Genomic DNA, 57,463 nt, shown 5'->3' with positions numbered 1-57,463 from the left:
GGGCCTGAAACTGTAACTTAGGGGAGGGACCTAACCATGAGATTGAAGGAGCAGTTGTTTGTGTCTTTGAAGATCTCAAACTGGGCAGTTTCTGTTGTTATCAGGGAAGATTACAGGATAAGTGAACTGCATGCGTCATAACTGTTTTTACACAGTTTAAACTCTTGAGGAGCTGATATAGCTGACCTGTGCATGTTGACAAGACCTGTGTAGGTTTATGTCTAGGTGCTTTCTTTTCTCAGTGTTAAGAGTAAACTACAAGTCCCTGAGTATTTCAGCAGGAATGCATGAGTGAGTAACCTTGTCTTCCATGGCTTAAAGCCACACATGCTATTTAAAATGCAGAGTCCAATCCTGTGACAGCTTCTGCAGCCCCAAAGGCCCTATGGGAACATAACATGGTGTAAAAGGCCAAAACCTGCAGATGCTTTTCTAATGGGACACTCTCCACCACTCTCCAAAGCTTCCAGACCAGGATACGGAGAGGACGCACTGCCCATGCAGGATGTTTGCACATATATGGGAGGTACATACTCAGAATATTGTGCCAAGAAAACCACCCTTGGGCTTAACAGTATCTTCAGTATATGGTTTGGTCTCTTGGTGGTGAATAGATGGCAAAACAGCACCATCAACCCCTGCTTAGTTGAATCTGATCCATACAAATAAATTATAAATAATCACCTGCTTAGCATGTGTTTAACAGTATACTCCCAACCCAGATCACCCACAGTTAAGAGGACTTTCTTGCAATCTCAGCACTTAAGCATTTTTTTTATTGGAAGAGGAGAGCAATTCTTGCCAAAGCTACAAGTGAGTCCCTAGTGAAGATAACATAAATCCTAAATTCAACCAGTTTTGGTTTTCTTGCTCTAGCTAAAGGAACTTAATATGCTACAGTGAGGAGAGAATGTTAGGCTAAAACAAGAGTAAAGAGAAATTATTTATTTAGAACATTTTAGTAACACTGTTCACAGTACATCATAACAGGGTGACTACATAATGGGGTGATCATAAAAGGGTGATTTAAAAAAGCAAAGAAAAGACAAAGCATAGATTATAGGCTAGTTGTGGAAACCGGTGGGCTTTTTCCTCCCATAAGCAAAGCTGTACAAATAAAGACTGTCTCATACTATTTCCGCAAAGGTAAAAGATTGATTTACTCACTCTGTACATTTTCTTTATTTTGTATAAACATACCAATACTTAGATTAACACTTCCATATAGTCTACAATGTTTAATTTAAATACAGTATTATGTGTCATTGACTTGTTGATTTAAGGTGCTATTTATCAAAAACTACAGTAACTGTTTTCTTAATCAGTTCTCTTTGGCACACTTCTGGTTTATTTAAATACAAAAGTGTAGAATTGAATCGAGTATATAACACTGCAGGAACTTGAAGGGGTTTTTTGTTAGATATGAGTGTAGTTTTAGGTTTACCACAACCTTATTTACAAACAAAGAACTGTATATGAATTTCAGTTTACTTTACATATAAAATGGCTAATTAATGTGCAAGGCAAAAAAATTTGTTACAGCAACTCCTCCCTTGAGAGAGTGATTTTTGCACCATGGAAATCTTGTACAAAATGTTTCAGAAAATGGAGATTTCTTATGAGGAAGTTCGTGGTGCTTCTTATCCTATAGCAAGCCACCTGAAGACATGACTTTCCGAGTCCAGAAATGCTTCATAAGATACAGCTTAGCTGAAATGTTGGCACTGTAGTAGTGTTGCAGCTAGAGACTTGCATGTTCAACTGGCAAACTAAAGCAAGGAGCAAACCCCCAACCAGTCTGTATAAAAAGCTTCATGATAGTGGCTTCTTTGTAGAAAAAGGTATACCTCCTATATTCTTGATATTATATCTGTTTTTATTCCAAGGAGGAAAGTTTTAGAATTTGCACTATGTGTTGCTATGTAGTCTATTTTCATCTTCATGACCTCTGACTACTTTTGGGCTGATTCATATTTGCTTAGAGTCAAAGGTGAACAACAGTAAACAGACTTATTTCTTCTTCTGATGGAAATGTATTAGGAGGCCATCAAAGTGGACCTAAATTGGTGAAGTATCACTTTACATAAACTCTTCAAATGCCAGAAGACAGCAATTTATTTCACATCTGAAGGACAATCCCAGCAGCTGACATTCATATGAAAGGCATAGGGAAACCTAGCTACACAAACACTGAAAATTCTTCCATGCCCAATTATTTCACAGTTAAAGAAAAATGAAACCCTGTTCACAGTAAAACACTTTTCACAAGGTTTTTCTGGTCTGTTCCTTCCTGAATCACCCAAGTTGTATCCTCTCAGCTGCAGAAATGAGTATTTTGGCACGTGATCAAGTTACAGTAGGTGTCAAGTGCAGTGCAATGTGTTTAGAAGGCAAGGATGTTAAAAGGGATTTCATACAGGTGTTTTGTAACGTGGGTAAGATGTGAAATGCTGTGCTACTCCTGAGTAAAACATGTCTGGCTGTCCCAGCTAAGATACCCACTTACGAGCATGCCGATTCCAAAGAGATATTTCATAGCCTCATCAATAGTGTATATTCTTGGGGGGAAAAAAAAAAAAAAGTATTTTACAACTGTCCTTTTCTTAACCTATCAGCAAGGACTAGAAGTAGTGAGTTCAAATTGTTGGGAGAGGTGATGAGAAGGGGGTAGAACTGGTAAGGGGAATCAGAGTCTGCTGTAGTAAATCAAATGCACGTGAGATGTAATTAATTCTCAATTATCCTTTAAGCTTTTTGAAATATTGCATATGGCCATGTCCTTTAGTGCTCCTGTTTTACCTGAAAGCTACTGGCTTTAGAACTGAGATGTCTGCGTGAAGGATATGGTGTCAGACTTATCTACAGCAAAGCCTCCATTGACGTACGATTTCTTGGTTTCTGTTTCATCATTATCAAGTACTGTTGTTTCCAAGGCAAAAGGATTGACTATGTTGACTTCAGAGGTGACATCCATCTGCTCCAGCTCTTTTTTAGAGAGCTTCTCCACTATTCCTGTACCAAAGGCATCTCCCAAGACATTCACCATTGTTCTGAATCGATCCCTATGGAAAAAAAATATTGTCAGACAAACCATTCTGCATGTTACTTAGAAAATTCTTTTAGTAAAAGTACGCTACTCTAACAAATGCAGAGCTGTTTTTTCTTCCCAGTGCAGATTTGGAGTAATTCTGCAATTAAAAGAAAAAAATCATATAGAACAAGAAACAGAATTTTCCCCACATGTGTTTGAAGAAACCTGGAATCCCTGTAATGATAAATTACTTTGTACAGGGTGTGCAAAACTGCAAGTCATGTCACTAGCCTATTAGAGCATTAGTCACACTGCTGTGGACAGTCTCACAAAATGCTGTAGGGTTCACTTCTCAGGCCCTGAAGTATGCTACACAGCTGGTTCTCTTTGTGATGAGACTGCTTTTGTTGGGAGAAGAGACTGTGGCGTACAGCAGAAGAGTCTGCATTGTGCCTTTTGCCTTTCTAACAGTCATTTCCTCAGCCAGAGGAGCACCTAGCCCAGTATCTTCAGTATTCTGGCCCAAACACTGGAAACGGGAAAGGCTATCTTCTGTTAGCTTCTCATTGTTAAGGGGTTGAAGTACAAAGTTGTATTAAACAAGTCACTTAAAGGAATATGATACTTCTGTACTTTTGATTTTTCTCCCAACAGAAATGTGACTTGCGGGCCTTAAAAATCTGCCACTACTTGGCAGAGGAGCAACAAAACCATGCAATATAGCAAAGTTTGAAAATTGGCATGGATAAGGTAGGAACAGTGGAAGGTCACGCTTCCCTGTTTTTCTTTTCATCTACATGGCACTGCAAGGGCTTTGTGGCAGAACGAGTTGCTCTGTCTGTGCAGACACGTCGAGGTGGGTATATTCACAAACAGAAGGGACTACAGAAACAACAGTGAAGTGAATCAGCATGTCTCATATACATATTCTTATTCTTCTACTACAGCTGCTGAACCCCAGTGCTAAAAAGTGCCCATGTGTTCTCCATGTGGAAAGAAAATATATGGTGGGGAAAGGAAGAGAGATGGGTAAAGTAAAATTCTGATAGGATCAGTGTGACAAGTGAGGAAATCAACAGAACTGGAAACTCAGGTTTCATAATACCTCTATTCTCAAAATTTTTCTTTCTTCATTAAAAACATGAAAGTACTCCTCAAGCCTATGTAATAAAACCTTGGTATGTTCAGAATTAACTAGAGGATTGTTAATGAGCCACTACTAGCAGGTTGCAAAATAATACATTTTAGCAATAAGTACAAAAGGCAGAAGTGTTAATAATCTACATGACATCATGATATGCATTCCATCTGCTGAGGTGTAAAATGCACTGGCAATGATCCCTGGTACATAAAATTAATCTTTAATTTGCTTTACACAACAAGACACCTTAATCTGAAAAATATCTCAATTAGAATCAGAAACAGCTTGAATTTTTTTGTCTTTCATGGTGGAACAGTTAGCCTCCAGGTATTAGTACTGTTGCATAAGAATCACATGAATTGTAGACTTTCAAAGTGAAGGCAAGATCAGATCCCTAAAATTATGATTACTATGAGAAATAGGGAATTACTGTTTTCTTTCTCTCTTTCTTGCTACAATAAAGGAATTAGAAGGCATAGATTGAAATAGTTAGGACGTAGATTAAAACAAATCTAAATATGTCTCTGCACACGTTGTAGGATTCCTCTGCACAGGACTTATGGAAATCTAAAAGTTTATATGGGCCCCAAAAGCAAGGAGGCATTCATGGAAAAAGAAGAAATCTATTGAACACTGGTAAAACAAAAACTACCTCTAGGTCAGGAACTCTCTGAGCTGTAATTTGCAACAGGCTAGGTGAGTACTTTGGGACAAGAACCAGTAGATGTTTGTTATGCTCTTACACTCTTCTTCAGCTACCTGCTCTGAGCCAGTGGTTTGTATGGATCTTCACCATCCTTAGCAAAACTAAATGCCCACTGGGAAAAGAAGAGAGCTGGAGAAAAAATTTATTTTGGAACACAAAACCCAAACCTATTAGACCCTGTTGCAGACAGCTGATGGGGACAATGTACTTGTGGCTGGAGCTGTTTTGTTTGGAGAATTATGCTTATACAAAAATTGAATTGGTTCTTGGATCCATTCAACAACTCTGGTTTTCTGGAGAGTGTAATTTCTCTCTCGGCTTGCAAAATTGAGTTATATAATCAAATAAATTATATATATCTGTGAAATACATAAATACAGAAATCCTTCGAGAAAATGATTGGTGAGGGTGGGGGAGGAACAGGAATCCATTTACCTTGAGTGTAAATATAAGCTTAAGAGGAAGACATGCAGAGACTATGAAATGATTAAGATCTTTGCATTGATACTAATGAAATATCATCCATGCTCAGTTACTGCAGGTGAACAAGACCTTGGTCTGAGCACTAAAGCTGGCACAGTTCAGGGGGCAAAAAAGCTGTATTACAAACTAAAGTTGTAGTCCTTAACTTGTCAATCCTGTTACTCTTTCCCAGTGAATCATGGGACTATACTGAATGCTGATGTCCTCCTGAACTCCCGAATACACTCTGTGATTCTTTGGGCTTTTGAAAAAGTAGCAGAGAAACATCTCTGTGTAAGCTGAACAGAAAAGATTTCTGGTGAAAATGCTTCTCTCTAGAAAGAGCTGCTTAGTGGGACTGAGGGGTTTTGATGTGCACTGAGGTGAGATGGTTGGGATCAGGCATAAGGAATGCTTTCTGAGTTTGCCTGTGTGTGCCTGCTGATCGAGGGACTGGGTCTTAAAAAAAACCTCTCAGTGAAGAACAGCCCCAGCACAGACCCATGTACAGCTGTCATGTGTGTGCATGTGGGGTCCAGGACCAGGTTTGCTTAGTTCATGTTGTGCTCCACTATGTCTTCACCAGTGTATGGATTTTATGTGCTTTGTGGAAATCAGCTGAGATGTTCTGCTTGTGGCTGCATTTGATTTTTATGAATGGTGTATCAATTTAGCATATGCTGACAGCTGACAATCCAGAGGCACTCCTCGGTGCTGTCAAACTTGTCTATCCCAAGTACTATGCTCATGATTTTTTAATGCTATGGCCACTATTTTAAGGTTGATAGCACCTCTGGATGTGAGGTTATTCACTGCCATCCCATGCAGTGGGACTTCTCTCAGCATTGAAGCCACTACTGCATTCAACCCTACACTGAACAAGCCTGGCCATAAGAAGAATCTTTGTTCAATTCCTGCAACAGTTCTAAATGATTTTGTTGCTTTCTTTCTCAAACTCACATGTTCCCACAAAACTTATGTAAACATTAAAAAAAGGAGAAAGAATTAAATATCAATTGCCTTAAACTTACAGAAGCCAGTCAACTGCAATGATCAGAGTAACATCTTCAGCGGGCAGGCCGACAGCACTCAGCACAATCACCATGGTGACAAGTCCGGCTTGGGGGACACCTGCAGCCCCAATGCTGGCTGCTGTAGCTGTGACACTACATTCAAATAAAGCCCAGAAAAGGCATTCAGAATACATGCTGCTCACAGAAACTCTATTTTCTAGCCCAAATAATAATATTTCAGGCTTATTGTAAGAAAGAAGCCCGAATGTTCTAGTTTTTCCCCTCCTCAGAGTCTGGTGACAAGTTTATGGGACAAGTCATGTACAGATACTGTAAGGGTTACACTGTAGAATAATAGGCAACGCATGACTAACAAACAAACTGGACAGATCAGAGGTAGAGGCTGAGTTGGGTTTGCAAGTATCTGCAGTGGAAGAGTAATGGCAATTTTCAGAATGATGCTGTACACCAGCTGCTTGCCCTGGCCCATCCTACCTCCTCATCAGGTTGCACAGGCAAGGTCTTGGACCAAGAAGTGAAAACGTTTCTGTTACTTCTTGTGCTGTGAATGACAGTTTCAACTTTCCCATGGGGTATCCAAAGTTAATGTAAAAAAACCACCTCCAATAAAATGCGTGTGATGAATTTAGTCTTACCTAATGGTAACAATTTGGCCAATATCCAGTTCTAAGTCATTCAGTTGTGCAATAAATACAGCTGCTACTGCTTCGTAAAGAGCTGTGCCGTCCATGTTGATGGTAGCTCCAACTGGAAGAACGAATCTGGTAATTCTTTTGTCGATGAAATTTTTTTCTTCTGCACAGCGGAACGTGACAGGCAAAGTTGCTGAACTGGTGCAAAGATAAATACATAAGGATAAGCGCAGGCAACAGCATAGCATTTACCTTATCTTTCCTCTTCCTCAGAGCCTGATTTGCTCTAAGACTCTTGACAGAGATCTAAGGCAGGCAAGAAGGCTGCACCATGAAAAAGCAAGGTAACTTTTGTGATCTCTTCTAATTATGAGAAATAAAGTCTTAGTCATCCTCAAAATTACATGGTAAAATCATCATGGTGTATTTAGTCACAGAAACAGTGCAACAGTGTAAACTGTAGCAAGTCTGTGATTCATGAACCAATTGGCAAAGAACTGTCTCCTATTGGGAAGGGCAGACTCTGGTGTAAGGCCAGCGCAATCTATAGTGCCCCTTTGGGTACTACAGAAATAATGATGAAAGTAATATTTCAACCTCCAGGGGACTGAGAATTGTCCGTGAGAAATCAGGTGTGTAACAAAGTAGCAATAAAGTCAGCGCACAAACAATGCAATTACTCTAAGAACATAAATGTTTCTGTTGTTTACCTGGAAGAAATCATGAGGGCTGTCAGAAGTGCCTGAGCCATCCCCATGGCAAACCGAAAAGGATTTTTTCTTACTATTATTAAGTAGATCAGTGGCAAAATTATAGTGGAATGAATTGCAAGTCTGCAAAATAAAATGGACTAGTTAAACAAATGGATCCACCTAATTGCCTTGTTTTAGCAAGATGGTGATAATAAGTATTTAGTTCTGTCCTCAGGTACACTTGCAAAACACTAACAGTGACTTTAGCAACACCTATGTCCAAAATTTAGAGAGTATACCATCTTAATAAAAAAAAGCATACTAATGTTGTTCTACACTTTCTTTTGGAGGGGAGAGAGAGATTATTAATTGTCTCTTTTTCTGAAGTAGAACAAGAATTAGCTAATATATTGGAAATAATTTTAAACTGATGAAGACAAGAAAATGAAAGTAATAAATAATATTTAAACTGATATGAAGAGGATGACTTGAAATAATGCTAAAACACTCCACTCTCCTACAAAATCCTTAGAATGCAGACTAGAGACAAACCAGAAAGACAAACCAGGTGATTCTTCTAAGTTTATCTGCCTTTATTATAGAACACTTTTTGGAATTAAAGGTAACTATCATTCCCAGACAGAGACAGATGAAGCCCACATCTTTCTGCAGAAACTTCAAACGTGATCCTATAAAAAAAATCCACACTTACTTTGTTGAAAACTGTGTAAGCTTAGGTCTACAATTAATATGTAGTGAGGTATTTCAGAATGTACAAATAAGATATATGTAGTCTCACCAACTTTAATGTTTTAAGATGCTAAAATACTGTCTTTTGAAACTATTAATTTTTAAAATTAAGTGTGTTGACATGCAAAAGATCAAACCGTCTTCTTGACTTCAGCTGTTCAGGTGTATTTGGCTGGATATTTGGGTGGGTCTCAGGGACAAAGTCATCCTTCAATTTGTACATTAATTTTGAACATTGTGCATTAATCCTGAAGGTGTATGAATGCAGAGCTTTGTGGGCATTAAGATTAGAGGAAAAGAGCCTGCTGAAAGTATATCTTAAGTGAAATATTTTTGAAGGGTCTGTGAGATATTTCCTATGTTCCAAGGTCGCAAGCAATTATAGCAACATCAGTTTCTTGTGAAAAGAAATCATAGCCTGGAAACATAAAGCCCAGAGCTGTTGTCATATATGACCTTGGGGTTTTTAGACTGTCCTCACAAGATGTTCTTGTGAATGTTACTGTGTTGTAATAGTGCTTTATGATTTCAGAGCAGCTGATAAAGATAGTGATAAATCATGGTACCATTTGTTCTGCCAAAAATAGGCAATTAAGACAGCAGTAGCCACGGTATGGAAATCCACAACAGAACCAAAAATCACCCACAAAACCTAACTAGTTGTTTCCTTAGAAAAATTATCTTTTTAAAAGCAACAAGCATTAACGTTTTCATTCTGTGTGTGAACAAATTATTTAGTAGAATGTACATAACAGTATGCACCATATATTGATAAAATTTTGCAAAGAACTCTAGAAAGAAACATAACAATTTACACAATGGTGCCTGAGAACAAACTGAATGCTGCAGAACATACAGAAAAAAATGTAGTGGCATGGGTGTCATTGGGTGTCTTCACAAAACATTGATGAGAATAAACATTTCAAGTATATCTATGTCTAGAAGCATACTGACTTCCAAATAGGTCTTTTGAAACATTTAGATCTGCACGTTTTTAGAGGCAGCATGAACATGGCATTATCTAAAATAAAGTATTTGTGCATATCTGTTTTGCTACTACTGATTTTCATGAAACAAATCTGAAGTAATATTTATTTTCATGCATAAAATGCGACACAGCAAGCAGCATAAATTTTTTATTAAAAAAATCATAATCAGCAACTGAAAAGAGAAATTCTAATAGCATTCAATTTTAAGATAGGAAGAATCTTGTCCCTCAGAATCTGGCATTCCTTATAGTGTCCAGAGATGCAGCTGCCTTGCTACTTTCAGAAGAGACAAAGGCACAGCAAGTGAGTCTGCTTGCTGTAGGTTCCTTTTCTTTTTTTCAAGCTCAGGATGAGAGTCCTCTGGCACTTGTATTATGCCTCCTATTTTGATTTTCCTCCTCTGTGACTGCTAACATGCCCTCATCCTGACACTGCAACCATTAAAAGTGAGAGGCTGCAGATATCTAGTGGCCAATTGGAGCAGAGGCACTGGGGGAAGTCTGTTCCCTCATGGTGACCTGAATGAGACAAAGCCTGAGATGTGTTGCAGGCAATGGTGGGTGAGAGCTGGTAGGACTGAAAATGTGGAAGGTCATGCTGGGAGGGTCATGCTTCCCATAAAGCTGGGAAGAAGGTGAGATAGAACATGAGTTGAAGAGGGAAGATAAAGGAAAGGAGGAGGAGGATAAAACACACCAGCCCTCATGCTCTTGCACATTTTTTTTGATAGGGAATACAAGAAATATGTTTAAGATAACCTGTAATTCTCAGGATCAAGCTTAAAGGGAGTATTATAGACAGCTACAGAAGGTGCTGATGAACAGAACACACTGCAAACAGACAATGTCAAGGAAATAAGGATGAAAACCAGAAAGATGGTGGGAACAGCAGTGTTTAAGAAACCAAAACAAAGAAAGAGCACAACTTCTCCTGATTGCTGACAGGTGGGAAAAAGGGTATTCTTGCAGGCTGGCAAATGTAGAACAAGCACCTTTTCCCTGTAGCCTATAGCCTTGTGTGTATGTTGTCTTTGCTTCTGTGATCTGATTACAACATGCTCTCCCTGATGGTCAGTTTTGAGAGAATGTGTTGCTGTTAGCCCTTTTCCACAACATGTTGAGCATCACCCACTGTAGGCCATCCCGTAAAAGACAGAAATGGTGCAGAGGCCTACCCTAGCACCCATCAGGAAAAACTGTGGCATGTGCAAGGGAGTTTGGTGAAACAGAGACTTTTTCTCTCCAAGGTTGTAAAGGTGGGCTACCTTACTTTATACAATCTTTTTGATGGCATGTGGGAACCTACTTAAGATTGTTGTCAAGCCTATGGTTACCAGCTAAATGAGAGATTATATGTGATGGTAGTCTACTTTCCAACTGAAGTACTCTAGAAAAGGTAGTGTCTTCACAAACATCTTAAGGAAGATACACCCTGTCACAGTAGAATTAGTAACCATTAATAGGTAAACAGTGATAAAACTTGCTATCTGATCTAAAACTGAAGTTAAAGGACAGTAATAATCCATCCAACATACTACTCCTCTGAGTCAGTTGGAGTTAATAACATAGAAAACCTGCAGAAGTGATACAGTGTCATCCTATAAATGAATTCTACCTAGTGGTCATGGTCTCATTAGTCTCTTGATTTACAGTCTCTTGGTAAACATAAAATTTTGCAACCTTTAAAAATTTGATTTATTTTCCAAGAAACTCACAAAAAAACTGCATTATGTATTAGTCAAACATAACTTGCACTCATCTCTCTAACATTTTGAAAAAGTCATGATTCAGTGCTATTTCTGGAGCTGTAATTTTTACTTAGAAAGTCATTATATCTCAAATGATTTTTGAAAAGCTAGTCCAAACATACTGGCTTATGCAGAAAACAGAACAACAACTTTGAAATAAATATGATTTTCTAGCAAAGATTAATGCAACAAAAAAATAGATCCTTCTTGACTATTCATAGGGAAGTTTGCATTTAAGACTAATATATCATCCTTCTCTCTGCTTGGTTGTCAGGAAGCGTGTGAATAATGTTTGAATAGCATGCGTATGCATAAAGTGGGGGGAATTAATCTCTTGAACAACTTTGGATCTAGCCTCTAGACAAAACATGAATAAATCCTTAGTATACTGAAGGAATTACAGGAGTGGATGCTAAAGCAATGAACCAAGACAGCCTAGAAGTTATGCTTCACTGAATTGGAAATAGAAATTTAAATGCATTTAACTTATTGGGACTATAATATCCATTTATCTATCAAAAGGGTTCTTTGTAGGATAGTCTGCAGAGATATATTATGATCTGGTATTATAACCTGTATCACTTGGAACAGTTAAGTTGCCCCTTCTAAGGCTCCATATCTGCAAGGCTCCACATTATGCAGGTATAACTTCCACCCCAGACTGTTCTACACAGCCAAGGGTCTAGAAAAACAATAGAAAAAAAGTTATTCAGATAGCAACGGCTGCTTTTGCAGCACAAGGAGCAACTAACAAACAGTGCAATCCTCAGGGCTTCTCTTGATGGCAGCTGTTTGCTCTGAACTGAGGTGGGAAGGGGTTAGTTTCCTCTGTCATCATTTATTGTGCACTGCACTTACTATGCATTTGTATGGGGCAGTGGAGCTGGGCCTGTGCTGGGACACCTTGGGCCCACATGTCCCATGGAGGTTCCCAACTTAATCCAGATATTCATGTATTTTCAATAGGCTGGAACCCCCCAATAAACCATAATTCACAATCTCATCCTTTTCCAACTACTTCTAGTATCTAACAGAAGTATTACTACTCTCAAAAATACAATATTATCTGTTTCAGCACCAAGTTGAGAAGATGAAACAATGAATACAAGTACAGCCTTTGGGGTTGTTTTGTTTTAGAAAGCAAGGCAGTGACCTTTTAAAACAAAATATGCATTCAGCGAAACATGCATTCATTAATACATACATTCAAACATCCTCACCCAGACTCACATAATTTTCACTGACAAGAATTTTTGTCTCTGTCCTAGAAGAGGCTGGGTATTGTGGATAATTGAGTTGTAATCAACTGAGCCCTAAAAACTGCACATATTTAAATTCATCTTTAAGAAATTACATACCCACTTAGTACTGTAGCCATATAAAGACCCAGTTTACGAAAGATTTCCCAGTCCTCAACTTCTATTATCTTCCCAGCAATTAAAAACACGATACCAATTGGCATATACCTAGGAAACAAAAATAAAACAATTAAAAATGCATTGAGAAATACTGTGTGCTCACCACAGAATAATTTCTTGCACAGTATAAGTTTTTATATCGGATGGAAGATTTTTTTTATATTCTACTACACAACAGATTTTTTTTTTTATATTCTATTATACACCTTACTTTATTCACTTGCAGCAAGACTACAACAGAGGTAATGAAAAAAGATTAGAAATCAGAGTAAATGTAACCCTATGCATAGTCTAACAAGTACTGCATGACCCAGTGTCGCAGAACACCCAGAAGCTGGGAAGGAGTGTGGGCTTTGTCCTGCTGCAGCAAATGCTTATGCATAGCCATAAGCTTACTTGGAAGTGGAAGTTTGCAGGGCCGAGACCAATATCTCTGCATTCTGCAACCACACACAGATAGGAAAGGTCTTGTTTGCTTATAGCAGCTGCCTTGCAGCACTGGGGGTTATATGTGTGTTACCTGCACAGAATAAGAGTGATTTTAGTATGTTGGGATAGTACAGTCATTAGTGTGTTGCCTGATAGAGAAGTCCCCATCCCCCAGTAAACTTACATAAGGCCATGCCTTACAGACATGAATAGCTGCATGGGCTACTGCCTACAGAAAATTCAAGGCAAAAAAATCAGGATTTATGCTAGCTCCAGCTCGACTGCATTCCTTTTGGTACCAGCAAGCAGGTTGCCACAGAGACAAGTTGCCACTTCAGAGCTTTGAGTAGTATGAATTAATCTATAAATGTGTGTATCTATAAAATGTATCAATTTCAAAGTATAAATTTATAAAATGTGTGTGTGCTACCTCACAAATAAAATAGTACTTTGTTCCTGTGCAAAGCAGGGACTCCCAGTTCCTTCTGAGCCCTGAACTTGGTGAAAGCAGAATTCCTCATACTGTCAGCATCAAACTTTATCTTATTCAGGACAACGATTCTCACATCTGTAGAAACACGGGGAGCCTACACCACCAGTTTCAGGCACATGCAAGACAATGTAGAGTCAGCTTATGGGTAGGATCCTGTATCTGTGGCATGTGCTAACTCTTGGGTCTCGTTAGTGGCAATTTGCTGCAGAGCCTGCCTATTTCATGGGGCTGTAACTCAGCTAGGGACTGAACCAGCTACTGAGCACAGGACAGGTTGCAGAAACTAGTTTACCAAGAAGTGTGCAACTAAACCTTTGACAGGTTTACTGTTTTATGCATCCTCAGTGTGCTGTGATGGAAGAAAAATCTGTGGAAGGGCCAGATCTGATAACCTACTGTTTGTGCAAAATGTAGATATGAGCAGAATATTCTAGTAAATGGCACAAGACACTCCACATGTAAGATCAAACTCTGGAAAGGAGTGTGTGTTTATAGTCCTGATCCTTTAATTGTGATCTGCATGGACAAAAGCTCTGTGAATAGCTGTGAAGTTCAGCCAAACACTGGCAGATGAGTTGCTACATTTTTAAATTGTTTCTCCTGTCTAAGAATATTATGAGAGAATATTGTGAGAATATTGTCTCACAAAACCCATTAACAGAAGGTAAATGATGTTAAGTTGTATTTTGCACACCCTTTTGAGTTTTGCTCTGTGCTGTGGCTTGTATATTAATTTGTATTTCTAAAAGAACTTAGCTCCAAGAACAGCTATCCTGTGAACATAATGGTTATCAGGGAATAGTGTTCAAGACTGAGAAGGGCATATGGGTGGTAATGCTTTTACAGTCCTCAAATGACTAGTGCAGTTGTACTGATTTGATATAAACCTCTAGCAAGAATGTCTGAAAAACTCAGGTTTCTTATGTACCAATAGGACTGTTTCTTTACTATATAGTAAGTGGAAGCCCTGTCTCGTTTCCTCAAAAGGATCAAATTCTGTAGAAAGGAATCTTTTTACCAACCTTTCAAGTTGTTTGCTGTAAAGCACTATACAAAATCAAACATGAAATATGAGTCTGCTCCTACCTCTTCAATGACAAAACCCACTTAAAGAAATTGTTAGAAAATGCCAGTATGTCCTTGGACTTACCACATAATTATCTGAACAATTCTCATTGTAGCTTCATTCAGTGCATTGAAAAAATCCACCAGCACTTGTCCTTTCTCTCCCATTTTCCCAATAACCATTCCAAAAACAAGACAAAAGACGATCAACCCCAGCACATTGATGCCATCAGAATACATGCCCACGATTTTGTATTCTTGGGTTTTGTTCTATAGAATAAAGAGGGAAAAAGTTACTATCTGAAACCACTGACTTTAAAGAGTTCTAAAATGAAAACACATTTAGATCTTTCTTTGAAAAGACACAGAGCTCTTCCCTAGTCACTCTATTCCCGAAGGTAGAACTAAATTGTCTTTGAAAGATTTGTATTTTAAATCTATGCAAGGATCTGACCAAACCCTAGCAGGGGATAAAGCACCCCTTAATTTATGTTGCCTTTCTACACAATTCTCACACAAAGTATGGTAAAATCTGGGTATCCAGAGTTATCCCTTCAATATACACAAGATTTACTCCCTACTGTGGGGAACAAAACACAGCTGATGTAGAATCCTTGTGTTTATTTCTGAGCAACTTAAGGATTTGAGTCTGGATTTAAGACAAATAGTCGATTGCGTAAGAACTGAAATAATGGTGTCCAATTTTGCCCCAAGTTTAAAACCTTTTGTTCAGCTGAAATCAGTGAAATTGCATACTTCATAGCAGAATTGCATACAAATAGCATAACAATCCTGCTAAATAGGTAGGTATTCACACATTCCTCTGTGTTTGTGCAGTATGAACATATGAAGGGAAGGGTGCAATTCTTCACTACATCCTGCTTCAGGACTTAGTTAATGTCTTTTCATACAGCTTGTGTTCCCATGCTCTCATTACTATGAGATTAAATTTGGAAAGAGTATAATAAAATGCATATTGACTTAGTTCTGTTCATAGTTCTGTGTTCATATTTTATTGAATTCCTTTCTCTGTCTCCTCCAGTGTAAGTCTAGGCTTTATAAACCATCAGTACCCATAAGCCTTCCATCTAATCAGAGGCTTGTTAAACCTCTTCTTCACTTTCGTCTCTTTACATTTTTTTTTGGTACAGTAACAAACTATTAATTAACAAATGCCTTCCATTGTTTTGCTTTCCATTAAAAAAAAGTTATGATTTTCCATTCCTTTCTTTCTGCCGTGCTCACAGTTATTTCATTGCTGCTCGAACATCTCGTGCTGGTATACATTTAGCCTTTCCACAGTGAATGTTATCTTTAATTTCTGAGCACATTGAAAATTCATTAGCATGTACATTTAATGTGTATATGAATGTATTATTTTCTCACATCATCTATTATCTTTGGACTGCTTAATTCCCTGTAGAGTCCTCTAGTGTTCTTAAACCTAGTTGAAGATCCTCATAATCACCTCTAGCATTTACTTATTAAGTTTTGTGCCCTTGCTGAAATCTATTTATGTAGCATTTCCTTCCTTTTCTCAATTGCTAACCACATCAACTAAGCCAAATTTATTCTATGTTCTTTCTTCCCACTTCATACATTATGAAGGAATACAACAATAAAGTTCACACCTCTGAAGCCTCTGCTGTCGTAGCAGTTGTAACAGGTTCTTCTGTAAATGTGGAGCTATTTTTATCCATGCCAGTTGTAGCTTCAACTTTTTCACGTTTGGTTTTATACTAGAAACATTTAAAAAAAAAATAGAAGAACTTACTTAGAAACATGAGAAAACTGAAGAATGGACAAAGGCCTAGCCTTTGCCCAGTAAAAAGGAAAAATGAACCAATCTGACTTGAAGGTAGCAAACACAGAGAAACACATTATTTCCCAATTCATGTGAGCCATCATGGTTCTGTACTTCAGATGCTGCACATCAAACAAGTGAGTCACAGATAATATGCTATGAGTCCTGCTCCCCAGGCTCTTGGGTGCCCTGTGGACCTGGCACAGTCTTGTGGGGATAAGACACAGCTCCTGACAATGGCAAGGGGACTTTTTGCTGGGACAGTCACCCCTGTAGAGCTGATACAACCAGACCCCCTGGTAATGTGGTTAGCATAACTAACACCATTATATAAGGCAAACAGCCATTCTCTGTGGCCGAGCTGGGCACTTATTAGTGTCCTTTCCCCTTACTATCAAACCCTGAAGGTCCTGTGCATCTAGTAAACAAACCAGATTTCTTCTCCTTCCTTCTGGCCTCAAGGGTCCTGGGTGCCTGGCTGACTACTGACCTCCTTACCAGCCTTGAAGGCCCCAGGCACCTGGCCAACCTGGTGTTGTTGATGATCCTGCCACAGAAGAGGGAATTATAACAGCACCCAGAGCACTGTCCATAAAACCAAACAGTTACAAGTCCTAAAGGAGAACTTGGACAAGAGCTGCTGCTTCACAGTGAGACCCAGGACCCACCAGTGGCCAGGGGTGTCTCCACTGTCATCTGCTTGCTCCGAGGACTGAGGAAGTGACTCATATTTTTTTTTTTTAATGTTTTTCAAGTCTAGATTATGACTGTTATGTTGATACAGCAAACCAAGTATTAAGATTTGACCCAATCTGCAGAGTCCAGGTGATTAGAAATCATAAGCTAAGTGGTGCTATTATAAAATTTTACTACACAGAATCTGTTTATAGAAATTCTGTGCTATTCTGATTACAAATCTGTGCTATACTAATCATAATATCCTCTTAAGAAAATAAAGCTTTAATTGTAACTATGATTTATTGCTATCATCATTCTGCCATGGATCCCTAAAAGAACCTGTCTGTCCCCTTAGTGTCACATGACAGTAATTAACATATGAGAAAAACTACATTGAGTTTTATAAACTGGAAATGCATTCAGTGCTGTGCACAGCAGCACAGTTAACACCATCTTGGGTTCTGCACTTTGGCCACAACAACCCCCAGCAGCGCCACAGGCTTGGGGAGGAGTGTCTATAGAGCTGCCAGTCAGAGAGGGACCTGGGGGTGTTGATTGACAGCTGGCTGAACAGGAGCCAGCAGTGTGCCCAGGTGGCCAAGAAGGCCAATGGCATCCTGGCTTGTATCAGCGTGGCCAGCAGGGACAGGGAAGTGATCTTACCCCTGTACTCAGCACTGGTGAGGCCACACCTCGATTCCTGTGTTCAGTTTTGGGCCCCTCACTACAAAAAGGACATTGAATTACTCAAGTGTGTCCAGAGAAGGGCAACAAAGCTGGTGCAGGGTCTGGAGCACAGGTCGTACGAGGAGCGGCTGAGGGAACTGGGGTTGTTTAGTCTGGAGAAGAGGAGGCTGAGGGGAGACCTCATCGCCCTCTACAACTCCCTGAAAGGAGGTTGCAGAGAGCTGGGGATGAGTCTCTTTAACCAAGTAACAAGCGATAGGACAAGAGGGAATGGCCTCAAGTTGCACCAGAGAAGGTTTAGACTGGATATTAGGAAGTATTTCTTTCCAGAAGGGGTTGTTAGGCGTTGGAATGGGCTGCCCAGGGAGGTGGTAGAGTCCCCATCCCTGGAGGTGTTTAAGAGTCGGGTTGACATAGTGCTGAGGGATATGGTGTAGTTGGGAACTGACAATGTTAGGTTAATGGTTGGACTGGATGATCTTCAAGGTCTTTTCCAACCTAGATGATTCTGTGATTCTGTGATCTTCTGGGAAAGGTTAACTACCTCACATACAAATCTCAGACAAACTGGTAGGCAGCTGCTGGGGAAGACAAAAAAGGGAAGCAGACAGCATCACAAAACCCAGTTGATATATTTACAGATAATGATGACTGAATCTGAAGTAAGTCTGATATATAGACAGCAGTTTCCTCTTTCATCTTGAAAATCTCACTTTTTCTGAAAGATGTCTCAAATAGACTCTACCAATTAGCTGTCTTTTCCTTAAGATGGATCATCAGGTCTGGCAATGGACATTAGATGTGAGACACATCGGGGTGAGGGCTGAGTTATGCAAATTTCATCAGACACTGAGGGTTTTTAAAAACAAGGAAATAGATCCTCATGACATGGTTCTTCTAACTCTGCCTGTCCCAAAAGGAAAAATCTTGTCCTCTGCACTTCTTGGTTTCTGCACCCAGCTCCTAAACAGTGTCTTTTTGCAAGGAATGATCAAGGAGTTAATAGTTGATAACAGTGTTTATCAAAATAGAAATGAAACCAAGATATCTTAAAAAAAGTCTTTTTATGGGAGATTAAGGTAATTCTGGACTTCTCAGAAATAATTGTTACCAATGTAGTTTTTGGGGACATAAAAGAAGAATAATTTGTAGTTAACAATGAAAACTACAGTAGCAAAGAGGAATGTTCAAACTCACCTGTTGAAAACAGGCCTGGACAAGGTTTTCTGGGAACATATTCCTGTTAAAAAAGTAGAGGCATTTCAATACTATAGCATACTAAGAACAAGTTCTTTATATAAACAAAATGATAAAATCTGCTGCTTGAAAAACAGGTCAGGTTGTGTTCCTTTATCCAGAAAGCAGTGTATGTAGCACCATCTGATACAAAGTCCAAAGCAATTAAGGGTTCAGGACTCCCAAAGACCGGATGACTGTTTTCCTACTGTTGAATTTTTGGGCTTATTTTTCAGTATTTGACATTTCTGTTGGTAAGCTACTGAACTCAGTGGGTTTTTTTCTCTGTTGCATTATCTCCCATCATTTGCATGAGGAATACAGGACACACCATTTTTATAGGATTTGTCAAATATAGGCAGAAAAAAAATAACAACTCTTACAAATGCTGTGCTGGAAGAATCAGATATTTGGTGTGCTCTATTGTAGTTTTGAATTCAGAAATTAATCTTGGCTGATGGAAGATTCACATGTGTTATTCCAGGGTCAAGAACCATTTTTGCACACCAAAAAATTAGGAAATTAGATCAGAGGCAGTGCAATCCAGTTGTGTGCTTCTGTTCCAACTGCCAATTTCAGATTCAAATGACTGCAGAAAAAAGCATTAATTAGATATTTATTGAATACCTAGTCCAGTGCAGAAAAAGGCAGTTCATATATATTGAAGCTGAAGTCTTTATCTCCCTTCCAGATCTTTCACAAAATTCTGCCTTTATTTTTCAAGTTTTTAACCCAAAATTTCTTCAAAGGCAAGAGTAGTTCATACAAGCCTGGGATTTTCCTTAATCTTTACAAGACTCTGTGGACCTTAAATCTGATGAATATAAATAAGTAGGAAAAGTAACTATAATTCCTTTAAAAGAGAATTTCAGATCTCAAACTCCTAATTTACAGTCTTAAATTAGTTTACAAGAAGTTGATCTATAAACTGTAGCAAAAACCTAAACTACTCTGAATTACAATTCATGTTGCTTCTTACAATAGGAAGACTTTTTTGTGTATGGAACTACACCAGCCCTGTGAATATGTGTGGAAATGTTCACGTGGAAATTACTGGTAACAGACTATTAGGTTTTATAATGCAGCTGATTGCACAGTTCCCCTCACTGATTCCTGGGCAAGTGATCATGAGGAATGAAATGAGCCTTCCAAGGAGCTGCCATTCTGGCCATGCACAGGTAGGAGGGGATAGAGGCTGGGAAGAGCTGTGCATTGTTGAACACGGGGCTTTGGGGTTGAGAACTGTTAACTATCTCACATAGAAACCTCAGAGAAATTGAGTTATTCTCAAAGAGGTTTACCTTAATCTGTGCTAGAGCAGAGTTGTCCCAGATGACAGTAGACATTTGCTATTAAAGAGGACAGTGACATTTTCAAGGCAGATATATACATATATGTATATATGTGTGTGTATATTTTACAAATGTCAAAGAACTGTGTATTTGGAGTTGCATCTGCAAATGTCAGTCACATTTCCTGAAATAAAAAATGCTGAGCAAGCCAGTTTTAGATATGTGGCATTTGATTCTTACAAATAAAAATTCTACAAAAAGAAAATAGTGAGCACAAATAGTGATACAGAAAAGAGACTAATTGCAGCTGTAGAAAAAAAATTAATCCACAGAACATTTTTGAGGGAACTACTTAGCCACTATTGAAAATGCAGCCCTTACATGTGAATTTTTTTCTAATTCCTTAAACACGCTAGCTCTGAAAACCTGCTCAAGTCTTCTGCAGATTTTTCTAGGGGTTTACTTCTTCTAAACACTTTAAGCATCTATCATTTCCAGGATATTGATGGGGAAAGGCTTATTGTAAGGTTGCCTTAGATACAGATGATGCAACAAACTTGTTGACTGTGCAACTCTAAGAAACCACTGCATACTGAATCTCTTCCTCTGCATCCTGCCTTGAGGAGGGGAAATAGAACATTGCAATTTCAGGTGGTTCTGGGTGACCCAGAAGCTGCCAGTCAGTAACTCACCAACCATTCAATCCTTTCTGGATATTTTCTTCATAATAGGTAAATCTTGTATATCAATTTCTGCAGAGGGAATGTTTGTTGTCATCAGTTTATTAACCAAAGTCTATGATGTAACAAGAAACTATTTTAACAAACTGATTTGAATATACTCTAAAATGTCTAACCTGTTGGAATAAAAATTACTCTTTCCTTATTCATCCAAACAACATTAGAAAAGATTTTTACTGTATTACACATCACAACTTTATTTTGTTTGTTTGGACTTCTGCCACAAAGATATGGAAACTAAAAAAGAAAGCCTCACCTGATCAGATCCAGCATGGCATCAACAGTACTGACTTCTGGGGTACTGCCCACTCTGTCAATCTCATTTGCTGATTGAGGCACCCCAGGTTTAATGGTCACAACTAAGACAATCCCTGCAGAAGGAGAACCAGAAGAAGAGCTCACAGTGCAAGCAGAGGCATTGGCGCATCCTGCCTCAGTGTATCCTGTGTAGCTAAGTTCATTATGACCTAAACTCTCTAAATGCAGGGTACTTATGCAGGGCTCTTCAGAAAAGAGAAGTCTCCAGGTGGTGTCTTTAAATGTGTGGGCTCCTCCAGAACAGGAGCTACTTGCAGCCTTGCCACTGGATTTGGGCACTCTAGCTTTGCTTTTACATGTATGGTACTAAATCACTACTGCTCACCAAGAGGGTAAACTACTTCAGCTGGGCATCAGCTGAAGTGTTCTGCAACTTTTGAATGGTGATATTTTGAATTATTATTTACCCTTCCCCTCATGCATCTCTTCTTGTTACTAACTAGCTTTCAGATGAATACAAGTGTGTTGTCCCGTGACTCCAAAGTACAACAGGATGTTTTGGTAAAGTTAGTTAGCAATGAAATTACATAAGAGAAGGGCTTCAGAAATAGACTGACATAAAAAATTATGGGCAAGAAATACTAGCTTTGTCCCTGTGAATACTGAAATCCAATGACAAATTTTCCATTTACATTAGTGGCTTCATTTTAGGCATTTTTACTATTATATGAAATACTAGGCCTTTCCAAATGTACTTGCCCCCCTGCCCAAATCCAAACAAACCTAAAGCAAATGGAACTACTAAATCTCAGGGTAGGGAGAAAGAAGCATGTGGATGACCCTTCTACCAGTCAGGATCAAGGCTTTCTAATGGCAGCTGTGAATAAAAGCAGAACCGAATTTGTAGAACTCTGCACAATGAAACAAGTAGTACCATAGTATCATAGAATAATGTAGAATAGCAGGGACCTCTGAAGATTGTCTGGTTTAACCTCTCTCTCAGGGTAGGGATAATTTCAAAGTGAGATTCACAGTAATGTTAGTCTTCATTAATTTTCCTCACTATGTATTCACAGAAAATTCCTAGCCAGATCAGATAGCCTAACCAGTGTAACCACAGTGATACATTATTCTCTGTGAAGCAACCTCTAGAAATTAATCTGGCCCTACATGTCTGTATGTGATTCTTTTTCTGTTGTTGAATATGCTTTGCTTTACAAGTAGACCACATACAATGTACATTTTATCCTTCAAATTAACACATTTCTTTTGTGATATCTAGGCACAGTATTCACTTAGACTCAACAAAATACAAAGATAAACCACAAACTACATGACAGCTGACAGAGGAGAGTTTAATTTTATTTCTTATTTAAGAAGGAAGGTTGAAGATGTTTGTTTAAGCAAATATGGAAGATTTCAAGGTTGCTTGTAGGGAATTAACTTCCTGCAAGAGGAGATGTGGACTTCAGAGAGGTAGGAGTGGAGCCTGGCAGTGACAGAAGGGACAAAAACCTTCTAGGAAGGAAATGAGATGGCAAGAAAAGCAATATTTTCTGTCATTCTTTCAGGTCAGATACATTATACATCCTTGCACATGAGAATCAGTGACAATCTATTATTTTGCTATTGAGGAAATTCCCTTTGTAGTTAAGGCTGGCCTTTGATGTTCATTCAGCTTTCCCCTTGCTGGTCACTGTTTATCTAAGCAGACAGCTCCTGATCTTCCCTGAGCTGAAATGTATGGTGAAATTGCCTCTGGCTTCATATTCGATATGAATACAGCCCAACTGTGAACAGCAGGACTAACTTCTCCCTGTATCTGGCTACAAGTATGTCAAGATGTTTGATATGACTCCTGTCTCTTCCCATCCTGTCTTGGGAAATCAGTAGTGTCACAGTGCTGTATACTTGTAATTAGGCAATGCTGAGGATTTTAAAAGTTACAGTATCACAGAGTACCTAGAATTACAGCAATGACTGTAGTGCAGAAATAATATATGACTGCTCGCAAACCAATCTTCCCGGAAACGCTGGAATCCAAAGCAGCAACACCTGCAAAAACAACCACAAAACCAAAACACTAAAAAACAGTCTTAGAAGAAACTTGTTATTTTTAGAGGCAATTATTTGTTGTCTCTTATTTCTATGCAGGAAATTTTTCGTTATTCAAGATATTACTAAATACCCAATTGCCAGTTGCACTTCTGAAAAATGTCTATAGCAGACCAACATATTTGATTTTGCTTCTTTGCAAAAATCTAGTTTCCCTGGATTTTTCTAGGAAAAAGATAATTGAGCTTTTCTGACTCCCTGATGTTCATGATGAATTAGACTTCGTTGGTTTATTTTCATATTCACTTAAATAACAGCTTCACTTTCTTCAGATCTTGGCTAACATTTGGCTTTAAAACTAAAAGCCATGAGAAGGGACCTGCTCAGGGCTGTTACCCAGGTTGCTCAAAGGCACATGCAGTCAAGTAAGGCTCATTCCTGGTGGTCTTGACTTCATTAACAGGTTTGGGGTTGGGATTTTTTTTACTAAACCTCTTCTGAAGTCTGGGCTGTTCCCACTCCTCTCTCTGCCTATATCTGTCCTTGTCAGGAACTGAGGGCAGTTTTTTGTTAATGAAGGTGGGGAAAGTACTGAGGCAGGTGTTATACTGAGGTCAACTTCTGGCAACAATATTATATCAAACTGCTCATGAAGTATTTTTTAATTGTTTAAAAGATCTACAGTTACATCTGTACACATACAATTCAGTAACCAGGATAAAATGAGTGTCGTGACGGTAAAACTTGACTGTCTATAACCACATTAGTATTCACTGCTATCTCTTTATTATACATTTGTGATCCATTTACATTTTTATCTTTATTGAATCAGATTATCAAAGACTGGCCAGATTCCCTTGTATGGGAAAGCAACAATACCATGACAATATTTAACCTCAAAGAAGCATAATTTTGTAGGAAAAAAGAAGTTTCAAAAACGGGGAAGAAAATGAAGAAAAATCAAAATAACTTTCTGACACAAATATAACTTACTGATCTTTGAGCTCAGAAAGGATCTTAGCAAGCATACTTTAACCATATGTTGCTGTCTCTTCCGGAAGGTATGTTTACAGCAATAACAACTTGTGCCTAGAGCATTCCTATAATGCCTTACTTGTTCTGTTAATTGTTATTCAAAATGCAAACAGTACTGGAAATGGAGAATGAAGGTTATTTTATTTCATCATCTATTTGATTATTTTGGGGTCTTCCATGGGATAGCATATCATCAGACTGAGTACAGAAGAACTACATATACATGCAGAAAACATGATGTAAAGACTATCTCACTTGTACAGCAAATATGGATAACAAAAGAACTATTCATATGGCAAAGGAATACAGACCACTGCACAGAAAAAAAGCAATGCCACAGCTATTACAGAAGGCTGTCAGCACTAAGGATATTGTTTGAGGCACAAACAACAGAACGAACACATAATCTGGGCCATAATTTTTATTTCTCACCTTGGGAACTGGGAAAAAACAGGTAGAAAGGAGGACTTTCACATTGCTGTGGGCTCAGCTGTGGAAATTATGTCAGTGGGAACTCTTGAGAATGGATAGTAATAAATAATGAGGTCTGTGGACAATAGAAGAGCTGGTTTCAAAGGCTGTCAATGTTGAAACTTTTTCACCTGATATATTAACTTAGAAGACTTTACATCATGTTTTTAAAAGAGAGCAAACTGGTATTGCCACGGTACCATATCTTTTAATGAAAAGTTCATAAAACCTAGAAATCATGGAATTTTATTCTAAAACTTGTATCGACTGTCAATAGTGGTTAGACAGACAGTGGAGGTAAGAAAATAATCTTTTCCTGGGATGGAGTGCTTAACAAAATTTGCCTTAAGATTTTTTTTGCTGACAGGCTTGCTGACTCAGCCAAGAGCCTAATAATCATGCAAGGTTATTTCCCTTGAGTACTTAGTTATAAATATTCTACAATTAGTATGTCATGAAGTTCCTGTGACAGTCATTCTTCTGGCTCCAAATGAAATCCCTTTGCAAACTGTTATGCTCACTGCAGTTACAAAGGTATAATTAAAGGAAAACTTTGCCCCTGCCTTTTTAAACTGGGTAATGATCCTGTTAGTTAGTGAGCTGTGCTAGAATCCAGCTTGTGCTTCCATTGCTGGTGCCGCTTTGTTGGTAGCTATAAAAACATGCAAATCAGTCAGGCAGACATGACTGAGTAAGTATGAGCATACTCTGAGGGTGACAGGTGTGGGTTTGGGTTTTTCCTGAAAACTGCTGTAGTCTGAAACAAAACTGCATTCATGATTATGCTTCCATTTAGAGAATGAAGTAGCATTCACTACAAGTGCCACAGACACAGGTTTGCACTGGGTGCTTTATGCTGCTAGGCTCCTTTTTTTCATGTTAGCTTGTTCTACATAGGTAAACACAATATATAAAAGTAGAATTCTCTCCAGATACATCCTACTCTCATTTGTGAGCAATTGGTAATATATTATAATTGATAGCTACTGGCTGCCTTCTCAAGTCAACTGAAAATTAAATCTCCTTTGAAATAACATCATGACTTTATAATTTCTTTGGACATAACTGAAAGAGTTAGTTGAAGTTGTATTAAACAAAGCATACAACTAACTCTGACTTCATAAGAAAACTTATTTCTCAAACTAAGATAGCACACATGCTACTCAAAATGAAAAGCCTGCAGCATTATAAGCAAAGATAAGATCACAAAATCAGTATAATTAAACTTGGGCATCTTCTGTGGATTACCACGAAACTTTTATAACTATTTTATTTGTTCTTTCCTTCTCTCAGCTTACCCCCAAGTTTTAAATTGTTTAAACAGGTTTGAGCAGATAAACTGTAAAGGTAGTCTACTGTACAGAATTTAAATAGGCATGATGGATTCTCCTCCATTCCTGGGCATTTCAAAACTGCAGTTCCTTAAATTTTCCTACAAGAGATGTTCCAGTTCAGCTACAGCCACTGAAGCATGGAACGCAATTCTGTGGCCGTGATACACAAGACCTAAGGGAGATGATCACAAAAGGCATCAACTGGTGTTAAAATCTGTTAATCTATCTACCTCTGCCCATGTTATTTTAGCAGAAGAGAGTTAAGGTTTTAATATCTGAAGCCAAATTTGGGAATCAATCGCCTAGTCTTCTGCAGTTTGGTTTCCATGTTTTCTATGTTACAGTCTCCAACTCGAAGTTCTTTGTACTGTTTTTCTCTTTTTGCCCAATTTTCTCTGATTTGCAACACATACACTTGTAAAAGGATACAAAAGGAAACAATCAGTGAAATAAGTCTTTCACATCTTCTCTTCCTTTTCCCAGGACCTCAAAACCCTACCAAAATGAAATGCTGTACTGTATATGCACCTTTTTTTTTTGAGGAAAGGATGGGAGGATAAATAATGAGACTGATGTTAATAATTCTGTTTGACAGAGTATTAGAAGGCATCAAAGCACAACAGGGATGAGGATGGTACAGGACCCTCAATAGAACAGAACAGGTACATACTTTTGGATAAGATACACAGACATCCCATTTTAAATGCTGGGGAAAAAAGGAAAACTCTAGTCCAGCGGTTCCTCACATTGCAATAACTTTTTTTATTCTGTAGATCATATTTTTTTACTTGAATCTTTTGGTTGGTACTGTCAGGAAACCTACCAATTTATTTATTTATTTATTTTTATAGCTGTTATTTTTGCTCTATTACCAGAGGATTCCCAGGACTTTCCTCTTCAAAATATAACCACAAAGAAGGACAATATTGTGAAACTTGTAAAAATTCAGAAGTGGAAAAATGGAATGATTACAACCTACCAGTTTAATCCTGTGTTGTGTTCAACTACTGATTTTTGCATGTTGAATACATTGTGTTGCCAAAGTTAAAGACACATAACTTCTCCAACTCTTACATTAGAACCCCTGTCTACCCAGTTAAATGCATCAAACCAAGACTTCTGTTAAGACAACATGGTAGCACCATCAGACATCTCCAACTTTTGAAGTCCCTCTGAAATTTTTTTCATAATCTTGTTTTGCTATACACATTTAGAGCTGCTTCCCTGAAATTCTACTGTATAAAGCTACGCTGCCTTAGGTAATAGTCTGATTTAAACAAAACTGAGCCTAAATATGAAACATGGTGTTCCAGAAATTTTTACCAGTAGCCATTGATGGAAGAATGAATCATTCTTTCAGTTTCTCACAGACTTAAAAAAATGACACCTCAGTATAACACAAGGCTGCAACTTCATGAAAGACCAATATTTACCTGTCCATTTTCTCTCTGACAAGAGTGATTTTTTTTTTTTCTATTTTGGTGTCACATGGGAACAGAGAATGTTCCCAAACAAAGCTATAATTTTGAAAGTGCTTGAAAAGCCACAATGAAGTCTTGAAAAATCATTGAAATATATGTCTGAATGGTACTGATGCTGTTGAAGCTTCCAGCATATCCAGGAAATTGATTTTCTAAACTTTTTGTGATAAACACTTGTCTTTCCTTGCCTTACTGCTTCGAAAGGTTGTTCTGGAACATTCTGAACACAAACCAGTCTTCAGGTTTTCTTTCTTTATTCTCTTCTGACACTAATGGTTCCTCCTGTTTTCTTTCTTTGTCCTCTCTTCTGACACTAATGACACCCCACTACCATTAAATATAGGAGTGTCTTTGCTCAACTGCCAGCAGAGTCAACCTCTTTTCACTGTCTCCAGATTGGTCTACAGCTTTCTGTTTCCTAGGAAATGTAGTAAGATTCTCAATGATTTCTGTACTTCCCTTTTAGTATTCAAAAACAGTTACTCAGATCTTTGGGAATACAAATAATTCATAATGTTTCATGTAAAAGAAACAAAGTAGCTAATCAAAAAAACTGCTAGTATTGAGTCAGGTAAACCATCCAGACAAATTTATAGTCACAAACCAGACCTGTCTGCCACTCTCAAACGGTCCCTGAAATTTGAAATACCCACAGGTTTTTGTTGAATAAAAATCCAGCCGAGATCTTACAAACCCTGCACTAGTGTGCCAGCAAAAATGCTGTGGAGCAGCATAATTATATACTTCTGCAATGGGTAACGTACTGTGGACTTTGTAACAAATCTTAGAGCAACATGCTTCACATTCACTACGTCTGAGCCATTTATTCAGAAAATCATGAATTCCTATTCTCTTCCTCTCCTGACACAGAAGCAGTGGAAAGTGCCACCTGCTAGCTAAATCTCCATGTATCAATTTCAAATTAGTTGTAAGGAAATATCTTTCATCACTTGTGTAACTAGATTGCAGACTCCATTGTCTTTGAGTGTTGCTGAGGCCAACAGCTAAGTGGGAGACAGAGGTACTGAACCTGTACAGAGGTTGTAGAAATACTCAAAATCACAGCAGTTAATATATGAAAGATAAAGAAACCAGTTGTTTCAGTTTATAGCAATATCAAGCTACTAGATTAGACTGAAACCTCTATGATGTGAAATTATTCTGCATGTGGATATTATAAAGCTTTTTTATCTTTCTCTGAAGCTGGTCATTAGCACAGACTTAAGAGCTGATGGCAGTTAAAAAGGAGCAACCTATAAAGTCAGGTAAAAAAATCAAGTACCTGTTAATATTAATCTTTTCATTTTATTTAATGGAGTGCAGGAGAGGGAACCACTTACAATGCATTAATAAAACCTTCAGAGATGTTGAAATGTTACTACCTCATTAGCTCCTCCTCCTATTTTGTTCCTGCCTATTGGAATGACCTACATTTCCCACATAAAATAGAAATTTTATGCTGTTATCAACATTTGGGAACCTCATAACCAAATCCATTATAGAACTACATTTTTATACAGCATGGAGTGAATAGCCAAGTGACCAACTGCAATTGCTATCATCAGAAAAATTACCATCACTTGAGAGATCTACTGTCCACAGTAGATCACTTGCTCTGTACCACAGATACTAACCCTGGTCAAAAACTGAAACTGTGTGATCCATGAGTTATAGATTTTAATTTTTTCCCTCTGAGATCTGTACTGTTGGGATAAATATTTTAAATTGAAACAAGCAAATCAGCACCTAATGTGATTAAAAGTCAAGTAAACAAAATGCCCTCTGTACAAGATTATATTGCACTGTGTTGTTGTGTGATTTGCATCAGTGTTCACTTTGGAGGCCTGTATAAATGCACAGGTGTCCAGATGGCTTTGTCACAAGGTATAACACTGTAATTTTAGAGTTGTTCACTCTGCTTCATTAACCTGTGGTCCTGTGAGATCTGTGAGTGAAAAGGGTTGCATTAAGGACTGGAAACAATCACAGGGCTTTTCTGACTTCCAGTGATTATCATCTTACTGGTTCCCTAGGATATAACACCTACATCCAGTTTGTCATACTGTTCTACAGAGGTGTCCCAACTGAGCACAAGGATTTATGTCTCCAGGTGTTCTTTATCAATACATTATGAGAGACTATATCTACAATTTGGTGCTGTGATTGACTCTGTTCAGCAGCAACAATCATGGCTAGCCTTGGCCTTTTTTTTTGCTGCTCTACAGATTTCAGTGTCATCATCAAGTGCATCTCCTGCAGTACTTCTTAGCTGTTCTCAAAGCTTCTGAAGATCAGTGGAAGCTGACAGGATCTGTTTCTTCTGCCACGTCACTTCATCTGCACAACAAATTGATCATTAAGCATAATCCGCAGAGGCTGGACTGTTGTCCTGGTTTAGCCAGGATAGGGTTAAGTTTCCCCAGCAGTGGGGGGAAGCTCTAGCCGGGTTATTCATATATCATGCTGACGTCACATCCTGGCGCGAGCGTGGGAAGAATCGGTGATCGTGTGGTTTGGTGCAGCCGGTTCTCTCACTGCTGTATCGGTATATACTTTGCTCTGTTCATTGTTATCGCTGTTATTCTTATTGTTATTGTTTGTTGTGTTGCTGTTGCACTGTTGTATTAAACCTTTCCTTATCTCAGTCTCAGGGCTTTGTATTTCACTCCCTTTGTGGGGGAGGCGCAGCGGCCGCGTGGTCTCAGACCCCGGCAGGGGCTAAACCATCACAACTGTTTACCTCCCTTTGCCAACACTGCTACACTTGATGAGCAAGACATGAGTTTTCTCTGTACAAAGATCAATGCCACTTAGCCAGCTCCTAGTGGCAGGCTCTTCTTCTAAAGTGTTACTCACAGCCTGGCTCAGAGGCCTGCCATGTCCACAGAACTGCCAACACATCTTAGTTTTCTCAATTAGTTCTAGGAGATAATCACATTTCTGAGGAGAAATAACTTAAGTATGGTGCACGTCAACTGTACATAATTCTCTTAGGATTCTGATATCTAACTTCCTATTGTAACAAAAACATAGCAACAAAAGTTCATGAAGAGTAGAATGCTATGGCTTTTACACCTTCTCATCTATGACTAAGATGTTGATTCAAGGACAAAATGCAGTTCTAAAATTGTTCCAAACTGTCATCAGCCTTATTGTTTTAACTGAGGAATTTCTGAAGATGCTAGAGGAATCACAAAAGAATTCTCAGCTTCTTCCAGGTATACACATTTTAATTCTTTCCTTCCATCCTGGCTCTTCTGGCTGCAGTGTCCAGTCACTAGGTCATAGAAGTGATATGATGGGTCTCCAGGACAGTCAGGTCCATTTCCATTAAAATTTTGTAGAATGTTATAACAGACATATGAAAATAGAAAAACATAGGAGAATCTTAAAATGTGTATAAAGAATTTCAGTAAGCAATCCTTCTAAGGGGACCACAATGTTTTATATAAAAATAGCAGTGTTGTTTTATTGCCAGGGGTGCACTATGTTATGTGTTATTGTAAAAATATAAGATTTACTCTTTGAAAAATACTAGGGGAGGGGGGGGAAAGAATCAAGAAGTGCAGACGCAGTGCCCTTGATAAGTGGATAGCTGTCTGAAACGCATGAAGTTCCTTGGCTTTGAAAGATGGAGCTGGGAGTGTTTCTAATTCAAGACATGAGCAGTATCAATCATTTATCTTATACTGACTGTTCTCATTTAATCCTCTGATCATCACAGCTGGTGGTCAAGTCATAACAGCAACCTTTCTTAGAGGCAAGTTCCAATTTTGAATTAGTTGCCGTACTTTTCTTCTACTTGCAGTGGGAAACACTACTAATACTAAAACAGTATTTGGCCTATATCTTCAGAAGTGACACATGATTTTTGCTTGAGGAACTGAACACCAAATCTTAGCTCCAGTGTTGACTTGTGTAGCAAGCTTATTGCTTATTTTCTTATTCCTCTATGTGTCTAAGAGAATCCAAATTACTTTCTTGTTCCATGAGCTACTGCCAACTCTAATCAGCTACTGCCAGGAAGAGATGTGTTATATCTAACACATATAAGATTAGATTTCATCCTATTTCCATGTAAATTTTGTCATTGTATGATTGTTGGTTGATGGATACAAGTGGGAAAGTTTCCTTTTCACAGCAGGGAAAGGTCCTTTCTGCTGCCCTATGAATTTGGGATAGTTCATAAACATGAAGTCAGGTTTGGAGAGATCTTTGTGCTCAAAGTGTCTGGCATCACCTATGCAATCTCCCTCGTGACTCATCAGTCCACATCAATTCTTCCTAAACAGGGACACATGTTGCAGTCACGCTCCCCGAGAGTCAGAAAGGGTATGAATAGGCTAAATGTTAAATTCATCAACTAATCTGAACTTTTTTCACCCATCCAGTCTCTTGGTGATGTGATTATATCCACTTTGGATGTCTGCTTTTGCAAGCTAATCCTACCACTACCTCTTCATACTCTGTGTGAAGAATGGTCCTCTCAGGGCTTCTGAAAAACAAGGAAGAGTTCCAAAGCCAGCTCTTCTCTGTCCTTTTGTCCTTGGCCTATGCTCACTTTTTGAAGGGAAAACCATGCTGTGTACACTTCAGACAATAACAGCTGCAGGGTGAATCACCATAACACTGGTGAATTCAGAGCCTATACTTTACTGAAGCCATCTTTGACTCCTCTGTGATTTTTCCCTCTTCCCATTCCAGATTCTGAGCCTTTTCTCTCCCATTCTGCCCTTTCACTTGGAATGATCTTGTAACACAAGTTTACCTCAACTGTGGTTAATCTCCTGAAAGCTCACTTTCTTCATATTCTCCCTGAAATCTATGTTTACAAATTAGGTTTAACAGGAATTCCTGTTGTTTTCTTCCAAGGGCTGAATGGTGAATCTTTTGCTCTTTTTCCCTCTGCTCTGTGGAATTCTGTAGGAAATGCAATACCACATCTCTTGAATATGAACAAGACTGTCAGGACCAAACAAGTAATTCACAACCATCTACTGAAATACTACCCACATTCAGGACTTCAGACAGCACAATTCTATGGATGACTTCATTATTCGTCTGAGACATAGGACCCAGATACTACTATCTGTTGTTACCTGTAGATCATTCTCAACCATCTTTCACTTGATAAGCATTCCATATAAGTTTGTTTTCCTCCTGTTTCCTGTGTCATGGGGCTCTGAATTATCTTTTGTGTCTAATCTTCCACTGGCTAACTGAATCACATACATAGCTAAGTCTCATTAGGAGGACAGTTCTGAGTCAGATGTTGGCTGAGAAGATCAGGTAATGAAGCTATGGCAAATGAAAGCTCCAAAGACACTGTGATATGCTCTCTCAAATTTTTTGGTGACCCTCTACCTTTGTCTTTAGTGTTTGTTACTAGAAGTCTTCCATTCCTATTCCGTCAGTCCATGTATAACAGCAGTTATCCTGTCTATTCAAATTACATTGTTGCTTACTGTAAAGAAAAAGGATTTCTATGACAACTTGTAATAATGACCTTTTCAACAGACTTAATAGAAATTTAAATAATCTCTCTTCTTTGGGGCAAACCATTGTTATTCCACTAATGCTGTTGAGTAAAGGCAACAGAAGAATGTTTTACAAATGAACTGAAAAAAAATAGCAAATTGGGGAGTTGGGGGGAGAGGGAAAGGCACGAAGAGAGAGATAGGTGCATGCAGTAATGAATAAGCATCTGTTAGTGCTATTTAAATACCACAAAGAATTTAAATAAAAACATTCTCAATTCCTACTTACATGATCTAGTGAGATTACCTCTGGATTAGCATGATAAATATTCATCTTTTAACTTTGAAGAGGCATTGCAAAAAGATTATTTAAAAAAAAAAAAACCCAACAGACTAAAGCATGGAATGCAATAGTTATAAACACTAAAAGGGGATGATTGAGGATGGGGTTGAAAAAGTACTTGTACCTTTCTAAACACCACATAGAAATGGGAGATGAATAGCTTATGGCAATGAAAGGGATGAAAACGTTACAAAATGGAAGTAAGTTCAGGTAAGATGTAAAGAAAAATTTCTGACCCTGGACATCAGTTTGCTAAGGGAATGTTGTGCTGCCTTGTAGGCAGCTGGCACAATCCGTATTGCAGCATTGTATTATGATCTTTCCTTAGAGAGCTTATTGGATGACATGCATAGAAAGAAGGTATTAGTATTGCCTTCCATTCCTCTTATTTGCAAACTGTATAACCTCTGGGAAAATTTTAATTTTCCTCTAGAAAGCTCTTAGGGGTTGTATAATCTCAGGTTAATGCCTTTTCAGGCGCTACATTGTTCCTTGGGTGGAATATAATGAGTTTATAAGGAAGGAAGATGACACATCAATCTGCCAAAATGGACAGGCTAGCAAGATTCATAACAGAAATCATATTCAGTTCATGAATGTAGTAGAAATACAGCCTCTGCACTGTTGCAGGTGAAATATGTATGAAGTGAATACAGAAAACCTGGAGTACTGGAAGTACTTGAATTAACTCAAAATTACTGGTGGTAAAACATACAGATGGACAAGTTTTAGCTTCCAGACTCTTAAAAAGAAAACTTTAAAGTGACACTACATTTTTTTAATCGATCATGATGTCCACACACAGGGAAATGGAGTAGAAAAGTGAATGCAATCTGTTTTATATAGTGGAATTGTTGTTTGCCTCCTGAGCTCCAGAACAGAAGAGCAGAAGACACTAACTCTCTTCAGAACCATCCACAGTGGTGCCACCAGCAGCTCCCTGGTGATATGGCTGGAACAGGAGGCAGTGACTGCCAATGCTGAAGAATGGCCGTTCTGTTGGGGCTCTTTGCCCTTGAGAGCTGGTGGTAATCATGCTCCATGAACCAGAAGTGCACTTCAAAGTTTTATTACTATAATTTAAAACCTTGAATAATGTAGGGGCTGTCTGAGTTGTGTAAGGTCAACTGTTATTGATGGGAAAGGAGTAGATGACTGTGACAGAAGTAATCCAAAGAGGATGGGCACAAAGCCTTGTCCATTAATAGCTCATGACTCTGCAGTCCTCCCTGCCTCAATGACTGTACATGGACAGCAGGGACAGGACCTCCAGCACCCCTCAGTACAACTGAAGGCAAACTCATTACCAGTACTGTAACATTTTCTGTCCTTTGCACAATGTACATGATAAAAAGGGACAAGGTGAGTTTCCTGCCTGAGACCAGATAACTAGTTTACTAATTTTATACAATGGACCTGCTTTCTTGGAGGTTCTTTTGGCTTCAGAAAAGTAGAAAAGCAAGCAAAGAACATGCAGGTATCTCAAGAGACAGTCTCTGAGTATGTTAAGCTAGATCAGGGAATTCCCCAAGGACTGGAAACTAGTGTTCCTGCAGGTGACGCACAAGGGCCTGTAAGGAAGTCTCAGTCACAAAACATCTTTCAATAGCTGTGCTTCTCAGACTTGCAGAAATAGAAAGTGCTGAGGCAGCTGCCACTCCAGGAATTGTGATACCAAAGGAAAATTGGTTTGGAAGCCCTGCATTATAGGAAACAAAACAGATTTGTTCTCCCAACATTTCCTTGTCTGTGCTCCTTTACAGTACTTTAAATCTGTGGATGTTTTATATCTAATGGAACTGGCAGGTTTATTCCTGAGCATAAGGCACAGCCTCAGTGTGCTTTTACTTTAATTACTAATACAGTGGAGAAAAAAAAAAAAAAGGGTTGTTTAAGTCTGAACTGTTCCAACTTTCAAAGATAAACATGAGAAAGAAGAACAATCTAATTAATACTCTACTCTGATTTTTTTCTCACTGTATTCCAGCTCTTCTGTTTCCTGTTTTGTCTCCATTCACCAAACTTGGTGGCATTGTGCTAAAGCAAACTAGTAACTTCCCAAACATAGATCCAAGGTAGGAAACCGACACGTTCATTCTGAACAATGGAAAAGAGCAAATAACCTATTCAAGATACCTATCCATCAGCCACAATTAAACATTCTCTTCCCACAAGAAAAGCAATGGTCTCTGGAAATGGGAAAAGTCATATGGCCCAGGTACTTCACTGGGACATTTTTCTCTCTCATGCAGTTGTGATAGGCCATTGTCAGCTAGAATAAGCCAGATTTGTTGTGGAACCATTATCTTTGTACTACAAGCAAGAAGTTAAATAAAAGAGTACACAGTTGGTACTGGGAAAGGTGGAACTGGCAGGATACTTCAGACAGTACTGAAACAGTAATCAAAGCAGGTCCTGGAGTAAAGGAAGAGTTTATTTCTATAGTCATGGAAACCTGTGGCAGATATTGTATTTGTAGCTCACATACAACTGCCCTCAGAAAGGAAACTGACACTGTCTTTTTTTCACTGTTCCTGGGGTATGCTGTGTGTAATCTACAAACACCTCATCAATTGCTTTAAGGAATTTTGGTGTTCCCCAGAGCTGACCCTGCACAAATTCACAAGTCAGGAAACTCCCCTGCATCTGTTGTAGCCCCTGTGGAGCTGCCTGTGAAGGCTGGAAGTGCAGGGAAGGTCAGAAACATAGAGAAAAGCTTTATTAATATTTTGTCAGGAAGAAAAGATAAGAAATGAGGGAGAGGTTATTGTAGAACTTAAAACCAATGTTGAATAGCTGATAAAATCATGTAATCAATATTGAGATCTGGACATGGACCTGCTGTGTGCGTGTCGCATCTTTTAACCCAAAGCATGACGCAGAAAACAGAATAAACATGACCATTACACAGGTAAGATTTCTGGCATTTATGGGTAACCCTGGAAACATCATCAAAGAAAGTCATTTATCAGATGTGTGACTCCAGCTTTTAGGAGAGGTTTTTAACAGAAAACATTCTAGCCCCAAAGACCTCCACATCATGGTCCATGGCTTGCAGTCTGAAAAATCAATGAGACAGACAGTCTAAAATAACCCCAGCTTAGAAGGACTGGTTGAAGAGAGATGGGAAGCAGAGCCACTCTGGCAGTATCTGGAGGGCTGGACTTGCAGCCAAGTACAGGGGAACAACTGTTAAGGAAACTGGACAGTTGTCTCCAGCCTAAATTCTGTTGTGATCCAGAAAGAAAAGATATTTGCAAACATTTACTGCCCTTACATACCCTGTGAATCTCAGTCCATGAAAAAGAAGGCTAAAGGTGATTAGAGGGGGACTAGTCTGCTCAGTATGCAGACATGGGATGAAATATATTGCACAGTTCTAGAGAATTTTCATTCTCTGCATGAAATTTAGAGTTGTGAATTTCCAAGACTTTCAAAGACATTTTATAGACTTTTAAGTACTCCCAGAATGATTAGATTTAAGCCTCAAAATGCCCAGGAAGCAATCAAGAGATTCCTCTCAATTCTTTCTCCCTACAGGGCAGCTAAAAATAATGTATTTTTGGTATTTGCCTAATAATTTCTTCTTTTAGATCATTACTTCAAAGAAGTAGACTTGGGGTGTGGAGTATTACACTCAGTACTGGTGTAGTGCTGGATGTCATAGGTTTTTGATTTTCATTTTCAATTTGTCCATGCCACTACAGCAGGAAACAGAAAATACAAATAATTCCTTCACATGAATGATGCATTAGCGTACCATTAGCTAATTTGAGGGATAGAAATCTCATGGAGATCCAGAAGAGCTAGATATTTTGAACTGAATTATCTGTGGTGGGCTTATGGGTCAGAGTAAATTAAACTTACATCTGCCATCCATTAAAATAATTATCAGAAGAAGAGAGCAATTAAAATTTAGCTCTGAGGTAGACAAAGAATAATTAAAAAGAGCATGGCACTACTCAGACTCTTCTGTCCCCAAAGCAGTGACCTATTAACCATCTTTTTCAAATTTTTCCAAACAAATAAATGCTTAGTGCTTATGTCAGTTTTTTATTAGGTTACAGTTCAGCCTCCAGGCAGGTCAGTGAAAAAATTCCACCAACTGCAACTCATACAGTATGTAAAATAAGTATGTAAACAATGCCTTCCCTCTTCTACACTCTGAGGAACTGTGTTTGCGAAGGAAAACCACATTCTACAAAGCCCTTCATTTAACCAGAGGAAGAATTTTGCCTTTTCAATTTGAAAACAGACTGTGTTCCTGCTCTAACTAAAGTAGTCCATGAGCTTTTCCACTGGGACAGGGTTTCCCCCAACAAGTTAAAATTACTAATAGTTTAAATTTTGCAGAAACTCCTGGAATCTCAAGGAGTGATTCTCACCATCACTGTTTTTGCTGTGGGCTTGATTTACATCATTATGTCCAAATGAACAGAGATCTGGTCATGCGACATGCATCTGTGCATAGCTCACTGTCTCAAAAGCATATAAGTTGACACTTTTCAGGATGTGACATCACCTTTTAAGACATTCTAATCCTAAAAAAGAAAATGAGATTGTATTTTCAATAAAGTCTTGGTGATTCTTGTGCACAAATGTTAGTAGTCACCAAAATGCAGTATTTTGACATGACACTTTCACAAAATAGCCTCCTGTAGGCATCAAAACGTCCTAGATGCCTTTGGACCTAGCACCATGGTCTGGTTACAATTATGCACTAAATCAGCCATAGCAATTGTCTCTGTGCACAGTCTTAGCCTGCAGAAAAGGCACAATAACATGATTTAATGTTTAACTTTCTCTCATAGTGAGTTAAGTAGCAACCCCTTAACTTGTGAACTAAAAAGACAGTCATTCAGGACGAGCTGATGTGTTGTCACTAGTTTTACTGCAGTAACTTCATATGCATTATGGCCCTAATGTCTGCCACTGAGCCTGTGAACATGTACACAGGTCTGACAGCTGTGATCATTGGATATAAGCCCTATAAGTGTCTGCATAATATGCAAATCCTGAGGAGGTGGGCATACTCAGAACACCACTGGTCCCACCAAAGACAACCAGCATGCAAGTTGAAGTGCTATTCTTGTATGTCCTGCATTTAGTCAATAATGATAAGGTTATTTTTGAGGAAAATATTTTTGTGTCTCATTCCAGGGAAGGTTCATAGGCAAATGCAAAGATGGGCCCTTGCCACCAACAGTGAGGTGCCTGTCTTGTTTACAGACATAGCTGAAGACACACCCTGGATCCTCCTTAAATTTTTAATTCCTCTCCTTGTTCTATTCTTTATAGTATTTTCTGAAAGTGTGAATTTTTCTTTGGTGCTAATATTCAGAATTGCAAAGAGGTCATGTTGTCTACCTTGACTTTAGTAAGGTTTTTGAGTCTCCCATAACAGCCCACAAGAAAAAAATGACAAAGTACAGGTTAGAAAATTGCACAGTGAGGTGAATTGAAAACTGGCTGAATGGCCTGGCCCAGAAGGTTGTAATAACCAGCGCAAGTCTGGTTGGAGGCAAGTCACTACTGGTGTACCCCAAAGGTCAATACGGGGGCCAAGACTGTATAACATCTTCATCAGTGACCCAGATGTTGGGACAGAGTGCTCCCTAGCAAGTTCACAGGTGATACAAAACTGGGAGGAGTGGCTGTTACATGAGATGGTTATACTGCCATTCAGAGGTACCTGGATGGGCTGGAGAATTTGTCTGAGAGAAATCTCATGAAGATCAACAAGGACAAACACAAAGCTCTATATCTGGGGAGGAATGATGCAAGGCACCAGTACATGCTGGAGGCTGACTGGCTGGAGAACAGCTCTGCAGAGAAGGACCTGAGCATCCTGATGGACAACAAGCTGACCATAAAACAGCAACATCTCATAGCAAAGTGGCCAACAGCCTCCTGGGCAGTACTATGAAGAGCACTGCCAGTGTGTGGAGTGAGGTGATCTTTTCCATAGACACATCACCAGTGAGGCCACACCTGGAGTCCTGTGCCCAGTTCTGGGTTCCCCAGTACAAGAAAGAGATTGAATAGTAGTTTACATATCTGCATCAACTAACATCTAGATAAGTGCTATGCCCTCTGATTATCACATTTACATTCTTTCTATGTAAATTGGATATGCCAAGGTCAGAATCAGAGCATCTCATTGATATGAATCTAATGCCTGTAATCTACAGTCTTTAAAATTCAAGTTTATATTAGTAGTTACAAAGGCAGTTTATTCATGCTGGAATAGTAAACATTAAATAGCAGCATAGTATTTTTAGCTGCATGATTCATTTCCCCTCACAACTACTGGACAGGGATACATTTAATAAATAATTCATTTCATGGTTATCCTAATGATATAATTTCTTTCTGAAGACATAGGCCCAACTTAATTTACAAATAAAAGCTTGTTCTAAAAAAGAAATAGATTAGTCTTATCTTGGCAGCTTTTCCTGGATCTTTTGTCACAGACTCAAGTTCAATATGATAAAAGTAGAGTTCAGTTTTCCTTTGCTTTCTGTCTCATCTCCTCCTCTATAGAAAAATGCTGCTGTTCTGACTATTAGTTAAAACACCAAGCCCTTTTTATTGCTCTCTCTGTTCTTCTCTCCTTTACATACTGTTTTATCTCCCTTCATTCCTTTGGACACAGTCCTTGTCTGTTTTCTGCCACCATTTCTTACTCTGCCTCTTGCAGCTTTCCTTTCTGGATGTCTCCATCTTGCAGCTCTTGATATTCTTCTCCATTTCAACCCTGTCACCCTGCATTATAGATATGCCTCAAAGGCCTTGGCAGCTTCCCTTAGGCCCTTCCTGTCATAGGCCCACTTTGCGGTGCGCTGCTGAAATTAGGGATATTTTTGGCCATGAACTTTGAGGAGCTTGGGAGTTTGCATTCAATACCCTATTCGTGAAAGTACTTTCATAGCATGATCCAAATTCCCCTCTCATTTTCTGATCATGACATGCTCTCCTTTTCTGCAGTCAAATGTCTGATGTATTACCACGACTATCCAACCAAACAACAAACACCTGGACATAAATATATTCCCAAAATAGAGGCTTTGTGGAGATGAAACTGGACATTATAGTGACAAATGTTTCCTGATTCATTGTAGGAAGTAAAAGAAATCAGTCACAACCCTTGTTCCCTCAGTAAAGGCTTAAAGAATAAAGACAAGTTTGTTTGGCTTTCTTTACCTTTTTTTTTTTTTGTTTGGATGAGCTGTTAGCAAATTCTAGCATGCCATGGCAGGGCTCCAGCCAATGGCTTGCTTGTTTCTTCCAAAAGAGGGAAGCTTTGCTCTTCTTTCCATAACCCCTTTCTGGCCACACAGCCCCCTTCCCCACTCTCTTGCACTTCTCCAAAACTCCTTTGAACCAAGCACACCAAACAGATTTTTTTTCTTTTTTTTTCCCCTAAGTTGTAGTTTTCTGTCAGGTCAGTGAATTGAATGGACTCACAGAAGGATTCAGCAAATGCCAAGCTCATGCAAGGCACCTCATGGGAGTTTGTGGAGACCAGGGAAGTGTAGGTGAGGAATCTCCTCTTTTTATGACAGTAAACTATGAGATCAGCTCTCCCTTTCTTGTGAAATGGCAGCATGAGACTACTTACAATAGTTAACTCTGTACCTGAGAATATGCAGTTGCAGCTTTGGGCTTGCAATTTGCAACTGTTTAACCCACTCCTGAAAACAGGGAGAAAGAGATAGAAGAATCTATAAACATGTAAGTTATTACCTCACAGCTCTTTATAACTTAATTACCAGATAATGGTGCTAATCCTTCCAAATCCATTCTCATTACATATAAAAAGGCTTAACCTATATGTATGCAATCTATACTTTTCATCATAGAGTTCCGTCAAATTGTTTTTAAAGGTTATTTCTTTTAGAAAGAAAGTTAAACCACAGTGATAATCTCATCAGCTAACAGTACATTTCCAGTCATACCTGTGATCATACTTGATATGATTAATGGCAGAATGATGAGTTTGAGCATTCTCATCAGCACTTCCCCAGGAAAGGAAAAATAGAATTTATCCAGGTTAGACAGTTTGCCATATTCCCGAACCAGCATGCCGACTCCAATACCTAAAAGGCACATAAAAAATGTGACACAAATTAGCAGTAGAGTAGAGACATGGGGAAGAAGAAGGAAAAATAGAAGAACAGTAAAACAAAAAGAGCAAGCAATAAACATATCTTTACAGCCATGGTGGAAATTCTAAAGCAAATCGGAGAAGAGATATTTCCTTTTCTGTTGTATATATTGATGATAGGCACAGTAATAACAAATATAATTCTGAAATTGGAGGATGTCTTTAGGTATGTCTTTGGAAAAATCTTGATTATGTCCTCTGATTATCAGTCCAGTCCAGCAGTGACTTTTTACCCATTTTCACTAGCTCTAGAAGACCCATAACTGGCATTAAAAATAATCAGTATAATGTATAAACACTACCAAACATTAAAGAAATTGATACGAAATAAATATTTTAGGTAATTTGTATCAGTGAAAATATGTCTACCCAGTAGCAATATTTTCAGTAGTTGGGGCTCTACATAATAAAGAAATGAGTGTGACTACAATCACTAAATTAATTTCATAAGTTCCAGGAAATTGATAAAAAAAATACACTCAGCATATTTCACACTCACTGCACTACACAACCGATCTACAAAATACCAGATTTTAAGTTTAATCAATGAGTGAGCCACACAGCACAAGGCACCTTCATACTCCTCTTATCTTTCGATTAAATGAATTATCAGGTAGTTCTAACTTCTGAGACAAATCTCAGATAAGAGTTCTACCAAAAGAAAATAAATCATAGGTCAAAAGAAAAATGTCTTCAGTTTGACAGGCAATATGATTTTTGACTGAAAATCACTGGTATGGGAAATGTGTTCATCAGCGTTTAGAAAGCATTACGATTGTTGTTTCACATACAAACTTTGTCATGCTTCAGAGTCCCGGCTAAACTGAGTATCAAGAGATCCAATCCCTAACTGGATTCAGTGAGAGACATGGCAACTCAGAACGCTTCATTAATCCCTGTGTTGAAAGGTCTTATTTGTATGAATAGCCTCATTGTATGAATAGCCTCACTGAAGTTACCGTAATTATTTACACCCCTTGGTATTTTAGTGACATCAGTAGCATGTATTTTGCAGCAGAATTCTTACAAAAGCACAAGAAGGTGCTACCAGTCTACCTTTACCAGCCTCAGTGGCTTATGTAAACTTGCAGGGTCCCAGGAAAGCTGTTAGTGCCCAAGCCAAAGGCACCTTCTTCCCCAGTTGTTTGGGGTTTTTTTATGATATACAAGGCATTTAAGTTAGATGTTGCTCAAGAAGCTGGTGTAAAGTTTGACTAAACAGGCTATAGGACACATTCCTTATTTTAAGTGATTGAAGTTGTGGAGTCAGACAATACTAGCAGGTTCAAAACCAGATTTGGGCAAGTCCACAGACAACTGGTCCATACTGTTGATACTGAAGGAATTAGACAGGGATCCCATATCCAATTCTCTACCAAACAAGAAACTCATTAACATTCTCTTCTAGAAAGTACGGATTTTTGCAAAAATCCTCCCTAAAGATTCACCATGGCTGTGGTTTATGCTGGCTCACATGCTATCTGGATGTTAGTTGATGCAGAAATGTAAACCACTAGTAACCGTCACAGAACTTGCCCCTGAGAGCACAAAAAGATCATGAACCATGTTTTCTGTGCTCTATGCACCTGCAAAAGCAAACTGAAAGAAAATAGAGGCAGATTATAAACTCCTACCAAGTCTTTCCTATTCATACAGATGGAAAATAAATAAGTTAACCTTTCAGGCAAACAGGCTGCTCTATCAACTATTAAGATTTCTGATTTAGGTGTCGTCTGTGCCAGTGAATACGGGCAGTTTAAATTCCTTGCAACAATCTTGAATCTTAATAGCCTTGAAAATATTTACAATATTATGTAAATGCCCTTGATCAGTGAATGATAAAGACACAATGATCTCTATTTCTAATCTAGTGACTGAACAAAATGTGTTGAAAAGAATTAATCTCCACCTTAAGATAACCGCAAACAAGATAAAACTCTGTAAAATGGTTACATGTATTGAAGTAAGTTGCAAAGGCTTTGATCCTGAAAACCCCAGTGTAAACAGCTCAATCTAAGCATATGGGTAATCTCTGTGTCTTCAGACTATTCACACAATTTAGGGTTAAATTGCAGCAAGACTAGAATTTATGATTATTAAAAGTTGTGTAATGCCACTTTACTTTGAGCAGGTGTGACTAGGACGTGTTCTAACCAAGTGCATTTTATTCCAGGTGGTGACAGTCAGGTTTGACCAGCTAGGAAGTTTGGTCATCGTACATTTAACAGGATTACTAGCAGGTAGAAAGATTCACCCTCATTTTCATTCTGCAGAGCTCTCTTTTCCACTTCTTTAGATTTCACTACAAAAACTTCCCACGTGCTCTCAAAAATTTAGCAAGGTTTCCTTAAGCTTAATTTACATATTTATATTTGTTTAATTCTTTTTTGGTGAGGATATTATTTATCTAGTGGCAGTAACTGAGAATAGACTTCCTCATTCCAACAATCTCTTGAAATTACACTATTTTCCCACTTCCTTGTTCATTGCTATTTCTTTACCAGACAGAGCACTTATGTCCATATTAACTTGTATAGTATGCCAAAATATAGTAAAATGCAGCTACCTTTTAATTGAAGCTAGCATCTAGCATATATTGCTTGAATTTAGCACAGGAATATAAGAAGAAATCTTATTTTGTAACAGTAACAAGAAAAGGTTAGACAGTTAGCAGAATAAATTTGCTTATGTACTGGAGATGGATGTATATAGAACTTTTTGATCCTTGTCTCAGTAATCAAGTTCAAGTGGAATTTTCCTCCTGGGAATTATAATGGACGGAAAGAAGTGTGGCCCAGCATAAACATATTTCACATGGTCATCAGTGCTTTGAACATCGCACTTATTACAGCAGTCCTAAGCAAGTCCTAAGTCTTATAAAATGTTAGTTTCTCTATATGAATGTTACTGATACTCCACCATTTCTGAAACTAATTCTCACATGTGGAATTACTTCTAACAAACACAAAACACCCTATAGTAGGCAAACTTTCTACTATGTATTAGGATTTTTCCTTTCTTTTAATTTCTGTCTTTTTCATTTATGGGATAATTGACTTATTTTTTTTAAAGAGCAAAACATCACATTTCCTGCTTGTTCTCTTCCTCCTTCCTCAGTTTCAATCACTCCACCTTTCTTCTTGTCCAATGCTAAATTGTTTTTCTTTCTTTTCCATCCCTTCTCCTTCCTTTTCCTTCTTGCCCACATGGCTAAGTTAGGTTATGATGTTTACCGCAAGAGCTACTTACAGCTCAATGGCAAGTACCACTTAAGTACCAGATTTCTGCAATACTGGGCAGAAGGGAAGAATGAAGGTGGAAAAAACAGTACAATCTCATGTCTTTAGTTTCATTTTCTAAGGCAAATATATCCTTGCAACTGTGCATAGTACAGCACATGTTATATAGCATGGTGTCTACGTTTTCTCTCCCAGCAGCTACTGACACTGAAAGAGAAAGATGCAGTCTGGGTCCCTGGGATTGCAATGCATGAAGAAGACACAGGACAATTCTCTTGTCTGAACCTATATGAAACAACATATGCCTTGACTCCACGGCAGTACTCTTCCAGGTAGCACATAGTCTCTTTACAAGCTTGGTAAAAGACAGAAAATCCTTCAAAGAAAGGCCGTAAATGCAGACTAAAAGAAGTGAGGGGTGAGGGTGAGAAGAACAAGAAAAACAGAATGGAAGAAAAACATTGAAAATGAGCATATCAGGGGAAATCTGTTGGCACCCATTTTTCAGGTAGTATTTGGAGTCCCAGCATAAAAAGCTGTAGGGAATACATGCTTCCTCTGTATGGGATGACCCATTTTTTGTTGTGTTATCCAGGGACAGGGGAGCAGGAAGTACTGCAAGGGGATAGCACCTGCAACTGGCTGCACTGCATGTAGCACTAGATCCATCATATCCGTCAAGCCTGAGGCTTTACAGGGCCTAAGAGATGATGGCTGTGTGCAATAAGGTGGCAGAACCAGTCTGGTCTGTGTACATGTGTGCAGTGAGTGAACCACAGAAATTAGGTAAAATGTATCTTGGGAGACCATTATGTTGTAGGTTCCAAATATCTAACCAAAGCTAGCTCTGTGACATTTGGGTATCTGGTGAACATTCATCACAATCTGCCCTACATCTAGAGTATGTCTTTTTGCATACTGCTGTTGTTTCTGAAATGTCTAAGGAAAAAGGCAAATTATTTGCATGGGAACAACTATAGGACTACTACATTCTTCTTCAAGTACTGTGATGCAGTTCATGACACAGATTAGGAGATTATTAAGAAAAGAAACAAATATCCTGTTCAAACAAATTCCATAACCTCTGGGCTCATCTATACTAGCATTTATGGGGAGTGTCACAGATTGTCCTACAGCTGTTTTAAACTTGTAAAAATGTGCTGCCCTCTCAGCAGCCATCTGAGCAACTAAATGTGGAGACTATTTACAGTTTTTCAGAGAGTGATGGCTAAATCCTGAAGCCTTTTTTGTATAAATATGTAGGGTCAACATAATTCAGATCTTGAACTTGAAAATTCAGAACCCCTGAGTAGCTGAATCTGTTCAGAACATGCAGTATGGCATGACTGTAGTTACTTGCTTTACATCATTACCATTGTGGGTTAGATACTCTTCAGAACCTAATTACATCTGGGATAACAAAGATGATGCACGATACTATCCACCTTTACTTTCTTTACCTTCATTCACAGGTAAAACAACTCATGATTTAGGAACAAATAACTGAAGCCCACACATAGACATGCCTGGTCCTACTTCTCACACAACTATAAACCAGATAAAATTAGCGTCTAAGAGGTAGGACTCCCTAACATGTTATTTGCACTCATGGATGACAACACAGATATGGGATGCACGGTGTAAACTAGCAGGGAGTTCTTGATCCATCAGTGTGCTGGTGTCCTGGTTCTTGATCCATCAGTGTGCTGGTGTCCAGTGGGATGGGGAGGAGAATTGGGAAAAAAGGAAACTCATGGGTTGAAATAAGAACAGTTTAATAACTAAAATAGAATAAAATATAATAACAACAACAATAATAAATAATAATAGTAATTTAAAGGAATATAACAAAAAGAGAGAGGAAAAAAAAACAGGAAAAGGCAAGTGATGCACAATGCAATTGCTCACCACCCACTGACAGAAACCCCAGAAACAATTCCCCCACCCACCAACTCCCCCCAGTTTATGTACTGAGCATGACTTCCTATGGTATGGAATAGCTCTTTGGCTAGTTGAGGTCACCTGTCCTGGCCACGCTCCCTCCCAGCTTCTTGTGCACCTGCTCACTGGCAGAGCATGGGAAACTGAAAAATCCTTATATTAGGATTTGCAACTTAGCAACACCTAAAGCATCAGTGTGTTACCAACATTATTCTCACACTGAATCCGAGACACAGCACTGTACCAGCTACGGGGAAGAAAATTAACTCCATCACAGCCAAAACCAGGACAGTGTGATCCTACAGAAACAGCACATTGCCTTCCACTCCCGCTGACTTTATTATGGGAACAATCCTTAAGAATGAACCATAAAGACAATGAGAGAAGAAATCCAGAGTACATTTCTGGGGAAAACAATCTGTTTTGTAAAATGATCTATTCTGAATGACATGTCTCTTTCTGAAAAACACTGTGGTATTGATTTTTCCTGTTTTCATATAATTCCAACATGTAGCAACTTTTCCCTTTCACTGCAGCAGAGTTAGTGATTCTGGCCGGTACTGATAGACACTGGGGGAATTACAGGAATTTTGCATTGATATGGTGTTGAAAAAAAAAAAACACATGGTCATGTCTCATGGTTCAAACCTGATATTTAATTGTACTGTAGCAACATAGATTGTGCTATTAACAAAGTGATTAAGCTCTTCATAATTTCACGATATGTTGTTCACGTGGCAGACTAAAATACAAATACTTCTATCATATTGGTGGGCCTTAATAGGATTACCTTTACAGCAGATATTTCATGGGACTGAAAAGGCTGCCAAACAAAGTCCACTGACTTGATTTGAAACACAATACAAAACATTCAATATAAACATGTCAAATTGCAGTACAGGCAGGCAAGATTTTTCCAGTCTGTAATACAGTCTGAGTCCTTTAGTAATATTTTATAAAATCTATTTTGTTTCTGCTCTCTCCAGAGTTTCTGTAGTATCACTGGCTGTCTCTTAACTACAAAGAAATACACAGTGACAACTACAGAACACTAAAAGAGAGGGTGTAGAAGAAATTATTACTTATAATAATACTTATAAACTTATTATTCCAGTTTATTAATTCAGCTCTCTTTGCATTATTTTTAATATTTTCTAATGTTATGCATTTTACTGTTTTACACTCTTCTTGACAATTAGTATTCCTTCCTATAAACTTACCGATGTTGACTGAAAAAAACAAGATTCTTAGAAAACTGCAGGCATATACTGAGGTAGGATTTAGAGTCTCTGGGTATAATTGCTTGGCAGCTGATCTTAGCTCTCTGGATGCTGGTGTTGCCCAGACTACCAGCTTGCTTACAAAGATATGTGAAGAAAAGTTCTCTCAGAAATCTTCCAGAAGAAAGTTCTCCAGTCAGACCTTGGTCTGCTGAAAAATATTTAGTAGGAATGTATTAGAGGAAGGTGTGCTCATTTCTCTGCTGTGGTGAGACTCCCTGTGTCCTCTCCCTGATTAACCTGTTGAGGGTGCAGTGGTTGTAAATTCCTTCACAGGAATGACACACTGTCATCTGACTGCAATGTGAGGAAAGTCTGGGTGGACAGTGACTCCCTGTGATGGACCTTCAGGAATGAGGGCAAGGTGGAGCACTACTGGCCAGAGGGGATAGAACCAGCATCTCCAGTGTGGGGTACTCGCCTTACTCACAGCAGGTGTGAAGACCACTGCAACCAGCAAAGCCACGTTAACTCTTGATACTTTCTGTGCTGCAGGAGCCTGTAGCAGGACTGATAACACAGAGCGGCCTGTAGCAGTCACTGATAACACAGGGTGGCCTCTCTGCAATGCAGCCCTGCACAGGACCCACCCCACCCTTAGTCAAACCAAGGGAAGTTATTTCATTCAGCCAGAAAAAGGGAAATAACGGCCATTCTCCTGTGACTATGAGTGACCACAGTTCTGCTGAATGCTGAACCAGTGTTCCCCAGAATGGCAATGTGCAGATGTCTAAGCAGTTTGATAATTTAACAGTGTCTCCTAAATGTCCGCATTTAGTTTAGGAAACTCTTAGTTTCCTCATTTATCTAAATATGCCGTAGATTAATTTCATGTGTACATATCTTCCAAATATTTTCAGTATGCAGATGCAAATTCTATCTGACAAAGCCAAGATAAAAGAATACAGCTGAAGAAAAGAAAGATCCTTTACAATTGTGCTTCATCTGTATATGTATCTCAGTACACTAGCGAGAACTGCCTTACAGAACCTACCTATAGGAACAGTCCAGTAACATACAGAAAAAATACAGAGAAGTGGTGTGAAGAATTCATTCCTTGGTTAATCCTTAAATCTGTTAAATTAAGTTGTATCAGAAATACAATTTGCCTCTTTCACAGCTTTTCAACAAACTTGGTGACTCATTAGATTTGTGAGGTTAAGTACAGTACTTACAACTTCAACATATTAAACATCATATTATCAAGATTATGTCATAAATTAAGTAATCTGAGGAAAATGACAGTTTTTTCCCAGCTATACAACCTACATTTCTTCATTACTTTGGATGTGTCCTGGTGAAAGCACCTGTTCTGTTGGGAATACTCTGTGAAACTCATTAAGGCTTGAGGAAAAGTGAACTCAAACTGGAACACATACAGAGAAGGACTGCAGAGTGATGAAAAGAATAAGGAGCCTACATTCTGAAAGGAGATTAAAGAGCTTGGTTTGTCCAGCAGGGATGAGTGAGCTAGAATTACAGAAAATGAATGAAAAGCAGAGAAAGAGCAATGTTTTAACAAATGGATGCATATTGAACCTGAATACAATTAGACTGGAAATTGTAAGGCTTTCAACAATCAGGCTGATGAATAGAGCTTCCTAGGACAGTGTGCAGCACCAAAGAGCCTACTCAGCTTTAACATGGAGCATGATACGTTAAAGAAGTTTAGCTAAAATGGTGTAACCTGAAGCAGCAGTGGACTGGATGTGATAGCCTAGGAGGTATCTCATATTTCTGTGTTTTACAGTAAAATTGAAATGTAACCTGGCAATGGTAACTTGTCCTTCTTTTGCAGACCTTTGCATAACCCCTTTCAGCTGTTACTTCTAAACCCACTACCATTCTCCTTCACTCCACCCATCTGTAACTTGGGAGGCCTTCTTTAACTAGGACCTCTCTCCTCCGCAGTCATCCAGACATGTACAGGTCTTGTGGCTTCCTCCATGTCTCCAAACCCACTCAATTTTATAAAAGAATGCTTTAATTTGGATGCCTTTTGTCACTCATTTCAGATACTGTCATGTCTCCAGTTCTGGTGATTCTAGCGTCTAACATTTTGCTTACATGCCCTATTACATGTACATATTACAACACCAGTGGCAACATTCCAATGCCACCCAAAAGATTAGAGCTTCTCACCCTTTCTTGTAAAAGCCCACTGATCTTCTGTTCTCTTTCCACAACATTTGCTTTCAATCCCAAAGCTGTCTGAGCACCTTTGTACATTCTGTATAATCCAAGAGATATTAGCGCAATAGCACACATCAGGAAAAATACATCTTCATTCAAGACCCCTGAAACACATGAGAAACTAAATGGTCGGCAGTGGTATAAGAAAGGTGGAAGGCTAGTAACTGGGACTATCTGCCAGATACTGACCCTTGTTACGGTTTCTGTTTTAAACTGTGATGAGAGGGAAGGACAGTAAACAGGACATACCTTTCCAGCTATCCCCTTGCTGGAAGGGCAGTGGAACGATTCTGACTGTAATAGATTGAGACAAGTGCCAGAAAGGCAATTTAGTGGAAACTAAAGAAAGACAGATAGTAACATGCAGAAACATCACTATTCTGAAACTAACGAAGACATCAAAGCTTTGAGAAATCAGAGAGATGACCTAGAAAACTAGTTCAGATTAAGCAAGGTCACAGTGTTTGTGGTTCCAAAAGCATGAAAGGACCAAGAAGTGTTTTGCAATATATTGTGAAAATACTTAAGATTACATATAATCCATAGCAATTGTTATCATGTCACATTTAATCTTCTGGCATGCTATCGGGTTATCATGGAATGTGTAATATATGGAACAACAGTAGACAGAAAAATACATCTTGAACACTATGTCCAATATAGCCCCGATCTTCAACATGTATGATACAGATGTGATCTCACAGCATGAGATACTGTTGTGGGGCCATAAGTAAAAATGCCTTCCACAGATCCTATGAGGCTTTTGTTAAAAAAAAAAAAAAATAAAATGTAAATTTGCAAACAGTTCAAGTGTTGTTTGTGAGTAGTCTCAACGTGAACATTATCTATTTGTTGGGGTATACAAGAAGAAAGTGTCTTTATGCTTTGTTAAGATGTAAACAGGAAACAAAAAATATTTTTGTAATTACATTGTAGTATTTTCCCTTAAATAATATTGGGAAATTGGAAACAGTAAATATTTTGCTGGTATTAGTATTGGTGTTATTTTTTCAAATGGAAAGAAATATTTCGTTGACTTTGGTAGCTTTGGGGCTTTGTAGAGTGTAAATTGACCTTAGGCTCACTCCTTCCAAAGCTTCCTGTATTTAAAAGTTCAGTTCTAGTGATAGTTTCACTTCATTCACATAAAGTGAAACCCAGGCTTTATGTTAAAACAAGACACAAAATACATGGACAACAGAAAAACACTTTACATACCAGAAGAACAAATAAAAGTTAGGTTTTCTTTGCTTCAAAATAGCTAAGGAGCAAAAGAGACACCATGCTTAACTTCAGTTATCTTTCGTTTCTTTTGTTGGCTGAGTTTCTGGCTCAGAGCATTTTTGATCCTCAGTAGTATGTGAAACTCTCAGATGAAACTGTTAGTCATTCTGCATTTTACTTTCTGTCTTTAAAATTAAATTCAGACATTCTTTCTGAATTGCTGGGTTTCACATATTTCTGAACAGATTCCATCCTGTATCAAACTGTATGCAGTGTGACAAGAAGAACAGACAGATAAGCATCACAACTGTCTAAAGAGGCATAAAAAGTCACAAATATCTGTGCTGCTCTAAATCATACCAGGAAGAAACCAGAGTCTTCTGTTAAATTTCCATGCTACCACAGTTGATTCAGAATGTCTGGTCTTCACCTGTTATAAATTCCAAATTAATAAAACGTTATGCTTCAGAATTCAAGAAAGGAATCAGTTGTTTCCTTTACAACTATACTTGTCAGAAACTGACAGAGTAATAATTTCTTTCGTGCTGTGAAGAAAAGAGCTCTGTTTTTGCTAGTGTATTTCAAGAGGCAATTAATCTGCTTCATTGTTTGTAACCTTCACACTGTATTGTACAAGCAAAGAGAAATGGTACTGAGGACAGTCTAAGCTAACAGGACACTTTTTGGTAAAGGTATGAGGAGGTGGAAATGAAAAAGAGTGAAGACTTACTCCATATCCAGAATGGGCATTTTATTTTTAAATTACACTTGTCAGAGACAGAAAGAACTTACTAGGACAAACTGAAAAGACTTACCCCTCGTATCTGATTACAGAGGGAGTCCAGTCGAAAAGTTAGCAGGTGTGATTACACCTGACAATTTTTTTTAAACTCAGACCTGTGAACAAAAAATATTCCTATTGGGAGATACTACTACTTAATACCATAATATAAAATAATAATTTTCATTAAAATTATAGAGAATAAATTTTTGGCATATGTACTGCTGGGGTGATATCGTAAGGCACAAACCAGAAGCTCCGGTGGCTGCTCTACTCATCAAATTCTGGCAAATAGCTATAGCTGCACCACTCAAGATTTCTGCAATGCTGGTGTTGCAGATAGGATAGTTTAATCTCGCTCTCAAATGCAGGGAGAAAAGGTCTGATGCCAGCCTCAGTCTTCCAACAAGGGAACTAACTGCACAAGAAGGTGTCTGATCCTGCAGAGGCTGAATAAACTTCATTTCAGAGGTGCAAAAATCAGGGCATGCTGGGGATGTTCACCCACGCCCTGCCTCCCTCAGTCGCTGCCTCACACCGCCGCTTCCCAATTCCCGCAGCTCCGCATTTCGCCCCTTCTCCGGCCGCCCCGTCCCAGGGCTCTCCCCGCGGACACCTCGGACAGCTCCCGCCGCCCGCCGCCCCCCGCCCGCCGCTCCGGCTCCGGCTCCGGCTCCCTCTCCCGCCCCGCCCGCCCGGTGACGACACGAAAGCCCCTTTCTCTCAAGACCGGAGGGGTACAGTAGGAGCGCCAGTCATGTATATACGTGAAGAGGAGAATGAAGGAGGCAGTTAATGGCAGAGTACAAAAATGTTCGTTGCTGCCTCACACAGAAACAGCGTTTATACACCTTTGATAAACACGGTTTATGGCTGGCTGAAGAAAAGACACCTGCCATTTACTCCCTCTTGTGATTGGTGGCTATATCGGTCTAAACATTGCATTTCTCTCATCTTCCTCATGAATATATGAACAATTTCGCTGTCCCACACACATGCTGTTGAAAAAAACCCTTCAGTCACAGGCAGGCTCAAAGATACCTGGTTCTGAATTTGTTTAGGAAGTGACAGTCAGACACCCCATTAAGCAACAAAAGAAAAGTACTTATAACATGCAAATTTCTACAAACTGAATCCCTCAGAATCACATTCCCCAGCCACAGAACTATTACAAAAAGACATTGGTCTAACAGATTTGAAAAATACAAGTAGTCAAAAAAATCGCAACCTGTTTGTGTATACTCTCTGAGTACATTAAAAGATCTCTGCTGTAGTATAGTGTGCTGCTGCAACTCAACGCCTGGGACCATACGTACGCAAATCACTTACACTTTAATTTCCACTGTAACAAAAAAACTGTTCTGCTGAAGAATTGCCCAGGACTACCAGCTATTAGGCTATGACCTGCAGACTAATGAATGAATAATTATTTACACATCATCAGCCTTTTACCTCATGACTAGTTTGGCTGTGTTGCAGCAGTGACCTCTTGGAGACAAAGTGATGATAAATAATAGATGCTCTAGGAGAATCCTATGAAGTGTGACTTAAACTCTCCCTTTTCAATCGTCCTTTGGAAACCTGTTTCAGGGTGAGTAAATTTCAGGGATATTTCTGGTTTATTTTGACTTGATTATACAAACTGGAAGCAATATAACTTTATTAAAGGCTGAGCAAGTTGATTTTTAAATCGCTTTTGTTAGCTCAGCTGCTTTGGGCTCTGTAAGGCCAGCAGAGCAAAATGATGCAAGATATCCCTCCTTTCACAGTCACCTATGTGAGGCTGCTACTCTCCTGCCCCTCTGCCTCCTAGAGAAGACCAGTGAGGCAGGAGAGGTGCAGATGAGCCCAAATCTCACCTCTGAGTCACCGGTCAGCACATATGACCCACACTGCATGCTCTAAGAACTAATGAACAATGAGCTTGCTTTGTCAATTTCAGATTCCAAATCTAAGTTCGCAGATGTCTCCACATCAGTTTGGTGGTCTGAAACAGAATCTCCACTAAGGTAAGAAAAATAATCTCTTGAGTCTCGAGTTCTGTGTTATTTGAATAACACATACAAGTGTTTTCACCAAAAAGATGTGACATTCTTAAGATATTTTGTGTACAGATTTTAAATAATCCACCCACCAACTGCCATAAAAGAAATTCCAATGTTTTTGAAAATGTAAATGACAGGCAAATGATTGAATGCTTCAAATATAGCACAAAATAATTACTGTTGAAGGAAGAAGTGTTTGGAATTCTGAGGGGTTTCTGTGTGTTGCTGTCTCCTCTTGTCAGAGATGAACACAACGAGTAATTAAGAAAACTTTTCAGTTTAGGAAGGGTACTAGCAAAGATAAGCATATCTCACCAGGATGCTGAACATGCCACTGATAATGAGCAAAAATCATGATTCCATACAGTAGTGCTGGAATATCAGGCACTTTGCAGCACATCTGGAGAGTTTTCACAGTACATTTCCACAGCTTGCTGCATTTGGTATTTCCACTCCTCACTCATGCATGCTTTTCTGAAAAGTCTGAACATATTTTCTGCTTTCAAAATGATGTGATACCCTTCTGTTTGCAAATGCTAAATTGTTCCTCCAAACTAAGTAGATTAATAAACCTCAGAGCAATTTCCCAGTGTATATTAAAAAAGAATATATATGAAAATTTTATTATGAAGGGTTTGTGGACTCCAAACATTCCTCAAGCTGTAATAAAATGATAACATACAATTCAGCTGAGCCATCCTTACAAGGGTTTCACTGTTCCTGTGCAGTGTATTTCACCTCCAACAAACATGGAAAACGCAGCAGACACATAGCTACTCACAAAATGTAATTTGGTCCAAAGCTCAAGGAATTTTTATGAAGACTGTCTTTGCCATTATTACAGAGCTCCTCTGAGTTCTGGACTGCTAATTACAGTGCAGCAAAGTCCAAAGACACAGGAGGTATTTGGGTGCCTGTCACTCTCTCACTGTGAAGTCCCATTGGGTATTAGGGTCAAATTGTCCCCACAGTTCCCACATTGTCAGGCTCTGTGGTTCCCGGGGAAATCTCATTTCGGAACAATCAGCTTGTAGGATTACACACACTTCAGTTCTACCTACATTGATTGAAGATAATGAGAGGGAAATATTTCTTAACCACTTCTATAACTGGGAAGTATGTCAACTCATAGAAGTGTACCTGACAGGAGTACATGAAAAAGCAAATTGTACACACACAGATACACACACTCCTCCAGTTGTAGAGCCAGATTTTCAGAGCAAGCCCTTAGCACTTGGTATACAGAACTCACAAAAATCTTTCCACTTACTAAAGAGGTGAAAAAGAACTGAGATCTTTCAAATACTTGAATGCATGGAGGAAAACACATGTATACGTATATGGTAAACCTCTGATTACAGCATATAAATAGCTGGGTGGAATTCCAAAAGAATAATTCTCCTCTGAACAAACATGCACAGAAATAGATATGTTCCAGCCAAAAATCAAATCGGCAGAAAAGTCATCTGAAAGAGACACATCAAACAGCATGTGCTGTTAATGAAGTACTTACAACAGCACTTGTCTACAGGAGCAACAGTGCCAAGGAACTCTCTTTGATTAGCATCAAAATAATCACCATGAGAAAATGAAAAGGGTGTGTGACTAGGACCAAAATTACACTCTATGGAAAAGTCTCTTCAGCCAAGTCATCTGACAGCTTCTCTTTTCCCTTTTGCCCACCTATTCTTCATAAGATGGCGTTCAACTCAGTTCTCCTTCAGAAACTTGTCGGGAAGCAGAAGAGAAATCCTCGTATCTTTACAATGGCACCCCCGAAACCCCCACAGTAAGCTGGGTGGCATCGCCAAACTCTTCCAGTGGCACTGCTTGCTTAGGCCACCAGAAGCACCCCAGAGCCACTACCAGTGCTCTCCTGCCCAGCAGCCCCATCGCAGCGGGGCTCCAGACCAGCCGAGGCACCCAGAGTCCCCCTCGCTCCCCGCGGACAGTCCCGCCGCCGCACGCCGCGGTCACCCCGGGCTGTGCCGCGGGTGAGCCGGGGAGAACTGCAGCACCCACGCACCGAGGGCTCACGGTCACCCGGTGCACTTGCAGGTTTTTCACAACACGGTTTCACCCTCCTAATTACCAGACCTTTGTCACACCGGCTGGAGGGACGCCGGCGGGGGGAGGCCCGGCCCAGCGGGCCCCGCGCCCCCCGCGCCTCACCGCCCCGATGGCTGCCGCGCGGGTGGCGCTGTCGTTGCCCACGCGGAACCCCGTTTCAGCCCGGCCGCCGCGGCACCGTGCCTCTGCGGAGCTCTTCCCCGCGGCCACGGCTACGCGACGCCCCGGCCCCGGCGCGCCTCAGCCGGCCTGCGCGCCGCCGGGGGCGTGCAGCCGGGCCCCCTCCCCGCCGCTAGGGCCGTTAGCCATCCGCGACACCGGCGGCGGGCGGGGGGTCGCCGCGCCGGCCATGCGACAGGCAGGGCCGTAACGTGCCGGGCGGGGGGCGGCGACGCCGCACTCCCGCCCCCCTTTCCCCCGCCACTCACCCATCAGCACGGCGGCCACCGTGCTGAGCAGAAGCCAGTTCTTCCTCAGGAAACCCGGGCAGCTGCATCCCTTCCTGCCCGCCTTCGCCATAGCAGGGGGCGGCGGCAGGGGGGGCGGCGGGCCTGGGGCGCTCCACGCCGAGCCGAGCCGTTCCGCACCGCCCGCCTGCGCTCCGCGCTGCTGCGCGCTTACAGAGGGGAGGCGGAGACGTTGCGCCTCACCTGGCAACGGGAGAGCCCGGCCCTCGGCCCGCCCCGCTGCCCGCCCTCCGCCCCCCTGCCCGCTCGGCCGCCAGCCGCCCCTCCTTGAGGGCCTTTCCCCATCCCCGCCGGGGCTGTGCCCGGGGCACGGTGTCCTCCGGGAAGCGGCCCAGGGAGGGGAGGAGAGGGTAGGTCCGCCCGCCGGCTGCCCGGAGCGCTTCGCCCCTCTGATCCCACCAGCCCCGGGCCACAGGGCAGGGGGAGGAAGGAGCAAAGGTGGCTGCTGGGCCCTGCCAGAGGCTGACAATCCGCGTCCGAAGCTGGCCGGGTGCCGTGCTCAGACACCGCTGCCCCCAGCATGCCTCTTTGCTCTTGTGCCCTTTATGCCCCGGGCAGGGCCGGGTCGGGCCGCTG

General features: G+C 39.6%; 1 protein-coding gene across 3 annotated transcripts; it reads right to left on the bottom strand.

Moving 5' to 3' along the window:
* Positions 1-930: 930 nt before the first annotated feature.
* On the bottom strand, positions 931-56,988 carry SLC1A1 (solute carrier family 1 member 1). Of its 3 annotated transcripts, none has more exons than XM_074811948.1 (12): positions 56,849-56,988; positions 41,439-41,579; positions 23,247-23,339; positions 21,283-21,397; positions 18,956-18,998; positions 16,221-16,328; positions 14,675-14,859; positions 12,543-12,650; positions 7,717-7,839; positions 7,010-7,204; positions 6,372-6,506; positions 931-3,062 (listed from the first exon to the last, which is right to left on the bottom strand). In XM_074811948.1, the coding sequence occupies exons 1-12, from the start codon at positions 56,937-56,939 to the stop codon at positions 2,816-2,818; spliced, it is 1,584 nt and encodes a 527-aa protein (XP_074668049.1). In that variant the 5' UTR covers positions 56,940-56,988; the 3' UTR covers positions 931-2,815. The 3 variants fall into 3 exon arrangements, with proteins under 3 accessions (XP_074668049.1, XP_074668050.1, XP_074668051.1); XM_074811949.1 differs by lacking the exon at positions 56,849-56,988 and adding an exon at positions 55,621-55,639; XM_074811950.1 differs by lacking the exon at positions 41,439-41,579.
* Positions 56,989-57,463: the final 475 nt, after the last annotated feature.

The sequence above is a fragment of the Strix aluco genome, chromosome Z, assembly GCF_031877795.1.
Source record: "Strix aluco isolate bStrAlu1 chromosome Z, bStrAlu1.hap1, whole genome shotgun sequence".
Taxonomy (NCBI): Eukaryota; Metazoa; Chordata; class Aves; order Strigiformes; family Strigidae; genus Strix; species Strix aluco.
This window is presented reverse-complemented; position numbering and strand designations above follow the sequence as displayed.

Bases quoted from the DNA above. Each gene is read 5' to 3' on its own strand.
- SLC1A1 (XM_074811948.1), bottom strand. From the start codon at position 56,939: ATGGCGAAGGCGGGCAGGAAGGGATGCAGCTGCCCGGGTTTCCTGAGG. The intron at 23,340-41,438 runs GTATGACTGGAA...TTGTTTTTGCAG, and splicing joins CATATCAAGTATGATCACAG to GTGTTGCTGCTTTGGATTCC. The intron at 7,205-7,716 runs GTAAACAACAGA...TCTTTGCACCAG, and splicing joins GCCCTCATGATTTCTTCCAG to TTCAGCAACTTTGCCTGTCA.